This window comes from Mya arenaria, chromosome 8 (genome assembly GCF_026914265.1).
Source record: "Mya arenaria isolate MELC-2E11 chromosome 8, ASM2691426v1".
In the NCBI taxonomy this organism is placed as follows: domain Eukaryota; kingdom Metazoa; phylum Mollusca; class Bivalvia; order Myida; family Myidae; genus Mya; species Mya arenaria.
The window spans coordinates 51,374,450-51,446,538 of record NC_069129.1 but is presented as its reverse complement, the minus strand read 5'-3'; the positions used below and the strand labels follow the sequence as shown (position 1 = coordinate 51,446,538).

General features: G+C 34.8%; 1 protein-coding gene and 1 long non-coding RNA gene across 2 annotated transcripts; both read right to left on the bottom strand.

Annotated features, from left to right (window-relative positions):
• Positions 1–35,585: 35,585 nt before the first annotated feature.
• On the bottom strand, positions 35,586–44,936 carry LOC128242801 (T-cell-specific guanine nucleotide triphosphate-binding protein 2-like). The gene is made up of 4 exons (XM_052960133.1): positions 44,255–44,936; positions 40,072–40,661; positions 39,586–39,638; positions 35,586–37,589 (listed from the first exon to the last, which is right to left on the bottom strand). Exons 2-4 carry the CDS (start codon positions 40,400–40,402, stop codon positions 36,417–36,419), a joined length of 1,557 nt encoding a protein of 518 aa, XP_052816093.1. The 5' UTR covers positions 40,403–40,661; positions 44,255–44,936; the 3' UTR covers positions 35,586–36,416.
• Positions 44,937–48,312: 3,376 nt separating this feature from the next.
• LOC128242802 (uncharacterized) lies at positions 48,313–51,589 on the bottom strand. The gene is made up of 3 exons (XR_008262717.1): positions 51,031–51,589; positions 49,354–49,434; positions 48,313–48,967 (listed from the first exon to the last, which is right to left on the bottom strand). It is a non-coding gene; the product is annotated as an uncharacterized LOC128242802 (long non-coding RNA).
• Positions 51,590–72,089: the final 20,500 nt, after the last annotated feature.

Sequence of the window (72,089 nt, the reverse complement as noted above, 5' to 3'; positions counted from 1 at the left end):
GAAACACGGACATATTTAATGAAAATTAAATCAAATGGTTTACAAGCATACAATATAAATTGACTGTTAATTCAGTGCTGCACATTCACTGGACATCCTAGAATATCGAACCTCAGGCTGATATGATTATTCCACTCGACTGGGTTGATTCTGACACAGAGAGCGATCACCTGACTTGGCAACATCGATGTAACAACCGTATCCTCGTCCGTGTTTTCATCAAATATCTATGAATACAATTGAATAATGTATTACAATGTGTTATATATATAGTGTGCACATTTGAAACAGAATTACAAAATATTGTTGACAAGCATGCCCCTGTTAAAGAGAAAACTCTAGTTGTCAGGAAACAAAAAGCATGGTTCAATGATAACATCATGAAGCTTAAGCGTACCTTACGTAAAGCTGAACGTATTTGGAGGAAGTACAGACAACAGGACCAATTTGAATATTTTAAACAAATCAGAAGTTTGTACAGTTATGCAATCTGCAAACAGAAGAAAACAGTCATGGTTGACAAAATTGAAAACGCAAAAGGAAATACCAAACACCTGTATCGTATAGTGTCCGAACTTACTGGCACCAAATCTGAAAATCCAATGCCCTCTGCCGTGAACGACACAACGTTAGCTGAACAATTCGCAGATTTTTTTATGGACAAAATTGCCACTATCAGAAATGCACTCAATGACTACCAGTGTTTTGAGCCTATTCCTAAGGACACCTTGTGTTTCAACAGTTTCCAGGAGCTTTCGCAAACGGACGTTAAGCGAATTATAAGTGAACTGAATACCAAGTCTTGTAGCATTGACATCTTACCAACTCATATATTGAAGTCATTTCTAAACGAACTTTTACCATGTATTACGCGAATTGTCAATTTATCACTAGCAGAAGGTGTATTTCCATCCAATTGGAAACAGGCTATCGTTCGACCACTACTGAAGAAAGCGGGACTCGAGCTTCATCTATCTAATTATAGACCTGTTAGTAACCTGTCGTTCCTCTCAAAAGTGATTGAAAAGGCAGCCTTACTAAGACTAAATGAGCACGTCGAAGCCAACAGTCTCCTTCCGGTGAACCAGTCTGCATATAGACGCTATCACTCGTGTGAAACGGCAATAGTCAGATTGGTCAACGACTTCCTGGACGGCATGGAGAAACAGGAAGTGACGGCATTGATTGCACTCGACCTCAGCGCCGCCTTCGAAACTGTAGACCACGGCATCCTGCTTGATGTCCTCCACAAACAGTATGGCATTGCTGACTCGGCCTTGGCGTGGGTCGATTCGTATCTGCGTCCCAGAAGTTGCCGTGTGAGTGTCAACGCCGCCATGTCATCCTCGAGGTCACTGGAATGCAGTGTTCCTCAGGGAAGTTGCCTCGGCCCTTGGCTGTACCTCACTTATGCTGGCACACTGTTTAACGTCATTCCACCGTCAATTTCCGTGTACGGGTTTGCCGATGACCATATTGCCGGCAAGCGTTTCCGGCCTGCCTCGGAGCTTGAGGAGCACAGTTCCATACAAGAGCTTGAAGAGTGTGCGACCACAATAAATGAGTGGATGAACGCGAATAAACTTAAGATGAACACATCGAAGACAGAGTTTATTTTATTCGGACATAGTTCTCAACTAAATAAATGTTGCACAACTGAAATCAACATTGTAGGTGACAATATCCCGTCCGTGAAAGTTGTGCGATATTTGGGCGCTTACCTTGACCAGTTTCTAAATTTTAAAGAACATATTCGAATTAAGTGTAAAAGTGCTATGTTTAACTATCTGAGGATTAAAAGTATCTGTAAATATCTGACCGTAGACGCTACCAAAATTCTTGTTTTGTCGATTGTCATCTCCCATCTCGATTATTGTAATGCCGATTGTGATTTATATAAATTGCAGCGTATACAAAATATGTGTGCGAAACTTGTTCTTCAGCGTGGAAAATATGACAGTGCTAAAGACGCGTTATTCGAGCTCAATTGGCTGCCAGTTAAAGCACGAATTCAATTTAAGATACTGTGTTTAATGTTTAATTGTTCAACCGGAAATGCCCCATCATATCTCACGGAACTATTGACCGTAAAAATGCATCGACGTGCCGGTTTGAGATCCTCTGCTACGTCAGAACTTATTTACGATGTCCCATTTAATAGGCGAAAATCATTCTCTGACCGGGGTTTCGCTACAGCAGGCCCAGTTCTTTGGAATAAACTGCCTGTACACGTCAAGAACTCGTCTTCCATAGAACAGTTCAAAAAGAATCTTAAAACTCACTTCTTTAGAGATTTTTATGCATTTTTCTAGTCATTGTTCATACTGTGGTTTTAATAGAAGATAGACTGATTGGACTTATCCGTGTTTCTGTTATTTGTGTTCTATGATATTTATATGAATTATTAGAATCCTGATTTATTTTTTATTGTAATATATTGTAATTTAAAGTGTTTAAAGTCTTAAGTTGAGTGTACTTTTATCATCTTAATCAAGCTCATGTATAATTTATTTTTATTTTTATTAATATAATTCAGCTGATTCGAGCCTCTGTTATTCGTGGCATCGATGTATAAATTTATTTTAGTCACAACGATCCATTTTTTTAAAGCAGGTTATTTAAATTTTTAGAAGTAGTATGTATCGTGAATTGTTAATATTTTAATAATTCTCTTATTGTTTTATAGTTTTGCTACCTACGTTTGACATGTTTTATATAGTATATGTCTCAGTGTTTGATTTTGTTCTATAATTTGTGATTCTTATATTTGGTATTGTGTGTACAACGCCATTGAATATTTATATAGAAATAGGCGTTTAATGAAATAAATCAGTTTCAGTTTCAGTTTATATATGTATGAACTATTGAGCTATACAACAGATATGTATGTATAAAATATTGTGCTAAACAGAAGATATGTGCACATATGTATGCAATATTGAGCTTTGAGCTATACAGCAGAAATGTGCATGTGTGTGTGTGTGTGTGTGTGTGTGTGTGTGTGTGTGCGTATGCATGTACGCATGTATGTATGTATGACATATTGAGCTATAGAGCAGATATGCGCATGTGTGTAAGTTAAGTAAGATATTTTTTTGCACAAATCTTAAATATCAACATTTATACTTTATTTATCAAATATTATTCAGATTGTCTAGCTTATTTCTCTTGATAGACACATCGATATCTCAAATCAGGTATTTTCTGTTTGAATGTAAATGCATTCTTATAAGCTGCTAGTCACATAACCACAGACGACGAATCAAAAGCTATCACAAAAGGTTTACATTCTTTAGCCGAAAACACACTGCAATTAAGTGTGTGTTTTTTAATTACACTTACCTTATCATACCCATTCGTGTCCATGATCGTACGAAAGTTGACACAGTCATAGCTGAAGAGTACTTTGTACGCGGTCACATATTGATTTAAAGGAGGTTTTCCTTGCAAGGCCACCCCTAAAACGTGGTTCAGACAATTGAACTGCACCTGGTAAAATATTGAGATAAGATATATTAAACATTATGTAAATGAATTAAGTTTTACTAAACATGATGCAATATATAATTATTCATTATTACTTGCCCAAGCAGGAACTAACATATATCATACACCTTATTGATATCGGACCTTTCAACCCTCGGATACTCGATTTCTAATGTCATCGTCACTATTCCACGACTGACAAATTCCGTAATTCTCCAATCATTACCCGTGAATTATTTCGTTCACATTTTATCGATTTAGGGCGTATCAAATCCTATCATTTCAATAGTCATCTTAAAGCTGCACTCTCACAGATTGAACATTTTGACAACTTTTTTATTTTTTGTCTTGGAACGAGCCAATTTTTGCGAAAAGCCATGGGAACCAGTTATATAAGACTGCTGACAAAAAATTAGATCGCAGATATTTATATTCAAGTTCAAAAAATGATGTTTTATGCATTTCTCTTAAACCGTGAGTAACGGATTAAGCCATAAAACATTAATTTTCGAACGGAAATATGAAAATCTATGATCTGATTTTTGTCAGCAATCTTATATCATTGGTTTGCAAATATTTACGTAAATATATGCTCTTTCCAAGACAAAAAATAAAAAAAAGTTGTAAAAAAGGCATATCTGTGAAAGTGCAGCTTTAATAAGTGGAATGATATAGCCCGGTTTTAAACACTACTTGTCAAAATGGCGAATTATATTATTGAGCTCTTGTAAATTGCAATATTTATAAATATCAACAGTCATTTAAGGCAGAAAATCAATATTTACTGAGCTGTCAGGTTTACACAAATAATCGTATTTGATTTGGACTACGAAATATAAAGGCCTTGTGCTGAGAAAACATCGTCTTTAGATCAAAAATTTATAAAATTGCCCTGTGTTTTTGTCGAAAATGGCGTACCAGGAAGAAACCCAATTGTCTGGCGAGCTTACTGATACATTACTGGATGAGTTGAATAAAGTTGGGTACAATATCACGACAAGTGATCAATTTAAATGTTAAACACCTACGTAAACCTTAAACAGCCGTCAGTATGTCCTAGCTTTGTGCACGCTGATGTTTAAATTGGATGTGAAAGCAATCTAAAGTTTACAACAGTGAAAATTAGTTAAACAGTGTTATATAATTTGGTTACATCGGTGATATAAATTATTTTTGAGTTGGAACCGATGTAATACCCTATAAAAGAAAAAAAAGACATATGTCTTTCGTTGTAAATAACACTTTTTTAAACATATAAATCAAAAACATATAATGATTGTAACTAATGTGTTAGGAATATTTCTTTGCAACCGGTATAACCATAACTCGGAAAGGGTTGCTCAATTCGATGCTTTCATACTATAGGCCGAGTTTAGGCGCAAATTGTGGTGAGTTTGTAAACGACTTAAAACACTTATCGAGCGTGTGTAGGACTATTGAGATATTGTTGCGACCATTGCTCCGAGCTTCAATTTCACAACTCATTTTATTTCCAACGTTATGAACGTTATTTGAATATTTCCTTTAAAACCGGGGATATGTTTGATGTGAGATCAGTGCACGCTTATATAAGCGTTAAAGGAGACCGTGATAATATATTTGCGTAAGACGTATTAATCGAGCTTTGGAAGCAGTCACCATGGCACTTGTTAAATAAAAAATATATCTCTTATACGGATTTGCGCATTTAAAGCACATCTGAACAATATTATGTCGGAAAATCGGCCATATATATTAAACATATCAATTTCGCCACAAATTAAGGGCATTATTGATATTTTAATGTTGCTGATCTCAGATATAAAACAAGAGGGAGAAAACAGACTATATATCGTAAACATCATATAGTCCTGAATCACGGCCTGTAAACGCCAGCTCCACCACTTTACGGTGGTGCAAAGAAAAAGAGCTGTCGACACTTCCGTGGTGGAGCTGTGCCCTATGTATACATGGACAAACGTGAGTATGATTTATATTTTATTTGATAATTTCATTTAACGGTTATATTTCGAAAATCGAAGAATGCGGTACCGTGTAAGAACACTTCTACTGTAGGCTGGTTACTATTTCGTTTCAATATTGTGCAAACTGTGGTGCTAGGAGCTTTTCTCCCGAATCAGACTTGTGCATATTTTGAGATCTGATTGCATAGCAAGTACATTTCAGTGCTTACACACCCCGTACATTCTCATTCTCACGCATGCAAACATAACTGTTATGTATAGTACCTACGCCGAAAAACAACAAAACTGATAAGCACTTCTTAAAAAGGAAAAATGCACATATTTTTAAAAGTGGTGGCGCTGTTGCCCGAGTGGTGGCGCTGTCGAGTAGTGGTGGCGCTATCGAGTATGTTTTGCGCATGAAGTAATATAAAAAGCTTTTGGAATCGAACATTGAGTCTTATATAATACCTTATTCATAATATTGTAATAAAAAATAAATAAAATATAACGTCATAAAAACATACACAGGCTCATACCTTAGCCAATGGGTAGGTCTAACATTAAATGGTTTAGAAGGATGCTGATAACCTTAAATCTACTATGCCATAAACCATGAGTGGTTTTCATTATGCTAATATAGTCAATATAATCGTCATACATTGGACTTCATTCACTTTATAGGTCCGATATTTTCACGCAATCCGATTGGCTGCATCGTTCTTCGACCCAGTTTCACACTAATATTGAATACCATCTCATAAATCAGGCATAGCCATAAACCATATTTATATAATATATGCAATCATAGTCTCATAGACCCGATTGAAGTATAGATTTGAAGAAATTTTGAGCGAGATAATGTATTTGCTAGTGTAGATTTATTTATTGATCCGTATTTCTGACGATAAATGACCGACGTTGGGCAGTTATTGTTTCCATATTGCATAAGTCATCGTAGGTTTTTGGAACCGCACCATAAATTACTGACCTTGACCAAGTGCACAATTTGAAAGATTTTGACAATGAACTATGGATTATCCATCAGTAATTAAACTGCTGACTGGTTGTTTATAAAAAAAAATGTTCGTTTCATAGTGATTTCGCAAAATATTTCACCGACTGAGCACCAACATATATATCAACTTTTGGTACTCACGATATGGACTGTATTGCATGTTTACACTGAAACGAACTATTTTTCTTTTTAATATATGCATCAAAGTGTTATTAAAAGACATTTAATTGACTTAAAAATCAACATGCGCCAAACTCTATGCGCACGAAACGTAAATGACGTCGTTGATATTGTGTCCGAGACCTGTGCACACAGATGTTTGATTTTGATAGTACAACGAGCTAAGATTGCATTATAGTTCAAAATATTAAGTGTAATTTTACTGATAAATCTAAATAATTCACCGGGAAGTATATTTTAAGCACATATAAGTTTATTGTCTATCTCAATGAAATTCGATCATTTACGAAAAAAATAACTATTATAACGTATGCACATGTATACCTGTATGTACTGATTTTTGTCAAGGGTCTTTGCACACCATGCGCCCTCATGCGTATCAGTCGCTATGGTATTGAGTCTGGCACCTCTTGTATCACAAATCAAACTGTAAGAAGTCGAGGCGGTTATCTGGGCGTCTGACACAGGCTCTGCTCCGTTCACAAGGTACTCTGAAGTCTGACAGGCATCTGTTCAAACAAAATACATGACGTAAACACAGGAAAACTTAAAATAATTATTGCAGAATCAATTTCTACTCAATTGGCCAACAAATTTATTTAATCTATAAGGAATATCACTTACAAAAGTGAAAGTTTATTGCCGAAAATAATCGGAAACTTAACATTTTTTTAAAAGCGATTATCTCCCCTATTGTTTGGTCGTAGCTGAGAAATAATAACCAATGACGGACATGTCATTCGTACTTTTGGACTGGGGACTAACCGACAAAGACTCACCTTCTGGTCATGACCATCCTGTATATCAAGAATGCATTTCCTAGGTCCAAGGGTGCAATAGCTACTGTGCCTAAAATAGTGTGACGTATGGACTTATGACGAATTAGCATACCAACTATAAAGTGCTCATTAGTAATGAAGCGAAATCCTTTTTTATTTCAAGGTCGCGAACATGACCTTTGACCTTCTGCCTCAAAATACATATCGGTCGTTTATCAGTCATGACCAATATCTAAAATGAAGTTCCTGGGTGTATGCGTTCTTAAGTGATAACGCGGAAACCGTTTTTCATCTTAAGGTCATCTTGACTTTAAACCATCTGATTTGAAAATTAAAAGAAGTCATATTTTAGTAATATCGATATGTCATGCCAAGGTAACCGCGATCATGACCTTTGATCTACTAATCACAAAAATCAATAGGATTCATCCCCTAGAAAGGACCAACTCGCGAACCAAGTATTAGGTTTTAGGTTCCAAAGAAGCACATTCGCTCATTGAGCATCATTGGCACTTGTATTACTTAAGTCCTGCTAGCACCTTAACTTTACTAGTACCTACCCCTTACTAGCACCTACAACCCACTAGCATGTTTGCTCCGCCATCACAAAGCACGTATTCCCCGTATCTACTTCGCTAAACTACTTTTACTTAGCAAGCGCATTACAATTGGCACCTTCGCCCAAATATCAACGCAACACTAGCATCTCAGCACTTTGAGCACCTACGCACTAGTTCCTGCATCCTACTTAAGATCAAGTACTACTATCACCTAAGCCCTAATAGTGCCCAATTGCTTCGATCTACCAGCTCAGCCCCATCAGCACCTATAGACAACATGCGCCTATGCTTCACTAGCACCTCCGCCCCACTAGCTACGTCGTTCTTTTTTCCGCCCCACTAGCACCTGCGTCCTATTTACACCTACGCCCCACCAGCACGGTTCAACTAACACATTTTTTGCGTTAGCACCTACGCCAGTCTAGCACTTATGCCCTAACTCAACCTCCGGGTATTTCAATAGCTTTGATGTAGTCCGCTGTCTGTTGTTCAAAGAATGAAGACATGGTTTTGCGGTAGCTTTGGTGCGTGTCTGTTGTTTTAAGGGATTTAAAGATATTGCGATATTGTTGATGTAATTGTTTTCGTCGTTTGTATTATAAACCAATGGTCAACAATCCAGTATCCAATAAAACTTGGTATTCATGTTGCCATGGGTCCATGTATGCTCTTGCATAGGCAAGGGCGATTTATGCCCTATGGTTTGACTTCAAAACGTTGATGAAAGTTGGCTCTGTTGCACAATTTAATGTTTATATTCAACCTCTTATTTTATTTTTTAAACATCCATTTCATATGTTATGTCTATGTCTTGGGCCATCTATTCGGGTTACAAGTAAAACACGAAGATTTATGTATCAATCGCTTTTATATCTGTACTGTAAACGATGTATAAGTGTGTGTGTGTGTGTGTGTTTGTGTGTGCGTGCGTGCGTGCGTGCGTGCGTGTGCGCGTGCGTGTGTTCGATGCATGTGCGTGTACGCGCGTTTATGTTGTTTTTTTTTACGAAAAGATATCAATCTACGTCACAACCTTCAACATGTATTTACTTACCATCAACTGGTATAAGCATGACCTTTGTGATTCCATTAGTAGTGTACGTCACAACCTACAACATGTATTTACTTACCATCAACTGGTATAAGCACGACCTTTGTGATTCCATTAGTAGTAATGAGGTCATCCTCGCTGTCCAAACTATAAGAACATGTTTTGGACACTGTCATATCCACAAATCATGCTTGTGCACTTTCTTCTAGCCAAGACGCACATGGTTTGGCATTGTATAAGCGAAACACCCAAACTACTTGAAGTCACTGTTGTAACTTCTTTCCCTGCATACACTTTTGCTCGGAATTTCTCATTTGCCTCAACTTTTGTTGCTATTAGAAGGCATAGAAATGACACAGTTAGTTTAAAAGACATGTCGATACGTTACTTTTAAGCACGTCAGAGTGATATAGATTATTTCTGGAAATCTCGATTAAAATTCCTAATTCATCATGTTTTAATTACAGTTTGAAAATGAAATTTACATTACGTGGATGTTAAAGTTCTCATTTGCCGGTCTACAGAAAATAGTACGGCGTACCTCGGCCGATGCACTCTTTAAATAATGAACAGAAATATTAAAACAAATCCTCAATTGTCATTGGCCCACAGAAATCATCAGACACAAAGAGGTATATAAGTATTGCACAGTGTCGACTATTAACTCCGCCCTAAATCCACGATTGCCTTCTAAACAATGTTTCTGCAAAAAACCAATAATTTCAAACTGCCGGAATGCGCTGAAACTACAGTGATCGTGTCATTAACATGATTGACGGCAATAAGCATTCAAAACTGCGAATGCCATCTCGTCGCGGTGCATGTTCTAGTTTTGGCAGTATTACCAAGTCTCGTCAAGGTACATGTTTTAGTTAGGGCAGTATAACCAGGTCTCGTCGCGGTGCATGTGCTTGTTTGGGCGGTATAACATGGTCACGTCACGGTGCAAGTTCTAGTATGGACCGTATAATCAGGTCTCGTAACATCAAAAGCTGTATAGCCATAATGTTACTGAAATAAATTAAATGTGTTCATTTTTTCATTTTTTTATTAAATTCATTCCATTATGTATAATTACTGACCACGAAGACAGAGCACTCAATAATTAACGAAATTATTGGAATGCTTCACAGTTTGGTATGGTTGAAGTCGTTCTTGCAACTGCACCCACACGCTTTTACATACACTGTTTGAAACTGGTCAAGTGCGATACCTATTTACCTGCCAGTGCAGTTTCGAGAGCTTCCAATAACTAACTGAATACATTCAATTCATGACTAAAAGAAAATTTTGCGTTTTATTTGCATTACTTAGAGGTATATTGCGGTTGTAATCTGCTTTTTTGATTGCCAGAGCTCCTCTAAGTGAAGAATCTGATGCATTATGTGAATCTGCCCGGAAATCCCATTCAAATTGCAAACAAAATTGTGTGCGTTCGTTCTCTTTTTCTATATAAATTATTTAAGGAAGTTTCAATCAAAAGTAATTTATTAAATATTTAATAGGCTCATTAAAAAGTTCGTTTCAATCCGTAAATTTAAAACGCCATTTATCAAACATAAAGACAAAGCAGATATAAAATGAAATATGAGAAGTTTGTCATGCATTGAGTACCGCTGAGCACCATATTTCAGGAATATTTGGACAATTAAATACATTATGCATGGACCGACATGCCAGCTGATTTGTATTTTTAAATTTCAGAATATGACAAATGTTCATTCAATTATACCATTGTAGTCAGAATAAAGAGGGCGAGACATTCTCATTCTAAAAAAATAGACAAGGGTTTCGCATTCAATGTCAAGGTGACCTCAGCATTCGACCTGATAACTTCAAAAAATATTAATAAGAGTCATCTCCTGGTCAGACAGGCATTGTCGAATTTGTTTTGGACTTGGTTGATTTTGATCGTTCAGACCTCGCTTTGAACTTTGCTGATCTTTTATCATTCAGACATCGTTTTGAACTTAACACAACCTCATTAAATAAACCGCACCACGACACAAACACAAGCCTTTGAATTCAAAGCGCGTTTTATCACACTGTTCTTGAGTGGTTAAAAATATAAGGCGAGCGAGTAGTTTCTTTCTCTCTAGTTAGTACAATTCCAAACAGGTTCAATATCAATATTTTATTTCTTTTTTGCCTATGCGACTATTCCTCCAGCAGAGGTATTAAAAGAATGTCTTCTTACGGTTGTCAGCGGACCGTGCACGAGAATTTCAAGTAATCCCATTAGCCTATACATTGTTGAAACCCCATGTTAGAAAAGCTATGAAAATAATCTTATCTTTATCCTTCGGAAACGTATTTCTATTTATCTTTTTCTAAATATGTATTATTTATTTATTAATGCATTTATTTGCTCACTAATATATGCAATACACTTATCGTCGTATAAGTCAGATACAGTTACTAAATATTTCTTTAAACGTATCCTCTTTAAGGCGTAAGAAACCGCTTCGCTAGGACTTTTTTCTCGGCTTTTCGTTGGACAAAATTGGTGTCCGTCCTAGCGAAACGGCTTCTTACGTTTGTCAGAGGACACTTTTGAAGAATCACCCGTACTGTATCTAATACATAATCTATAATCTATAAACGAGTTGTCATTTAGTTATAGTTCGAACATTTGCTTTCTGTGTTTGTCAAAGCGATGTGAGAAACGCACGACGTATATAAATGGAACACAGCTTAGTCGACACATAGTACTCGTACATTTGTGGAAAATAATAATATCAGTAAGAACAGATACAATATTATTTGAAGATAATCAATAAAATATTTTCAAGTTTGCAGTTATACTAATTGTAATTATATAAAGCCAATGATTTATTTCTGGATTTGCTTCTATGATTTTCAATAAACAAAAAATCAACGATGATCCCGTTTGCTAAATTTCCCATTAATACCATTGCTTGATATTATTGTTTTGAAACGTTACCATTGTCCCGTTGCACACTAAATAATAAATGTGTGAAAATACATTGACACCGAAACCTTTTGTTTTGTAGAACTGAACAATAAATTTAGAAATGGCACAATCAATAGTACAATGCTTCCGTAATTCAGTAAGTTTTCAATCTCTAAAAGTCTCTTTTTGCGAGTGAATACTAATTGATATAAGAATGTTTAATTCACTGTATAAACTCTGCATCAGATGTGGCAAGCAAATCGTCACTGAATGCAATAACTCAATAACGGATAATCTTTTCTATATGCAGTTATTAAATGTTTGCACTAGAGTAACGAATAGTTAATCTAATATTTCGAGCACGGATGTTTATACTTTTAATGCAACGAATGTGTTGTTCAAAACTTGCCCATTAACAAGTAGTTGTTCTTGTTCATTACTTGTTTACTAAACAATTAATGTAAGTAGTAATTGTTCGTAGGTATGATGTTGGGTGTCAAAAGGTAAATATTCTTACCAGGAGGAGCCACACAAAAATATATATCATATGGAACCGGTGTTATGTGGCTCTCAACCAAGAAAAAATGCGAATATTTTAATGGAGGTATATTCGAGTGTCAGACTCCTTAGTGGAGGTATATTAGAGAATCATATTGCTTAATGGAGGTACATTTAAGGGTCGGATTCCTAGACGGAGGTAAATTGGAGGGTAAGATTCCGAAATTGAGGTATTTTGGAGGTTAAAATTCCTTAATGGAAGTATTCTTTTTTGTAAAATATCTTGATGGAGGTATATTTCAGGGTCAGATTCGTAATTTAAGGTATATAAGTGGATCAGGTTCTTTAACAGGGGTATATACGTTTATCAGATTCCTTAATGGAGGAATATTAGAGGGCCGGATTTCAAACTGGAGGCATATATTTGAGGGTCAGATTCCTTAATGGGGGTATATTCGAGGGTAAGATATTTGATGGGCGTATATTCGGCGGTCAGATTCTTTAATGGATGTGTATTTGTGGAAAAAATCCTGAACGGATGCATAATTGTTTGTCAGTAACCTAAATGAAGGTATATTGTTATTCATATTTCTCCATGGACATATATATTTGTGGGTCGGATTCCTTAATGAAAGTATCTGACAACTAGCTTATGTGTAGGTCAGATTCTTTGAAAGAGGTATCCGATAACTAGCTTATGAATAGGTCAGATTCTTTGATAAAGGTTTCCAACAACTAGCATATGTGTAGTTCAGATTCTTTGATAGAGGTTTCCGACAAATATCATATGTGTAGGTCAGATTCTTTGATAGAGGTTTCCGACAACTAGCTTATCTGTAGGTCAGATTCTTTGATAGAGGTTTCCGACAACTAGCTTATGGGTAGGTCTGATTCTTTGATAGAGGTTTCCGACAGCTAGCATATGTGTAGGTCAGATTCTTTGATAGAGGTTTCCGACAGCTAGCATATGTGTAGGTCAGATTCTTTGATAGAGGTTTCCGACAGCTAGCATATGTGTAGGTCAGATTCTTTGATAGAGGTTTCCGACAACTAGCATGTGTGTAGGTCAGATTCTTTAATAGAGGTTTCCGAAAACTAGCATATGTGTAGGTCAGATGCTTTGATAGAGGTTTCCGACAACTAGCATATGTGTAGGTCAGATGCTTTGATAGAGGTTTCCGACAACTAGCATTTGTGTAGGTCAGATTTTTGATAGAGGTTATCGACAAATTGCATATGTGTAAGTCAGATTCTTTGATAGAGATATCCGATAACTAGCATATGTTGGGTTCAGATGTAATGGAAATATATTTGGGTGACGAATTCTGAAATGGATATATATTTGAGTGTCGAATTCTGAAATGGTGGTATAATCATTTTTTGGGTCGTATTATAACTTTGTGGGTCAAATTCCTAAAGGTGGTAGATTTTTTATTTATATTATTAAATGGAAATATATCTGAGTGTCAAATTCTTAAATAAGGAATACGTGAGTGTCAAATTTTGAAATGGATATAGATTTGAGTGTGGAATTCTTAATGTAGATACATACTTGTGGGTCGAATTTTTAAATGGAGGTACATTTAAGGTTCGAATTCTTAAATGGAGGTATATATTTCAAATTCGATTTCTAAAATGCAAATTATTTGAGTGTCGAATTCATCAATAGAGGTATATTTGTGGGTCCAATACTAAAAGGAGGTATATTTCAGTCTCGAATTCCTAAATGGAAATATATTTAAGTGTCGAATTTTTAAATGGAGGTATTTTTGTTGGTGATTTCTTAAATTGAAATTTATTTCAGTGTCAAATTATAAAGAGAAGGAATATTTGAGTGTCGAACAATTCAATGGATGTATATATGTGGGTCGGATAACTTAAGAGACAAATATTTTTTGGTGTTATTCCTAAATAGGTATATACTTGAGGGTCAGATTCCTTAATGAATGTATATTTGTTGGTCAGATTCCGTAATGGAGGCTTATTTAATGGTTAAATTCCTTAATGAAGGTATATTTTCGGGTTAGATTCCTAAATGGATGTTTATTTGTAGGTCTAATTCCGTAATGGAGGTATATTTGTGGTTAAGATTCCTTGATAGAGGTATAATTGTGAATCACGATCCTTAATGGACGTTTTTTTGTGAGTAATATCCCATAATGGAGGAAAATTTGTGGATCTGATTCTGGAATGAAGGTATATTTAGGGTTCTGGTTCCGTAATGGAGATATTATTGTGGGTTAGATTCCTTGATTGAGGTATATTTGTGAATCACGTTCCTTAATGGACGTTTATTTGTGAGTAATATCACATAATGGAGGAATGTTTGTGGATCTGATTCTGGAATAAATGTATATTTGTGGTTCTGGTTCCGTAATGGAGGCTTATTTGATGGTTAAATTCCTTAATGAAGGTACATTTTCTGGTTAGATACCTAAATGGATGTTTATTTGTAGGTATAATTCCGTAATGGAGGTATATTTGTGGTTCAAGGTCCGTAATGGAGATATCATTGTGATTAAGATTCCTTGATAGAGGTATAATTGTGAATCACGATCTTTAATTGACGTTTTTTTTTGTTAGAAATATCCCATTATGGAGGAATATTTGTGGATCTGATTCTGGAATGAAGGTATATTTATGGTTCTGGTTCCGTAATGGAGATATTATTGTGAGTTAGATTCCTTGATTAAGGTATATTTGTGAATCACGTTCCTTAATAGACGTTTATTTGTGAGTAATATCCCATAATGGAGGAATGTTTGTGGATCTGATTCTGGAATGAAGGTATATTTGTGGTTCTGGTTCCGTAATGGAGATATTATTGTGGGTTAGATTCCTTGATTGAGGTATATTTGTGAATCGCGTTCCTTAATGGACGTTCATTTGTGAGTCATATCCCATAATGGAGGAATGTTTGTGGATCTGATTCTGGAATAAAGGTATATTTGTGGTGCTGGTTCCGTAATGGAGATATTATTGTGGGTTAGATTCCTTGATTGAGGTATGTTTGTGAATCACGTTCCTTAATGGACGTGTATTAGTTTTACTTGTGATTCATATACTTTAATGGAGGAATATTTGTGGGTCAGATTCTGGAATGGAGGAATATCTGTTGGTTAGATCCTTTTATGAATGTATATTTGCTGGGTAAGATACCTTAAAGGAGGTATATTTGTTGGAGGGATTTCTAAATGGAGGTAAATTTGTTGGTCATATCTCACAATTGAGGAATATTTCTTGGTCTTTTCCGTGATAGGGGTACATTTTATGGTCACATTACTTATACAATGGAATATTTGTGATTCAGATTCCGTAGTGGAGATATACTTTGGGTCAAATTCCTCAATGGAGGTATTTCTGTGGGTAAAAATCCGTAATCAAGCTTATTTCTTGGAACGATTCCTTAATAAGGGTGTCAGTGAAATAGCTTATTTGTTATAGATAATTTACTGAGGATATAAAAAAAATGCTTTTTGTGACTCAGACTCCTTAATTTTGAGGTATCTGAATACCATTTTTTTTGTAAATCGGAATCATTAAATAATGAAACGAGATTTGCAACCTTGATGACTTATATTTGACAGGAGGAAGATTCGTCCTCTTCCACAGCTGGTTTGTCATATCCCACGTGGTGACTTAAATGTACCGGGAGGTGGAAGTGTCACCTACCACACCTGGTATGTAATATCCAGCTTGGTCACCAATATGCTCCTCAACTGACCGGACATCTTCATACCATTTACACACTCATAGAAATATTCCGACCGGCATACTTCTCCGGTTGCTCGGTGTTTTCCGCCAACATCACATAATATAATATATGCTCCGACTGGAATACTTGTCCGGGCGCTTCCTTTCCGGCTACTGTCAAATTTTACTTATGCTCCGATCGGAATACTTGTCTGGCTGCTTGGTTGTTACCCAACATCACGCAATATAATATATGCTCCGTTCGGACTACATGTCCGGGTATTCTGCTGTCCGGCTAACTTTATACTTTATCAAATGCTTGTCCAGCTACTCGGCTATTCAGCCAAATTCACACTATGCCTATGCTACGGCTAGTTCGGCTGCACGGTTGTCCGCAAATCATCAAGCAACATAATATATGCTTCACTTCAAACTTGTCCGGGCGTTTTGGCTAACTTCATACTTTAGTAATACATGTCCGGCTGTTCGGCTGTCTCACCAACTTCACACTTCATTTGAATTGACCTTTAGTATCCAATTCTGCTGACTATGGCACTAAAAGTACAAAAATACTACTATGCACATCAAAAACATATACCATCAGTGGTATATCTATAGGCATTCTCCAGTTCGCCGCGGAGTACAAACCGATTTTGGTTATCCCCTAAAAGGCAAGTGCTTCAATTCCGGAATGATTAAATGCTAAGTGGGCGTCTGTCTGAAAAAGTTAAAGTTTATGGTAATTTTACTGAATGTTGGCGGTCTGAAAGCTTGAACCGAAGTCTTTTAGATAAAAAGTGACTGATGTCCATCATGTTAATAGTGATCGAGGTTAGTCATTTAGCAAGTGACTGAGGTCTTTCAGGTAGAAAGTGACCGAGTTCATTGGACGCAAACTATTCGCAACACATTATTTTATAACATGAAAAAGGGACCTATTACAGATAACAAATACACACCTTTTTCCAAGGTACATTTCGTTGAAAACAATGTTTTTAACAGGATTCTGCTATCATTTAACCGAAATTTCATTGAACTAAACACTCACATTTGTTAATTTCACTTCATAACTTTGCTTGAAATATTGTTTCATCCTAAATAATGCATATGCTGTGCTCAAAAACAAATTGGATCCTTTCATTGTAGGACTTTAGAATCCATTTTGAAAGAACACAACCAATAAAACAATTCATCGGTTATAATGTATATTTTCAAACTATAGAAGTCTCCTTTAGCGACAAAATAACATCATAAATAATGTATGCCGTCAGACACAATAGACTTTGTCGGCAAATACAGATATATATTTCATGAATATTATATTGTTCTGTGATATTGAATTTAGACGGAACAACTAAACGGAAAATTATAACTTGATTTCCGTCGTTATCTCTCGAGCACATCGCCATTAATATGGTTATTATGCAAATTGAAAGCGCATTTTCATGCAGATTTAATGGATAAAATGCAGTCGGTCTTGGATACAAGTAATTCAGTAACAATACAAATGATCCCAATCTTTCAGTAAACAGTTGCAAACAATTACAACTGCCAATGATTGAATTTCAATTATTGAGACATACTACATGTATTTGCTTTATCAGTCGAATATTTCTTGTCCATGTGTTTACGGTTGCATTCTTTCATTAATTTGATATCTCGGCTGCAGTTCAATGGCTAAGGTATCATACTATTTAACAATTTACTATTAGATTTTAACGATTCATTTTAAACGAATTTGACCATTCAACATATGAACGATGAACTTGCCTTTAAAACATATTAATTATATACTTATATAATATACTTGCAAAGTCTCATGATGACGTGGCGGAACATTTGTTAAACCAAGTAAGTCAAAGGTGGATTTCCGATGTATAGGACGAATGTATGTGCTAATTTAAATATTGTAGCATTCGAGTGAACGAAATAACATGCGGAACTCCTCGTTCAGTCTCCAACAAAAACAACCTCGGATGTATACGGACGGTTTACAATGTCAGAAATCTGCAATTTCGCTGCAAGTAAATCGCGTAGTAATTTCAATTGAGCAGTAAAATTTAATGTCTTTATTCTTAGGAAACATTTTTAGTTATGCAATTACACACTTCAAGGAAATCAATTTTAGCTAAGTTATACAAACTACACATTAAAACACTTAAAAACTTAAATACTTTTGCTTTTAACTATGCGAACTACTTCTAATGATGTACCGGCATAGATCCGAGGAGGACGAAATCAAAGGCAGAAAAGAATTAGCTCGTCCCTTATTAGGGCCGCGATACAAGGTTGTGGATTGTTGAACAATTGTTTTAAATCTATTCTAAAATACATATACAATATATACAATATTGTGCACTGTAACCCTTAAGTCTAGTCATAAGTCAGTAACAGTTGTTATTGTGTACTGTTATGATTAAGTCTAGTCACATGTCAGTAAAAGTTGTTGATTTAAACTGTACTCCTTAAGTCTAGTCACAGGTCAGTAACAGTTGTTTTTGTGCACTGTTGTTGTCCTTAAGTCTAGTCAAAAGTCAGTAACAGTGGTAAATGTAAACTGTACTCCTTGAGTCTAGTCACTGGCCAGTAACAGTTGTAAATGTAAACTGTACTCATTAAGTCTAGCCACAAGTCAGTAACAGTTGTAAATGTAAACTGTATTCTTTAAATCTGGTCACAGGCCAGTATCAGTTGTAAATGTATAATGTAATCGTTAGATGTCACGGTTCAGTAACAGATATAAATGTATAACGTAATCGTTAGGTGTTACAGTTCAGTAACAGTTGTAAATGTAAACCGTTACCCTAAGTGATGGTCATAGGTCAGTTACAGATTTAAATTTATACTGTTTTGTGTCTGTTTGAAAAAGACGTAGTGCGTAGTGTACCGTCATGTCTGTCTAAACTGTATTTAACAGTATTTATCCCGTGCACAAAGGACGTGTATTGAACAAAATAATTCAAACTATACTTTGAGTACAATTTGTAGTTTCAAATTAACAGATACAAGCCGCGATTTGCAATCTTATAAAATTCAGTTGTCTGTAAGAAGAAGTAAAATACTGTGATAATAAGCATGGTCAATTAAAATCTATAGCGTTACGGTTACGGCACCCGCATGTTTACCATGTGCATCATGTCCGCCGTCAACAAACGCATTCCGTAAGTGAATTCCTTTGGAAGCACAAACTTTATCAGCAATTTTGATTTTATCAAATCAGGGGCCATACTACAGAAGCACTTATTTCCTTAATTATTATTTTTCTTTTTGTTAAAATAGTAACGATACTTTGAAGTAAAAAAGTTTCATAAAAAATCAAATGATATTTAGATATTTAGTGTGTTTGTTAATATTTGAAAGAAAAAAAAACTTACGATGAAGATATTAAAATCACTATTAAGTTGCATCTGTAATACGGATTTTCAGACGAGTTTTACCAGAAAATAAACGGATGAACAGGAAAGAGAGCGCATTGATTGTAACGGGTATTGTGACGGGTATTTGTTCGGATTGTATTTGTTAAATCTAATCACATGTTGTATATTCAACTTTGAGGCTCATAAAACGGGAGACGAGTTAACAGAGTTAGTCTGATACCGTCCAAGAACCTGGAACTGAACTGAAAAGCTTTCGTACGCTCCGACCAGGATATATCAGTTAAGCTTGGGTTAAAATCGTGCAACATAGTTGGTAGTTTTTTGGAATGTTCCTACCATTCCTCATGCCCGTCTTTGTAAGGTATTGTTTGTTTAATAGCCCTTTTATTTTTTCAATTTTATTTTCTTACATCTCTACATAACTTTATAAGTGTTTGTGGTATTAACTTATAACTTCATATACGTATTGATTGTGATGTAGAAAAGTCAAATAATATTATTTGTTGCTCTTATTGTTTTACTTCTCTCTGTAACTCAATATGCTTTTGAGGTATGTTTCTTGTTTGTGATTTTATGTTCTATGTGTTTGGCGTTTACCGAGTGACATTAAACCGGGTTTATGTTTAAACTTTTTCCCTTTTCCTTATTTTTACAATATTTTGATTTACTTCTCTTCTTATCTATATATGTTTTTGAGGTATTGATTAATACAGTAACGGTTAACCTAACAGTCAACTCAATAACAATCTGTTCTATGCGTTTGAAACTAAAAAGAAAAGGTCATGCCTTATTTCAAATACGTTAATAAAGTCTTTACATATATTTAATACCATTAACTTAATTGATAATTTATCTCTGACATAGGGCATTAAAGCAGCACACGTCAATTCCATTAATACCTCTCATTACATGAAGAAGGTGTGGTGGGGATCTATATCACATCCAGTGATAGCTCTTGCTTTGCAGCTTTTTAGTGTTTGTAATAATGACTTAACAACGAGTATATTTACTAAAAAACAATGTACTGAAATCACCTATTTTATACAAGATGAAGATCTGTTCATTATAATGTAAACGTCAATGGATTTAGCTAACAAGAATAATTGAAATACATTGGAGAGGGAAACAACCAAGTAAAAATGGCAAAATATGACATGAAAATGTATTGATTTTGCTCCTTCGTATAAAATGTTTTACTTCAGTTCCGTATCGCAATGTATCGGTGAATCGATAATATCGTATATTTCTGAGTGAAACAATGTCTCACTTATTTATGGCAGTTCTATTATTTATATATACTAGACTGGGAGTAGGCGGATTTTGCCTTGTACGAAGAGCTGACTCGTAATCCTCATTTCCAGAGAAATATCCTCGTCGTTGTAGGAGCGAATTGGGTCGAGCGTCCATACCTCAAGGAAGGACTTATTAAATAAGACGATCGACAATTTGCTGCAATCGTTTTTAGTATAAACCAAACTGTTTTCAGCCATTCACGAACTCCGAGTTCATGCCGTACATCATGAGCCGAGGCCATCATGATCATACAAGGGAAGGAGAAAAGAGGTCTTAAAATAAGGGGTACGATATTGTCTTTAAGCTCGTCTAGGCATATAATTTTAATCACTATATTATTTCAAAATCAACAGTGACGATCGCTTGAATTGGCGCATGGCTATCCGCTCCTCTGTATTATAAAATCAAGCCTAAGAATCTTCAATTCCCAGCCAAAGTTTTTACATTACCTTGATTTAACAAATCGAAAACGACGTTATAGGGATTGTTTAAAAAATGCATTCCTTTAAGATATCAAAACGGACAATATTACACAATCAGAAACAGGGGAAAACTTAGGGCCTGGGTACCATGCAGTTATCTTTATATAATATATGTGCATAAAAGGCTATTCAATTTATTTAGATCGCTAGATTTAAAAAAAACAAACATGCTAAAATGTCTTAATATTTCAATCAACCAAATGTTTGACATTAACCTTGATTTAACGAAACAAAACCAAAGTAATTGTGATGATCTTAAAAAGTACTTTCTTTAAAGTACCAACAAGCTCTTTATATAATATTTTATAAGGGAATTAAGCTTATTTGAAAAATAAGGGCATGGCTTTCATGGAGTTATTTCTCTTTATAAATATAAATGGCAAGTCAAAAAATTTCCGAATTGTCTTGATTTGAAACAATAACGCTTAATACATCAGTCACAGTCGTCGTATAATTATTGCATGGATCAAATAAGCCATACCGTAGAGCAGTTGCAAGGTCGCACGGTCGCCGCCGTATTGTCCTCCCTACGGCCGCCTTGCGGGCGCCCTGTGGCTACCTTGCGTAGGCCTTGGTATTTGTCAAAATTCAACGGCCGCTGCAAGGACGCCCGAAAGCGACTGTTCTGCAGCACTTCAATTGCCGTACGGCAGCCGCATGTTTTCTGTCCCCAAAAATTACGCCTTGCATTTGTGGCTGTTACAGTATGTGAACATAGGAATGCTAGGGCGGCCGTTTTGTTGCTTAAGGCCGTAGATATTTCAGACCACCATGACAAATGTGACCGAGGTATAAATATCATTATATTTCAAACAGCCAAAGTTTTTACACAAACTTGAATTTTCAAAAAAAAAGATAAAGATTGTTGTGATCATTTAAAGAAAAAACTTCAGTTAGAGGCATCAATAATTTTAAAGGGATTAAACAAAACCAAACAAAAAATATTGTGATGAATAAAAGAAATACTCGTTTTAAAAGTATCATTAATATCTGAATATTACATAATCCTTTTAAAAGGGACTTAAGATTAGTTCTGAAATTAAGGCATTGTAATCATGGAGTTATTTCTCTTTACATTATAACCGGCAAGTGAAAAGTTTACCCAATCGTCTGGATTTATAATGATAACCCTTAAGTATCATTATATTTCAATAAGGTCAACTCTTGACATAAGCTTGATTTAACAAGGCGAAATATTGGTTATTGTGATTATCTTAAAAATAACTTCCTTTAGACTAAGATCGACTTTCGAAAAGGAAATTAAAACACAATCCTGATATAAGGGTCTTATTGTTTCTTGAGAAATTAAAGCCCTTTAAGGAGTTATTTCTCTCTGCATATATAACTGAGAAGTCAAATGTGTATCTATGACCTGCATTTAAAGGAAAACGGCATCGGGGATGAAATTGCATGAGCGAGGACATGACGGTGTAGGAACATTTACATGCTGTCAAAAACAGATTTACACTACGAAGAGCATGACGCGACAAATGAAAGTGTACTCTATAATAACATTGTTAAATTTGTTTTATATAATTATAGTATTTGTCTATAATTAAGCAATTATCTACCAGTCACAAGCTTAGGTGTTTTCGTTTAAGGTTAACAAAAGATTGCAAATACAAGTATTTTTAATTTAAATACAAATAAATATACTTTTTAATGGAATATATGTATTTATACAAGTGTACCACACATGGATCCGATAAGCAGTTTCCGTGCCCGAAATGCATGCAGGAGTTCACCACACAGACGGACCTTATCAGGTATTAGCGAGGAGAAGGCACGACACGTTACACGTGTGACATCTGTGGAATTTCAATGAAGGAGAAAATAGACCTGATAGGGACGGCCGCACTGGCGAGAAATCATATCAGTGCGCTGAATGCGGGAACTGTTATCGGCAGAAAAGTAGATTATGCCAGCACAAGGCATTAAACACGCCAAATACATCACATTTTAGAGTATAAGTATCGTTCATGGCCGAGAGTGTTAACAAAGCCTGGAAAAATCGAGTCAAAGTTAAAATAATTGTATATCACGAAAAAAAGATTTATACCAAATGCTTATGCGCATAGAAATTGTGCAACATTGACCTCCAAGTGTAACCTTGATAATAGAGATGAGAGCTCTTGTTGATAAATTCAATGGCACTTATAGATTTATTGATGATATTCTAAGTTTAGATAATCCTGTGTTTACAGATAACATTCAATCGATATACCCTTCACAATTGCAACTTAATAAATCTAATGCATCCGTTTTAAAAGCATCCTATTTAGATCTGCAACTCGAAGTAAAGGAAGATATATTGAAAAATCATTCTTTATGATAAACGTGATGATTTTAATTTTAAAATAAATTTCCATTACCCTTCTTTAGATGGTGATGTTCCTAGTTCACCATCATATGGTGTTTTTATTGCACAGATGATATGATTTGCTAGAATATGTACAGTAAAACAATCAGCTTTCGCAGTAAACTTATGACGCAAAAACTTCAGGGTTTCAGATATTATAAATTAAGGAAGACTTTCTCAAAATTTGTTAATGGTCATTATAATCTCATATCAAAGTACAATAGTAATCTTAAATCGCTGACTGCTAGGAGTATTGCTCATCCCGATTTATATGGTGATGTTTTAAAGAAAATTCGTAAAATTAAAATGTTTCCAGCAGGAAGTTGGGCAGATAGACTTAATGAATTAATTGGAATTTATTTAAACCGTGGATATAAAGGCAATATTTTGAAAATCACTTGCCTTCTAGTTTTTAAAGATAAATAGCTGAAACAAAATATAGGGTTGAATATAGCATCCTTTCATAACTAACCTATCAGTCCTTTGATTTTTTATGAAGATTTTGCTAATTTATGATACATGTATATTTAAAACCTTATTTGGCGAACACGTTTTTGGTTGACTCGGAGTGTTTTGGCATGTCACTTCATTTTCTTCAAATATTTTACATTTTCAAATCATTTGGAAAGAAAGATTAGCGAGTACATGTCGCTTTTATTTTTATTAATGTCTTCCTTATTTGTTCCCAGTTTTAGTACAATAATGCTTTTTACTATAAAACTATATGATCACACAATTTTAAATCTTATTTTATAAGGCAGACTGTGTGGGATGTTTATAGTTTCAAACAATGACTGCATCGTATCTTTGAAAGGTTTTGCATTAGGTGCTCTGAATTGTATCCCTCCGTTTGCAGAAAGATTTGGGATCTCTAAGCATAGACGTACTTGAGGTTTACCTATTAGATTATTATCATTTGTTTTATTGATAAGTTTCCTCAAGTTAATGCATACTTTGATAAGATTTACCTTTTGCGTTTTATCTTTATCAAGGATTGTTGGGATAAGAGTGAGGGTTGTGCACATACACTGGTTAAATGATTTGGTGTGTTCTTGAGTTTCTTCAAGTTAATGCATACTTTGATGAGATTTAACATTCATGTTTTTACTTTATTCGGGATTGTTGCGATAAGGGTTGGGTTGCGCACACATACTAGTTTAAACCCCCATGGAAGTTACGGTTTACTAACCGTTCAAAGGCGGTACCTAATAATCTTTGATAAACATCCCTTGTTTTTTATATTATATATTTACAGTGTTGTTTGTGAAGTTTTGTGTTGTCGTTTCATGGTTCGTGTTTGTGATTGATTGTTTTGTGATACATGTAATAAGCGTTGACCCTGTGCCATTCAACGGGTATTTTGATTAAACGTTCGACTACTGGACCTGTTTTAGTTTATCATATATACATATTGTGTTGATGTATTAAAAACAATAGCTCACTTGTGCTGATGAGAATTTTATAACAAAATAGTGTTGAGGTATATGTGTATACACGAGTTGACTAGTGTTGAGGTGAATAGTTTTAAAATAGTCGACTGGTGTTAAAGTGTTTTGTTATACAAAAGCGAACTGGTGCTGAGGTGTATAGTAATGCAATCATGAACTGGTGTTGAGGTGTATAGTTATACAATAGTGGACTGGTGTTGAGGTGTTTTGTTATACAATAGTGGACTTCTGCTGAGGTGTGTTTTAATACAACCGTCATGTAGAGTTGAGGTGCATGTTTAAATGACAGTGAATTAGTGTTGATGTGTATGGTTCTTCATTAGTGGACTTGTGTTCAGGTGTACGGTTAAATAATAGTTTTATGGTGTACAATAGTGGACTGATGTGAAGGTGTATTCCTATACAATAGTGGAAAGTGTTTAGGTGTATACGCTTGTATCAAATGTCAAGAACTTCAAGGTATTTGATGATCTAAAGTTGTTTAGAAGCATACTTATGGAGATTGAATCAACTAATAGCCCAAGCCGTTGTGACAAAAACAGCATATTGAGGCATCCGTGGCCTATTTATACATTTGTTTTCAAATTAGGATATTTCACGGTGCCCTTTAACTTTTTGCATCATGGTTTTATTTGCTGAATAAATGAATGGTATACATGTTAGACTTATAAAAGAACCTAAGATCTTGAGCTAAACTAATGTTGATATAGTTCTTCTAACATAAGTCTCATAAAGAATTAAATGTTATTTTTGTATTTATAAAGACTGTATGCAATATGCAAATAGGCGTATATGTAATTATTCACAGAAACGGGTCGCATTCATTACCTCTTGTTTTTTTAATTGAAAATGCATATGAGAATTGCAGTCTACAGAAAATTATATATGACCAACAACACGCTTAAATGCTAAATTACATGGTATATGACATTATTGCTTAGGTGAACTCTTACAATAAAAAAATCGTTACCACCGCCAATGAAACAATAGCTTAAGAAAAAGGATCTATAACGCATTCTAAACAATGGACATTGGGATTTATCAAATGGCAGGATCACGATACCAATGACCAAATTAGTTAAATGTGTACATTTGCAATATTGTCAGGAACTGAAGTTTGAAAAATAGAAAAGTGGTTTATTCAATTCAATGGCTTTTTTGTTTCTTGCAAACTGAAAAATAACCAAGGTTCTGGTCTTAAACAAGTTTGTATTTTGTATATTACATGTGCATTCAATACGTGTTTGCAAATACTATCCTTAAAACTGTTTGCATGTAATTGTATAAGTTTGTAAAGATAATCATATTTGCCTTTTGTGGCCTCCATTACGTACCAGGTAGGCTTATGTATGTATGTGTTGTACTGCTGTCAGGATAGCATTTTACGTAGTTTTTGTAGCATTATTAGTAGTTTTATTATTCTAAATATGTGTACTATTGTTTAACCAATTATAATGTTGCTTTGTATTACGTTACAGGCATTTTTATTGCGAAGCGACTGCTGCCCTGTGTGATTTATATGTATTAACAGTAGTATCTGTTTCAGATTTACTCTATTGTGTTTGCCACATCCTTTGTTTTCTTTTTATATACAGTACTTAAGCCTTTGTTATATATTATGAGACTTTACTCTACTCGTTATATTATTTGAATACACTATTATTGAGGCTAAATATTGATACCTTGCCATATTTTACTATCTTGAGACAAATTATTTACTCTCATTACCCGGAAGGTATGTTTCCTGAATGTAGGGCACATTCCAACCAGGAGGGGGAGTATGTAGCGATGTGCATATTTCCGTTTTTTATCCGTTTGTGTGTTTGGTATGGTTCTATATCGTATAATGTCTCGTATTGTTCGTGTATTTGTTGTCTCGTCGTGTTTAGTGTCGTGCTACGTGGTAATTGTTCTCTTTGCGTTACTGTTTGTCAATGTCCGTCGATGTCCGAGTGCGTCCGAGCGTAAATACTGGTTATGCGAGTTAATCTATATTTATGAGGGTGATTGATTGGTTCATAATACCCTTCTCCCCTTTTCCCGCTTTATTGCACACGCCCTTATTAACAAATACTCTTACGTTGAGTGGTTTCGTAGTACACCCACCCACTACATATGTATCATGTATACTTTTAATTCCGAAACACAATGAATTCATATGGTTCCATGTGTATGGAGATTGAAATTGCCGTCTAGGCTTTAAGCACCAGAGACAAAAAGTCGGCGATTCAGATGTGTTGCATGCACGTAGATTCCATCATGTGTCAAGTAAATGAATTTTGAATCATTTTTTTAAGTAAATCTCACTTTAATTTTGAATAAAGTTTCAAGTTAATGTCACTTTAACCTTGAATCATGTTTTAAGTGAAGTTGCTTGACGACCTTCTGACAAGAAAGCAAAAACAGCATGATGTGAGGATCTTCTACGGACCATAACCATTCTTCCTACCTGTTAACTTTCACAATTTTCTCTGAACGTATCTTTATCGACCAAACTATCAGACACCGACGACATGGACGAGGACGCTGGACAAAGCAGTTCCTATCTTTCTGTCGTGATTTGAAGGCGAAACAACAACATACATACCATATACAATAACTTACTGATAACTTACGGTAACAAATGTTTCTTTCTTCTTTTTTCTGAGATCTTGAACGTTGCATTCTAAGCACTTTCAGGCATTTGTCTTGATAAACTGACATCTGACTTGTTTGTAGGATAAAACAAATATACTGAAATAACATATATAAATCAGTTAAATGAGTTTGTACGTTTTCGTCTGCCTCTATTTCGCCTCATGCGAAATTAAAAACACACTGAAAACCAAAAAAATGGCGTAAAAGTTTTGCTGGAATTTATTATTTGTGTGAGTTTTTTTGCGACGTTTAAGATAACCGTCAACCAGCCGAAGTATCACATAACTTCAGAAGTGTCCTTTTCAAATGTTTTACAGATCAACTTGATATAGCAAAATCACGGAAGATAAATTATACCATGGTGTGCAGTTTGAACTACTCGTAATTTATGATTATATTTGTAAACAGTTCTTAAATGATAAACCTCCATTGAGCTATTCATCATATCCAATGACGTTCATATTTTGCTTACCAAATGCATTTTATTTTGTGACAGACAAAACAACTTAAATAAACACATTTCAATAGAAGCACTGTTGAATAATGAATAGGTACGATCAATACTTAATTCAAACCGTTTTGAAATAGAACAAAGATCTTGTCAATTTATTCTATAAAATAGATACTTGATATACACAAACAGTTTTAATAATGAACATGTTTTAAAATCAAATATATTGTTTAGTTTAGCTCAACAATAAACTAATTACTAATCATCGATCCTTTGGTCCGTTCGACAAGATACAACTGACTGACAGTATAATTTTTTTATTAACATAAGTTGTGAGAAAAGTTCAAGATATAGGAACATGTTAAATAATTCGGTCGGTTTCTAACAACATGCCTTTTTAATTTAACTGTATGAACTTTTAGAAGAACGTATTGCCTGTGTTGAAAGAGAAACAAGACATTTAAAAAAAAACAATAATTCTTCAACAGTCTAGTCAAGAAATACAAATACAACTGTTACGTTTATAGGACGTGAGATGAAATATTTCAAGCTTACTTGACATGTCACAAAATACATCAACAACATCAACAATAAATGGCAATGCTTTACAATAAAATGGCCTATGGTATACTACAGTAGCTTTAAAGAGCAAACAGGTTGAAAATGCAAGCGATAAAATCGATCAACAGACGATTAATGACGCTGTAATGCTTACATATACGAACGGAGGACTGACGGACAAACATACAGTATTATAACAAACAGAAATATAATAATTTATATGACACGATGAAACTGCCATATGCATGAATGTAAACTGATTATAAGCAAAAGGCTTGGTGCGGAGGTGCATGGCTATACAATTGTCGACTTGTTTTGAGTTGTGTTGTTATGCAATAGTCGACTTGTGTTAAGGTGTATGGTTATGCAAATGTCGACTGGTTTAACATAAAAAAACAGGTCATATATATATATATATATATATATATATATATATGCTGTCATTTATTTGTGAAATTAACCAACACCGATGAATAAGTAACACAGATCTAGTCATTTTAAACCAAATACAACTTGTCATTCAGCAGAATATTGAATACAACGAGCAATGATCAATCTAATGGTTTATCTTTTAACCTTAGCATAGATGATATTTCACAAGAACATGACATGATGTATACTATATCAGAACGTCACTGAATGTTTTAGTTAAAGGACTGAAAGGTCTTTAAAGATTTAAGTTATTGTAAGAGATCAACGATCGTCTCCATAAAACCGCTCGGGTGATATCGAAAGGAATTATGTCAAATTCAGCATTTAAAAATGTTTAAACACTTTACTGACAAATTGCTAGCCAGCGAGAAAAGCACAATGATCGTTGACCTTTCGGATACGTTCAAATGCGATTCACTAGGACTCTCCTAAATATTTATGAGATCCAACATAATTATTGGAGAAACCAACGCTTTATATAAACTGAATGACTACAATAAAAATACCAAAACAAAACCATATTTAATACCGACCAGCCTGTCAATGTATTCATGTTTTTTTTTCTTTTTGCGTTGTTTAACGCATGTGTTGTCGTTTTGCTCAGTGATTTCCGGTTGACAAACGTTATGGAAACTAACATTTTCCGAACACGACTGCGGGGACTTTTTGAAAAGTTATTATATCACAATGTTGAAATTTGTTAAGTAGGAATTCTAGTAGAGGTTAAAATGGTCTTGTTTGATGACATTTTGACACGGATTAAGGTATGGATCATGACCAATGTTCCTTCCAGTTAATTTCAACACACGACTCAGAGAGTATTTATTGGAAAACAAATAAAGCGTCACTGACGACAAAGCGGATAAGGTCGTCAAAAAACACCCTACCGTTTTGCATGCATCTAACTAGCGGCCACGGTAAAAACCCAATAAGGTCATTGATTGTCCTTATTTGTAAGTCATTCAGAGCACCTTTATGCATATTGTATTGACATAATCACTTGCTATATTTTCAAAAATGATAAATATGTATATCTCCTTGAAACAGTATGAATGGTTATACGATTGTCAAGAGGTGGTATGGTGTATGGTAGTACGTATGCCGACTTTTGTTGGGTTATATGGTTTTACGATCGACTTGCATTGAGATGCATGGTTATACGGTCGTCTACTGGCGTTAAGATGTATGGTCATAGAACAGTCGATTGAGGTAGAATCTTACGGTTATACGATTGTCGACTGGTTTTGAGTTATATAGGTATACCTTTATCGACTGGTGTTGAGGTGAATGGTTATTCAATTGTCGACTGGTGTTGAGTTATATAGGTATACCTTTATCGACTGGTGTTGAGGAGTATGGTTATACGAATTTCGACTGGTGTCAAGTCGTACGGTTATACGATTGTCGACTGGTGTTGAGATGTATGGCTATACGTTTGACGACTGGTGTTGAGTTGTTTAGTTATACGATTGTCGCCTGATGTAAGGTTGAATGGTTATACGATTGTCGATTGGTGTTAGTAGTATTGTTATACGATTGTCGACTGTTGTTGAGGTTTATGATTACACGATGGTCTACTGGTGTTGAGTTGTGTTGTTATACGAATGTCGACTGATTTTAGGATGTATTGTTATACGATTTCCGACTTATGTTTGGTTATATGGTTCAACGACTGCTGACTGTCCTTGACATATATGGTTTTACGAACTTCGACTGGTGAATGGTTATACAATGGTCGCAAGGTGTTAAGATGTATGGTAATACAATTGTCGACTAGTGTTGAGCTGTTTGGTTATACGATTGTCGACAGGTGTTGAGGTGTATGTTTAAACGAGTATGGACAAGCGTTGAGGTGTATCGTTATACGATTGTCGACTGGTTTTGAGTTGTATTGTTATACGATTGATACCTCGTGATAAGTTATATGCTTAAGCGGTTTATGACTAGTGCAAAGTAGTTTGGTTATGCAAATGCCGACTGCTGTCGGGTTGTATGGTTATACGATTGTAGAATGCTATTTAGTTGTGTTATTATACAAAAAGTAGTACATGAGATGTTTGATTATACGATTGTCGACTGGTGTTGGCGTGTATGGTTGTGCGATTGGCAACTGGTGTTGACGTGTATGTTCAAAAGAGTGTGTTCAGGTGGTTATACGATTGTCGACTGGTGTTGACGTGTATGGTTATACAATTGTCGGTTAGTGTTGAGGTGTATGGTTATAAGATTGTCGACTGGTGGTGAGGTGTATCGTTATACAATAGCCGAATGGTGTTGAGATGAATGGTTATACGAGTGTCGACTGATGTTGAAGTGTATGGTTATACGATTGTCGACTGGTGGTGAGGTGTATCGTTATACAATAGCCGAATGGTGTTGAGATGAATGGTTATACGATTGTCGACTGGTGGTGAGGTGTATCGTTATACAATAGCCGAATGGTGTTGAGATGAATGGTTATACGATTGTCGACTGGTGTTGAGGTGTATGGTTATACGATTGTAGATTGGTGCTGAGATTCATGGTTATAAGATTGTCGACTGGTGGTGAGGTGTATCGTTATACAATAGCCGAATGGTGTTGAGATGAATGGTTATACGAGTGTCGACTGGTGTTGAGGTGTATGGTTATACGATTGTCGACTATTGTTGAGGTGAATGGTTACACAATAGCTGACTAGTGTCGAGGTGTTTGGTTAAACGATTGTCGACAGGTGTTGAGCTGTATGGTTATTCTATTGTCGACTGTTGTTGAGTTGTATGGTTAAACGACTGTCGACTGGTGTTGAGCTGTACGGTTATACAATTGTGGACTGGTGTTGAGTTGTATGGTTGTACAATTGTCGACTGGTGTTGAGTTGTATAGTTTTACGGTTGACAACTGGTGTTCAGATATATGGTGATACGATTGTCGACTGGTGTTGAGCTGTATGGTTAAACGATTGTCGACTGGTGTTTAACTGTATGGTTTTACGATTTCTCCTGGTGTTAAGGTGTGTGGTTATACGACTGTCGACTTTTGTTGGGTTGTAAGGTTATACAAGTGTTAACTTTATTCAGGATTGTTGTGAAAGGAGTGAAGTTGTGTACCCAAACTGGTTAAAATACCCAGGAAATTCACATTTTACTGACTATTCCAAGACGATACTTAACAATCCTTTATAAAAAAAACATTGTTTTCTAAAGTATACATGAACTCTGTTGTTTTTGGAGTTTTATAATGTTGTTCCATATTTTTTTGTATTTGTGTTATATGTCTTTAGCGTTTACCCTGTGTCACTGAACGTTTGGCTACTGAGCTTATTTTTGTATTTTTTTTCATATAAATATTGAGCTGTATTTCTATAAAATTGTCGACTGGTGTTAATGTGTATAGTTATACGATCGGCGACTGCTCTTGAGATGTATGGTAATATAAATGTCGACTTGTAAGCTAATACGATTGTTGACTGGTAAGGTTATACGACTTCGCCTGTGGTTGGGTTGTATGGTTATACAATTATCGACTAGTGTTAGGGAGCAGTGTTATATGATTGTCGACTGATGTTGACATTTATGGTTATACAATTGTCAACTGGGCTTGAGCTGTATGGTTATACTATCGTCAACTGGGGTTGAGCTGTATGGTTGTACTATTGTCAACTGGGATTGAGCTGTATGGTTATACTATTGTCAACTGGGGTTGAGCTGTATGGTTATATTATTGTCAACTGGGGTTGAGCTGTATGTATATACGGCCGTCGACTGGTGTTAAGCTGTGTGGATATACGATTGTCGTCTGGTGTTAAGCTGTATTGGTATACGATTGTCGGTTGGTGTTAAGCTGTATGGTCGACTGGTTTTGAGCTGTATTGATATACATGTATAACTTGTTTACGTTTCATGTGTCTATGCCGCCGAATATCATTTATTTTGCTCCAAATATGTTTACCTTGAATTTTATAGTGAAATTAATATTGGTTTAACCAAACATCCTTCAATGGTGGATGGAAGGTAGAGTTGTTTCTTCAGTCAGTAAAAATATGCTTGCATTTATCCGTATCTTCAAAATCTTGGAATTAGTATTGAGTTATTAAGCACGGTCCATATCATTTATTTTATTAGAACGCCCATGCGTATTTATTGAAAAAAGTCACCGCATAAAGAGCCAATACACAAAGTGATGATTAAAGATATATCTTTGCAAGCAAATCTTATTGGGTTCAAACGTAAGTTTTTAGGTAAAGTTCATAACTAAAAATAATATCGTATTGTATTTTCTAAATGATAACAGTCTGAATATAAATGACGAACAATTATTTCTTTTGTTTATCTGCAATGATTTTTAAACGTCTCTATTAATGTTTAATCATGTGTTGATCGCTGTTATGTTGACAAAAGCTGCGACCAACGGGATACTTATCTAATTAGAATATTGGCATGTAGAACTATCGGGCGTTTGAGGGATTTCCATTGACAAAATAGCAGTAGAACAATACTATTATGATTCTTTTATTTTATATTTTGATAGCATACGCAAAAATAACTTCAGCGTATGTCCCGGTCTTTTTCTATGTCGGAACAGTAAAAGATGTATCTGTAACAGCACTGTATCTGCATATTGAACTTCAGTTGACTTTATTTGTTTGTTTACTGTACAATCACTTCATGAAAATGTAGTGTTTCATGTTGATGTATGAAAATTTTCTTAAGAATATTATATTAAATAGTGTTCGAGATCACGTCTTTGCAAACTGGATCAACGGAAAAAATCACTTTTTAGATTTTTCCTTATTCAGGATTGTTGGGATATGAGTGAGATTTGTGCATTTAAACTTGTTTAGCCCGCCTATAAAGATACACTTTACATTTTACTGACCGTTCCAAGGCGATACCTAACATCCTTGATCCTTGATAAACTTACCTATTTTTTACATAATATATATGCACTGTATTGTTTGTGGAGTTTGTGTTGTTGATCCATGTTTATTGTTTCTGATTTTTTGTTTTTGTGTTCTATGTATTTGGCGTTTACCATGTCCATTAAACGGTGTCTTTGTTTAAAGTTTGGCTACTGAGCTTGTTTCTGTAGTTTTTCACATTAATACTTAATTAGAAAAGCTTAAACACCTCCAAAAAATAAAGCTAATAACAACCGAAATCGTAAACCATTAGAAAAAAAAACACACACCAAAATTCCATTTGTGGAATTATTCTTTTTTCAAAGTGAGTAGTTCCGAAGGTGCTCATGTGCCTTGGCTATAGTAACATATATTTTATTGACATTTTAATCTGAACACTCTTTTAACGTTAGCATTATTGTTTATTTAGGTCTTAAATGTTTCGCAAGAACATACACTTTGGATCAAGGACTTATGTTCAATTAATAACACTTAAAAACATAATTTGCGATTTTTTTATTATTGATGATTGCAATATTCCTATTTAAATAATTTCGTAGAATGAAAATTTCTATATGTTTTGTACAAATTCAAAACAGATAATATCTAAGAATACAAACATAAATATGATTTTGAAGAAATTTCGTTTTGATTTCATCGAAAACCAGTCACCAATTAAGCTGTAAATCGTTGTATCTGTAATTTATGGTTGCAACCTAATAGCTTTTGGTACGCCGGATTCCGGGTCATTTTGAGCGGCATACTATATGCCAAGGTCAGGTAGGCCAGATATCGGAGCATACAGAGGTTTACTGGATTTTAACGTTATGTTATCCGGCTTCCTGCCCATCTTTAGCGGTAAACTGGATGCCGAGGTTTAGTTTGCCGGGTATTATGTTTATCAAATTGGATTCGAATTACATTATCAAAAAGGGTTATATAAATGAGAGCATTAATCTCATTTTAATATTCAAATAAATCATTTATATAAACAAGTATTGCGAGAATATTCTGATCTCTTAATTTTGTGTCTTTGGACATTATTATCGCAGATTCTGTTGCAAAATTAAGCATTTGTCCGGAATCTAGTGACTGATTTAAATAAAGAGGTCGTTTTAATATGAAATATCTTAGATTTCATTTTTTTTAAATTCAAATAGAGGTAGGAGCTCCATTTTATTATACGTCAAATCAGAGTTCCAAATGTCCGAAAGTTTGCAATGTGACCATCGGTGTTCAATTTGGAAAGATATGAATGCAAAACAAGACATGCGAACTACCATTGGTCTTCAGGTTGCACAGTATGCATTTCTTTTTTTGAAACCGTTATATTTATGCGTTAATTTTTGTACAATATCTATGATTTTGGATGGTCTTACCTCAGCAGTTTCGGTTTAAACAAAATATATGACACGTTTTCATTTATCAAGATAAATTTTATGCCAATAAAATATGGCTGGGACTATGTAAATCATCTTTTATACTTGATTAAGCCAAAATGGCTTTCGGGTAGAGAAAGTATTACAAAACAAAAACGGAACATAATATTTACATAATATGTACAGTTCATCTTTATTAAATTACATACACACATGACATATCAGTTATATTTGCTACAGCGAAATATACTTATCAAACTAATACACTTACAACACAAATTTAATCACTAAAAAAAGTGAACTTTATTTGTTTATAGCATTACAACTTTATTAGCATGTATATGTTCTCCTTCACATATTCAACTTTTGTTCATTTTTCACCCTAAAATACTGGCTATAGTTTAACATGTTAATCAAGCTATAACACTTATTCGTTTTAGAGTTTACCCTGACAGAGCACTGCAGTAAGATGATAAATTGCATAATTTTTCACACAACGGCTTAACTCCGCAATATATAATAAACTTATATGTTATACCTTCATTGAAAGTTCGATTCAGTAATCAAACAAGATATAAGCTATTTCTGATAGCTTAATCGCAAAGCTACTTTCTTATGTCTTGTTTTCCCATACAATTTTACTGGGCTAAACTCATCCAAGATTCGCTACAATATATGAAAACAAAGAGCTAATTTGACGATTTAAAGTGTTATTTAATATCAGTTGTTGAAATATATTGGCATTTTTATTTTAAGAAATCTCTTCTTTTAAACATTTTTCAAATAGGATTGTCTCAAACACAATTTAAAAGTGATCACAATTACGTTAACACACTATTAACACACCAAATATTTAGACAAGTCGTGGTTAGTCACAACTTCTATATGCAGAGAATAACGATCACGCCAACAAACCATCACACAGTGTTTAAAAGTTAAAAAAAATGTTATTCTCTCAAATATGAATCGGATTTGAATTACCAAATTATTTAGAATTTAAACCGGGGTTTCACGTTCTATCCAATTTACTACATATGCATTTAAGCTTCGTGCTTCTTTCTCAACCTCTGAGAGGATTTTTCTCAATGAATAAACGCAGAGCGGATAATTTGTGCCTGCCGCGATGAGGCTTCCAATTAATGGGATTGCTAGCTTCAAAACAGATTGAATTCCTTCTGTCGCTGCATTTGCCCCTAAGAAGGATATTAAAGCCGCTTTTGTACGAAGTATAATATGCATCTTCATGTCTAACTTTACTTGTAGATCTTTGACAGGGCATTTTAATCTTTCTGCAATCTTGTTTAAGCTGTCTTCATCTGTGCCTAATTGCTTTCTGTAGAAATCAGCTTCTTCGTACAACAAACTCACCTGTATGAGAATGCCAGCACCTGGTATCGGTATTGTGGCTCCAAAAGATGCTGCCAATGATTGTGTATATATTCGTGCCTTAAGTTCTTCTACCTTCGCTGTTATAATGTCATTAGACAGGGGGGCAACAGAAAATGTCATTGCACAGCGTTTCAAATCAGGTGTTTCACGCAAAAGTGTTGAAACTAAAAGTTTAAAATCAAAGCGGCTGTCATCTTGTCCACTTATGAGATATACGTTTGTTTCACGAATGTCTTCAGAAAGGAATTCTTTAACGAGGTTAGCTTTTATCATATCGTAAACTTCTTTTTCAGAGCATTCAGGATAATCATTTCGTGCATTTGCAATCGCTTCATCTGTTTTTGACCTTATGATGTAAGCCTTCTTTTCAATTTTCAAAATGCACTTCATTAACCATAAATCGTTTTCATAAACCCTGTCGCTTAGCATTAAGAGAAAGAAGTCATAACTTTGGAAGTTTATTTTCTGCAGATAGTCTTCTCTTGGAAATGTACGTGTTCCTACTCCCGGAACGTCCCACAGTCTCATATTGTTATTTTTAGGGTGGAAATAAGGTTTGCATCTGGTTGTTGTTTCGACAGACCCTGTCTTTGCAACTTTTTGACCTAAAAATGTGTTAATGAAAGTAGACTTTCCAACACCAGCTCGCCCAATGACTGCAATATTCAATTTAGTTGTCTTCCAATTGTTTACTAAAATATTTAGTTTTTCCTCTATACCTTTATGTCCATTTTTCCTTTTTATATCCAAGAACTCGGTAGCCATTGAGCTGTTTTCTAACTGAAATAAAAATTAAAGAAAAACTTTAATTTGACATCATTGATTAATTATATTATTTCAAATTCTTGAATGAAATATTGATGATACAAAGATATTTTGTCTGAATAATGTATATTTTGCTTGTCTGATCCTTAACTTGGCTAGATGGGCTGATCGATAGAGTATAAAATGTATTTTAAGTGTTTGATGCAATTTAAGGTGTTGCACCCTGTAACGAGTTTAACTTTCCAGAAAGTTTCTACCTTGTATTCACTGATCATGTCAATGCGGTTTCCCAAATATAATACTGTTTATTGTCGTGTATCGACTTGTTTTAGCCTGCGGGTTGTTTAATTTTCCGTATTGTATGCTATTGATTAAAACATTGGCTTCTGGGGATGTCATTGTACTTTCGATTGATATTGGAAAAATCCTTGAAACATGGCGCTGTGTAAATATATATATATATACATAGTTCAGTTTATACAAATACGTCTTCATTAATATTTGCTCACCACTGTAGAGAAGACGTGTATGACAGATTTACATGAAAACGAAGTGGACACTGTTACGTGGAAAACATCATATGAACTTCTCATCTTACGTTGAACAGTAAATTGTATGACAATATGCTGAACATTCATTTTTGCTGCAATCTACACCTTATCTAAATAAAATCAATAGTAACTAAAGATATATTTCATAGACGGCACGCGGTGGCTCCAAATTAAATAGTTACTCTTAAATGTTGTTTCATTTAACACGTATTGTGGTTTGGCTTGCTAGGAATGTTCCAGCATGTGACGTCTCTTGCTTTTAATATTTTACTTAGGTAATCATTTGGAATAAAGGTTTAGCGCATACATGTCGTAGAATTATTTTTAATGATGTTTTTTGTTGTTCCCAGGTTTAGTACAATGATGCTTTTTATTATGAAACTTTATGATCACATAAACTTAAATTTGTATTTACTAAGGCGGATATAGTTTGATGGTCATATTTGCAAACAATTACTGCATCGTATCTTTGAGAAGTTTGTTCATAAGATGCTCTGAATTGTATTCCTTCGTCTGCAGATAGAGTTGGGATCATTAATCATTGAAGTACTTGGAGTCAACTATTTGTTTATTATTTTTGTTTTATTATTAAGTTTCCTCAAGTTAATGCATACTTGATCAGATTTAACTTTTAGGATTTTACTTTATTCTGAAATGTTGGTATAAGAGTAAGGTCGTGCACGCGAACTGCTTTAACCCCCCCCCCCATAAATTTACATTTTACTGACGGTTCCAAGGCGGTACTGTACCATCCTTGATTAACGCACCTAGTATTTTTATAGTATTTATGCACTGTGTTGTTTGTGAAATTTTGTGCTGTTGTTCCATGTTTCTTGTTTGTGATGTTTGTTTTGTATTTGAGTAATATTCATAACCAAACGTTAATTGGTTTATCAATCGCTTTACTGTTACTTTTATGTCAAATCAACTGACTCATCGTTTTATAAGATAATAGTGGAATGTGGATTATGTTGCGTTATCGTCTCTAAGGCCAGTCATATACAACAGTAACAATGTATGTAATTATGGTTGTCGATGGAATTACGTTTTGAGTCAAAATATCAACAGTCCATTTGAATAAACAAAGTTATACTTTAATTACACTAATGATAAGAACACTAACGAAACTCTTGATAAATACATACTAGGAATAATGTTAGTTCCTAGTATTTTAATGATTAAATTGATATTTAAAAATAGTATATTTCAAAGTAAATGTCCGAATAATTATTTGATATTGCCGAGAATGTGTTAACATTGTAAATATAAACGATTTCCTGTCTATCAAGTTTTCTCATTTTATCTTCAGACTGTGATCAGAATATTCACGATAACATATATCACTATACATTTGTAATTAACATTTTAGTTATTTTGAAAATGTTAACGTTATTTTGGTCATCCCTCACAGCTGTTGTAAAAAATGCATACGCTTAGGAAGATATACTTAAACAACATACCTTTTCTAACTCATATTTCACAGCGCAGACAAGGCTGCTGTCAACGGCCAAACCTGTTGGTTAAGATAACATAAATAATTTTGAGGATTAATGATTGATCTGTGACGTTGGCCTAGTATTTGGCGCTAAGGACTCTAGATCACAGCTTAAATGGTTCTTTCCAAAGCCTGAAGTCTGTCTTTGCTAGTATTGCTTACTTCCAAGGAACGGTAAATGGTTCTTTTGGTTTCCTATCCACAAAAAAGCTAGTCATATTATCGTGCTAATTGTAACACTATTAACTATAATGTAGATGTTTGCTTTGTGAATACAACCGTTTTTGTTCTTTTACACAATTCAGACCTGGAGTCAAATGACCATTTAGTTTACAATTAATCTTACCGCTAGGGAGCTAGGGATGAGCACCTGGATGCTAACCTGGACACGGAAAGATCAGTTAAGTTGCAAATCGTACACTTACTTATACAAGCAATGGCCGCACATTACCTTGCGCTTTTACCGTCTGTTCCACCGTGCATATATCTGTCTGCTGATCTCTGTCAATAGTCTCTAGTTCTGTTTGTTGATGTTTGTCAATAGTTATCACTTCGTCGTTGTCGGTGGCTACCTCTGTTTGTTGATATCTGTTTATTGTGGCTACGTTTGTTTGGTGATCCATGTTAACTGCGTATTCTTCCGTCTGCTGTTCCTTGTCATTTTTTACTAAAGTAGTATGTTGGTTCCTATCTTGCATTAGTCGGTTCATTTTTGAATTGAAATACCAAAACCAAGCGATGATTATCAAAATCCCTACGATCATAGTCCAATGTATATCCATTTTAAACTGAACAATATTAGTACTACCTTTATATCGAATGCTTAGCTGGATGAATAAACAGGCAATATACCGTATAGGCGATTATAAAACGCTTTGAGGGAACACACAGAAACGAAATATATTGTAAAGCCATTTCATATATTCATTCAACTATATTTCTAAGGGAATTTGGCGTTTACAGTCTTAGAACCATCAGCGGGAGAGGAACTCAATGGAGGTAATTCCGGTTAGTATTCAAATATTTACCAACCGACGTCCCCTACAAATATACAAAAAACCTTAGGTAATGGAGTAAATAAGCGTTGTTTTAAGAATAAAATCCATATTAATCTTACAGCACATAATTAATCTTGACAAAGAAGTTATGGCGATACAATTTCATTCTACAACTAGAAAAGCAGCAATGCGACGAAGGCATGTTTTATAGTATGGGCATTCAGTAGATCTAGCCAATGAATTTCCTGTCTTAATGAGAAGAAAGTAGCAACCTTTATATTCAGCTAACAGAGAAGTAACTGAAAACAATTTATGGCGATACAATTTCATTGTACAACTAAAAAAAAAGCAATGCGACGAAGGTATGGTTTATAGTATGGGCAGTCAGTAAATCTAGCCAATGAATATCCTGTTTTAATGAGAAAAAGTAGCAACCTTTATTTTCAACAAACAGCGACGTAACTGAAAATGAATCTAGTGCTGTAATTTTTAATTAAGTTTTCTTCAATTCTAAAAATGTTGTTTGGCGGAAACCATGTAAATGTTGTAAGTTGCAGAGGTATTGACCTCTTTCCTCCATTTGAAGTAAATGTGACCATGACCCTGACCGCATACCTCTTAAAAGCAATCTCAAGGTATCCCTTCGAGAAATCAATCAAACACAAACATGTATCTCTATTCATCAAATCCATGAAATCTTACTTTACTTATTAGTTGGAAACCATTTTTCATTATTTTGTAACAGTGAACTTAAACTTGACCACACCCTCATCAAAAGCAATCCCATAAGCTATCTACACTCCAGCTTTACAACAATCCATGAATTCTAAGATATCGGACGAAAACCATTTTTTTACTGTTAATAGCAGTGACTCTGACCGTGACCCTAAACCCCTCTAAGGGAATCCCAAGTTTGCTCCTAACATAAGCTCCATAAACACTAACTTTCATCACGATCCATTAATCATTGTTGAACGGAAGCCATTTTTCTATTTTTGATAACCTTGATTTCATCCTAAAATCTGGTTAAAATACAAAGTCTGGTGTAACTGGTGTGTTTCTAGTAAATAAAAAATAATGAATAACTATCGGTGATACAAAACACTTTCCTTGTAAAAGTGGAAAGGGAAAAGGGAAAAATACTAGATATTGTATACCAATATTATTCAATGTACATAGTGCACACTTTAACACTTTTCTCACAGTTGACTTAAAACTGCAGCCAGACATGAGCTGATTTAAGGCATGCCAAACCATGACTTTCGGGAATCGTTTGATAATTTCATATTGCATGGTGATTTTTGATTGATTCAATGCCAGAGTTAACGCAATAACCCACCGTTTTTCGGATCTTCAAGAAACGGACAGGCCAAACAAAATTATGAAACAAATAGTTCTTATATGTATATGAAAACTACAGAAACAAGCTCAGTATCCAAAAGTTTAAACATAAACCCCATTTAATGACTCTGGGTAAACGCCAAAAGCCATAGAAAATAAAAATCACCCGGTAGAAAAGCACAAAACTCCACAAACATCACATATAGTATACATACTAAGCCAGGTTTATTTTCAGCAGATGTTCTAAATGCCAAGAAGTAAATATTAAATACTCTGAATGTAGATAATTTCGACGAAACTAATCAGAAATTTGGCAGGTTTCAGAAATATGGAAAACTGCATTCATATTTGTGTATTTTTCATTTTTTGAAAGGGCATTAGCCTTGCGTAATAGCGAAAATGCATAAAATTTGTCGTTTTAATTCATCCATATAATCCACAAAATATATTTTAACGAAATGTTCTAGTTTTACTGTACGTTCAACCCTTGATACAATATGTAATTTATTCAAGGCATCTTAGTGATCTTGACTTTGGTACGTTGGTTGCCAATGGGCCTGAATATTCCCAAACAATGGCCACACTACGGAGCAAAGGAAATATATAAATAAAAGCACGAAAGGAGCAACAAGTACATGGCGGTAGACGCTATAAGCGATGAGGAAATCGGCGTTATGCAACCTAGGAATATTTGCACCCCAACAAGCATGGCGATCACTATCTAGTTTAATACCACCAACGACATTGAAAAAAAGGTTTAAAACACATATCAAATTTGCAAAAAGAATTCAAAAATTATTATCATAGCTTTCTATTATTTCTTTTTTGCACGAATTCCAAAGAATCACCATTTAAATTAAGATGCATTTCCTGAATTGGAATCAGGAGTCTCTTCAATTTGGTGGACTTGAAAAAAAAATGACATGATATATTTGGTGAAAAACTAATATTGTATTCAAACCTTGGAAATATAATTTCTAAAAGTGTACTGGTATCGGTCATGCATTCCGTAGAAATATATTTTACGATGTCAATTCTAGATATACCTTAGAATTATTGTGTGACCTTAGGACGCTCTGTCGAACGCTTACTTAGTTTAAGTAGCCAACGTTTTTTGGTGAAAGGTCTAAAAAGATGCTATGGTCATAAATTTGAGTTGTAAAGTGCCTGTGCAGACTTGCTGTTTTAAAAATTGACTTATAATGATAGTAAAAAACAACAAATATTTACATATTTTCAAGCACCTTTCAATAAGTCCATGCAATACCTGAAGGCTTTCAAGTAATTTACATCATTGTGTCCAATAACTAGAGGAAACTGGTGTGGGGAGTAAGCCAATTAGTAACAGAAGGTTCTGTAGATTGTTTGAAACCCAACGACCGACAGATATAAACGGTGACTGTGACATACAAACAGTTACCTATCACCGAACTATTAGCTTTCATGAAATATTCCGTATTTGTTTTTTTTATATATTTTTTTGTGTACGACATTTGTTAGTTTCATGTAAAGACAAATTTGTACTCATTTTTTTCTACATCTACATTTGCCCGGTCAAGTTGCAATTACACTGGTTGAAACCCCCAGTATATTTATATTTTACCGACCGTTCCAAGGCGATACCTAAAACTCCTTGATAAGCACACCTATTTATACAATAAACGTACTGTGTTGTTTGTTGAAATGTGTGTTGTTCCGCGAGTCTCGTTTGTGATTGGTTGTTTTGTGTTCTATGTCCTTTGCGTTTACCAAGTGCAATTAAACGGGCTTCTGTTTATATGCTCGACTACTAAGCTTATTTCTGTTGTTTTTCATTTTCATTTTCAATGCTACACGATGATTACAGTGTTATAACTCATTTTAAACAGGCTAAAAATAATAAATATATACAAACATTAAAACAATATTGTCATGCTAGACATCTTATCAATAATTTTGTTCACTTTGTTTGGCTTTGTCTGTCAATTATGATAGGTACAAATACGAAAGCCTTGGAATACCTGTTGTTTATGAATTATCTCGTGTGTTTTTTTGTATTTTATGAGGATCAAGGGCATCAATGGCAACCATGCGGAACAATTGCTCTTGTCCGCTCCGATTGGTGCAATAACCTCAACTTCGACACCCTAATGCGAAAGGTTGCAGAACGCCCAGGTCAACCATAATTGATGAACGGATTGAGAATTACAAACAGAACTGCAAGGAAGATACTATGTCTAAAGCTTTGACAGTGAATTTGCTCTAAACAAATACAGGGTCCTGTAAAATGACAAAAGGGAATCAATTCTAACTTACTGGCCCTTGATTGAACTCAACGGAGCGATATTCCTCGCGATAATAATCACTTTTATACACAAAAACATTGTCAAAAAGCACTGTCATGGTCACAACGTCAGCCTTTCTTGAAAAATCAAATTGAACCAGTTGATTTTTGTTTTTTGTTTTATTTTGTTTGTTATGTTTGTTTGTCTCACATTATACTCGAATTAAGAAAATGAAATACTTCAAAGTCAAACTTCATGATGTCCATGCAATCCAAACTTTTTAAAACAGCATTGTTAACAGTCATACATAGCTTATTCAGTTTTTAAGTACTTGTTTTGATGTAGTTTTGCAAGTCCGATCAACGGTATCGCATACTTAAAGTAAACATTGTCATCACAAAACACTTATTATGAGTAATCCGTTCTAAATGTGTCTTCCGATTCTACCTTTCACAATAATAACTTCATAAACCTAAGACGACAGATTTACCTTATCTTGATCGATGTTTGGGAAATAAAGGGTATTTCCCCGATACCTTAGGCCGTTTCATTCTACTTATGTGTTTGTAGTTTTTAATTGCTTTGTTTTTGTGCAGTTGACAAATCCTGTGACAATTGCAATTTATATCTCTTTAGTCGACTATCATGCAGACCTCTACGATTGCTATTAATTATGTTTAATTTGTAAATGGATTATTACTACTTCTGTGAGTTTGATGTTAACTTCAGGATATTTTCTCGTCTCTGTCCTTGTTATAAGGAATGCATGATTTCTTTTTATTATTTGACATCACGTTTCAGTATTTTATTTTCTTAATATTGCAACCAGTCGATAATTGTATAACCATTCACCTCAATACCGATTTATCCTTATATCACTTCTTTAATATGAAAATTAGTCATTTAATGACGTACGCTGTTTTTTATGTTCATTATGATCAATAGTATTAGTATTGACTGTTTCTGTTTGTCTCTGTTTGCATTTATAATGTTTGTTATTATATTGCCTGTTTGTTCGTCCGTCTTTCGTTCGTATATGTCAGCAGTACAGTTTCATTAATGGTCATTTGATCGAGTTTCATCGCTTGCATTTTCAACCTGTGTTCTCTATGTTTAAACTTCTTTTTCTGTTCTCGAACAGAATCAACGTATTTTGTTTTCAATTGCTGATAGTAAATTAAGTTAACTTAACCATTGTTAATAAGTACTAAGTAATACTATCTTGTCAGTGAAATTCGTCTGTAAATTATTACCCTTAAAAGACTTTATAAAGTTGAATAGAACAAAATTATTGTTCCATATTTAACTTGATTACCAGTTCTTTGATAATTCAATAAATATCAGTTGTGTTGTTTCATTGTTTTGATTGCAAGCTGGAAAAATGTCCGTCACGAACTGCATATCTGTACTTTGGCTAAAGTTTGAAGAAAGGCTTTTAAAGAAATCACAGGTAACGCATTATTAAACACAGTTTACAAAGTGAAATGAATAGGGATTATGATAAAAAGCAAAACGAAGCATTTTTTATGTCTACGTCTCGGATGTTTCTCAATGTCAGTGTTTACGCTTATAATGCAATTCATTGGTATCAAGACCAACGCATGGTAGACCAGGTATGGGGGACCGAGGGCATGAATATGTCAATATTGAGCGTGAGACTATAACATTATATATAATTACAAAACCTGTGCGTCATTGAAAATGCATTTGTATAACAAGTACCTCTTATAGAGATAAAATTGACAAGATGATTATTCCTTTTACAAGATATGTAAATAAGTATTCATCGTACCTATTCAGTCTAAAACACCTCTGACCTTCTATTGAAATATGAGCGATATGATATTTGCATGCAAACTTAAAGAATACCACCTACCTCGCGATAATTGACGGGGTTTTCGAATTCTACAAAAGAAATGATATCGTAAGTATAATTTGAACGTCATATGGAGATAGATAAAGGATATTTGTCATTCAACTGCTGTTTACAAAATTGATTAAATCAATATTGGCACGTCAAAAGATGATGTAATATGCAGTCCGTGAAAACATGTTATGATCAAGGGAGTATCTTACAATGTATGCCAGCATTAACATAAGAGTTATATGATTTGTTTATAATATTAGTAACTCAATTACGCCAAAACTGTTTTGAAATTGATTTGAATTTTTTATGGATTTCACTTACAAATTAATCGTATTTTGTAAGTGTTTATGTGACATGAACCAGAATGACACGCTTCTAGATGTTCAATGCAGCAGGCTAGCAATTTGCAAGCGTGTACTCCTGAGTCCATACACGTTTAACACAAGAAAAAGGCGATAAATCCTTTTATTTAATTATACAATACAAAGGTGACAATAACCGAGACAATGGATTTAAAACCAAACATTATACTGAGTACGTTCATAATTAGCAATCAAAAAATGTTTACCAGTTGCAGTAAGGCCACAACAAATTAATTATTTGTTCTTCTGATGTACCGCACCTAAAATTCGAAAAACGAAAAAAAAAACTTTTTATGCGCCGGCACATACTATTAGGTCGCGTAAATTATTTATTTTTTTACTTCTGGATTTCCTCTTTTTTCTGAATTTCCTTTACTAAGAATTTAAACCTGCAACATCGACCTCGCCTTTTTTGAAGGTATTTCCATGCTTTACATTCTTCGCAAGCAAACTTTTCTCGTGTCAGGACAAAATCAGGTCCGGGTAACCGCAAAACAGCCGATATTTGTTGACAGTCTTTTTTGTCGGGAATATTTTGAAGCACGCACCGTTGTTATTTATTTTCGGTTTCCTTAATTTTCAGGTTACTTTCAGTTTTCCTAATGTAAAATACACGTTTAAAGTGAAAATCAGTGTCATAGTTAATGGATTATAGTCTTCAGTAAACAACAACAGTTTCACAGCGTCAAAGGCATGAACTATTTATGTGTGTTTTAAGTCATTCATTGTTTTGTACTCAAATTTTAGTGTTAAATAATAACTAAATCGGATTTTGAGTGCAAAACTCAAAATACACGGACACACGACTTACAACAATTGAACATGATTTCGTGAGTTATTTTTTTAAATTCTAAAACGCATTTCTCAGTTTTCATACTCATAATTGTTATAAACAGATAAAAATAGTAGGACTTGTAAATGTTTTAAAAACAGTCTGTATTTATGCGCCAGACAATTTTTACCACGCCCCCCCCCCCCAGGTCCGGGGGGATAACCGGGAAAATGGGCCGAGTTTTTACCTTCAAGGTGGCCACGCAGTGCCGGGTGAATGCGGTGGGGTTGGCTGGACTGCTTGTCAAAGTCCCCGCTATTCCCCGGGCCTTGGGGGCCGTGGTTACAATTGACAAGTGCATTAAACATACATGTACAGTATAAGAATAACATCAGTAAAATCAGAAAATAAAACCTTTTATAAGTGAAATGACAGTTATAATTTTCTGAATACTTTGTTCTTATCCACTTGTTTTTGTTGATCGATTTGTATTAAAGTGGACTATGTTTAAAGTGGTCTGTTTCTTACTGGCACTGATGCCATGGAGGCCGTCATGTTATTCAAAGCACGGACCTATAAATCATAGGTTCGTGGTAAAGTCGAGGTCTTGAAAGGGAAACATCTTTATTCCACCACCTGCTCTAATATAATGACCGGTGCCACATTTGCAGATTTGTTTGATAGTGCTTAAATTATGTTGTCCCGCAATTTAATCCCCGTGTCTTCTTTTAGAAATGTTCTCGGGGTTATTTACATCTTCGATCTTCTGCAATGTCAAAGTCACTACAATTTTATCATGTGCTTCAAGAGGTTCAAATTAAGACCTGATCTAATATTTGGAAATGCTCAAATGATGAATTACTCCTCCTAGTCTAAAATGTTTTTGTGATAGTAAGTTACGGAATGACTACAAAAGATTTAACCACAAGATGTCAAAGACCAATTCTTTCACATATGTGTTTGGAATGTGAGGTTAAATCTTTGTTAAAGAAGAAAGGTGTCCCACTCGAACTGCAAACTATCGGCCAGTCTCAAATTTATAATTTAACTGCAAGATTCTTAAAAAGCGGTGCAATAAACAATAACAATGTACATATAGAAGCAAACTATTTTCATCTTATCAAAGTGCATATAGAATATATCATGGTGTTAAAACAGCAATGGTCAAAATGTATTGTGAATTATGGAAACATTGATAAAAGTTACAATTGTGGTCATGATTGACTTGAGTGCTGCATGCGATAACATCGACATTCCGACACTGATTCGAGTTTTTCAAAACGACTTTGGTATTCAAGGCACTCCCTCGAAATGGATGGAATCTTATCTCGCGAAGAGAACAATGAAACTCATGGTTGAACAATCAGAAACTGAAACTGAACCACTGAGGTTCGAAGTACGACAGGGTTCTTGTACTGGACCGGTGGTCTTTACCCTGTATATATCAGCTCTTAATAGAGAGGTTCAGTAATATCCAGTCGATCTGTATCAATACGCTGACGACAATAACATTGCACTAAATATTCAAGCGGAAAATTCTCAAAAGGAGGCAATTGTTTTTCAACAGCTTACCAATTGTCTCACAATTCAGCACATCGATGACATCTTACAAACTGAACATGAATTAGGCTAAAACCGAATAATTATGTATGGAACCAAACGTCAAATACAAAAAATAAACATAACAAGTGTAAGAGATCTAGGTGTTTGAATGACCAATACGCTGAATTTTGACAATCGCATCTGAAAAAAAGACAAATAGCACATGAGCAGTTACAAAATTGAAGATTATGCGTTAAAGCACAAAAAAATCAACGGAACCATAAATGCATGAATTGGTTCACTCTTATATTGATTTCTGCAACGGTCTCTTCACGGAAATTCCAAATTACCAAATCAACAAATTACTACGAGTCAAAAAACATGCCGCTAGACTGGTCTCAAAAGATTCCTATTTAATAACAAGTACTGAACCTCTTAAAAAAATACACTGGCTCCCAGTTAAAGTTAGAACCATTTATAAGGTTCTAGTGCTGGTTTCCCGAGCGTGTTTTTGTACAGCCCATTGTATTTGAGGGAAATGTGTGTACCTCTTTAGGCTAGATACAGACTTAGATAGAATAATTTACCATTCCAATGCGTCGAACCAAATAGCTGACCGATCAATCGTCGTCATTGGTCTCACATGGTGGAATAATCTACCTAGTTATCTGAAAAACATTGAATCTGACGCCACTTTTAGATCTAAATTGAAACACCTATCTGCTGAGTCAGTATGGCCAATGAACTGTTTGCTGTAATTGTGAAGCGCAATATAATACTTTTGTACGTATGGCCGTTTACATGGGGAAATTACATCAAAGTAATACTTTCTGTTTGTTTCTGTCTGTAATAATACTGAATGTTTGTCCGTCAGTCCGCCGCTCGAATATGTAATTTGAACAACGTCATTAATCGTCAGTTGATCGGTATTCATCGCTTGCATTACCAGCCTGTTTGCTCTTATATAGCTATCGTAATGTGCTAGAGGCATATGTTATTGTAAATCAATAACAGTTATTGTTGTTGATATTGTTAATGTATTTTTTGTGACATGTCAAGATAATGATCTTAAAATACAGATCACGTCCTGTAAACCTTACAGGTTTATTTTTACCAGACTGTTGAAGAAACATATGGTCTTATTAAAAATGCCTCTTTTCAACTTTCAAGACAGGCAATACGTCCTTACAAAACTTTAGACAGTAACATTAATAAGGCATGTGTTAAAAAGCCGACCTAATTTTATTTATTCCGTTATCTTAACCTCTTCTCACTACCAATGTTTATAATTATACTGCCAGTCATATATCGAACCGATTGAAGACAAAAGGACCGATGTTTTTAGTAATTAGCTTGATCAGCAGAACTTTACAATATATTTGATTTCAAAACCTGTCCCTCATTAAACATGCATCTGTATATTAACAACAATAGTTTTAGAGATTAAAGTAATAAGATGCTTGTTCATTTTCCAAACTATTTAAATAAAGTATTGATCGTACCTGATGGTTCGATAATTCAACAGCGCTTCTATTGAAATATGTCATTTCAGCCGTTCTGCCTTAGGTCACTTTTCAGTACAGTTTAAAGTTTCGAAAGCATAGCTTACTTCCTACATTGTGATCTATGTCTAAGTCACAAAATGAATGAGATCGTAAGCAAAATATGAACGTCATCGGATATAATGAAGTATTTAACTGCCGGGGTGGGTTGGATGTTTGGTAGACTACCAATGTTTTAAAACGTATTTCCGTGATTTTCATGGTGAAACAGTATCAGACTTTTAATGTTTGCACTCATTTTATTTTCCGTATTGCGAGACGTTCATGTTACATCAGTTCTTACATTGATAGAAAGAGAGACAAAATTTAATGAGCACATATATGAATTACTAGAAAAGTATGCAAGTGTATCTGAAAGATTAATGTGTATAACAAATACGCGGTACACTCTTAATGGGTATCAAACTGCCTTTTGTTATAAATGTCTTACAGCTCGTGTTATAGTTACACTTTTATAAACGCACACATACGTCCAACAAAAACTGCAAAATATTCCCTAAACCCGGCAAAAAAGGTGTTTAAACAAAATCAATATACCGCACAGTGCCCATGTAAGTGCACAAGCAATCGTCCAGCTTATACATTCCGTAACTTTGTTCTTAAGGCTTCTTGAAAAATAGGTTAAAAATGGGGAGAAGCTTACACGAGCGGCCGCCGGGTAGGCGTATAAATATTGCAAGAAAAGTGATATAACATACTTACCAGGTCAAAATATCATCCCAAAACACCAAAATCCTTTCGAAAACCGCCATTTTGTTCCGCTTCCAACATTTCCCTCTATGAAGTTTCGGCAAACACAAAATATTTTGAAGCAACTGATCCATTAATTAATACAACCAACGATTGCACTGACAGGGTATATATAGTCCACCAGCTATGAAAACCATATGATGCTCTGACGGGGGATATGAAACCATTTGTTCCTCCGACATTGGTTATATAATCCAAACACCAAGACTACTCTTGGTTGCTCTGACAGGGGATATAAAGTCGACCAGCTCCATCATTGCTGAGAAACGACCTTAGCAATGGAGCTTGACAATTCTGTAAAATTACGCTTAGATTCGACAATGTCATCGTGACCGTAGCCACTGACCTATACTAAAGGACCGACCTTCTTAAATCTTTCAAGACTCAAGCTTATAAATTTGATCAAATCGATTTAAATCAAAAACTGGTAAAGACCAAACTGACTACGAAGATCGAGGCTCTTGTGCTCAAACTATCTTTATTTATTGATCAAAAACATTTTGGTCGCAATGCACTCAACTTTGACTAACAAACCTCAAAGAATAGTTGTGATAATCCGAATTGAAATATCTCACGTTGGTTGTATTGAAATCCTGTTTATCTATGTTTGTCACGGTAGATGAACAAAACGTCACACATGCAAATGCAAGTAGTATGGATCGTCAATCCAGGTAAGTTTCTTATTGATGGTTTTGTTATACGCAAGAGTTCGTTAAAGTGTCATAGCGCAAAAACGAATGCATTGTTTTGTCTTTCGATCGGTGTAATGGTCGTCATTCATGTTTGCATAGTTTCCAAGAACGCTTCGATACAAATAGTGGCCAGAAATGCAAACGCACGTAACGTAGTGTTAAAATATCATAGCTTTAGACAAAATGCATTTTTTCAAATGTTTTCCTTTAATTGTTCAAAAATGGCTTTTATTTGAAAATGCCAACGTGCGTTTGTCAAATTTGTAATACTTCAGAAAATGCATCGCACAAAATACTCATAAAACAAATTAAAACCGTGTGTTTTATTATGCAATTATATTCGTATGTGTCATCATCTCTTATTGGGTTATATTGACATCTAGAAGATATTTTTGTTTTGGTAAACACGTGTCGTGTTAACCGATGTGTATAACATTCATCTTTTTGAAATCCAATTCATTACAAATTACGAGTAGTTAATAATTATAAATAAATGCTTCACAAGGATGTTAAATTTGTTTCAAGGACAAATGTTAGGTTAAGTTATAACTTTTATTAACTAAGCATCTGTATTTCCAAACAATGATAACAAATCTGCCTCTGATTAAGCTAATGTGCATTATAATGGAATCGATACTATATTGAAAAAGTTGAATGAAACAATTAATTATCAATTTCAAATCACTATGACTTGGCCTAAGAATAAGCCAATTCAGGCAAATTTGGTACTGGCTCTCTTAATCTCAGTAGCAACTATTTACAAGAAGTAAAAATGACCTGTTACGTGAGAATGCCTAATTGGCAATTCACTGCTTTCAAAGTTTTAGAATCAGTATATTCAGTGGACGTTATCAAAGCGCACTCTTCTTAAGTTTTTTATATTATTTCCGCTCGATAGTGTCACGCATTCGTTTTGGACAGGATTTAAGCAAAGTTCGCAGACTGTAATAAATCTAAGAATGAGAAGGACGGATTAAGAAATGTTTAACTGTTCCCGAAGATGAATAGTTCATATAGGGATTACTTATTCTCGTTAGCGTAAGAAATCACTTTAATACATCGACTAAGCACGAGTTATCTACGAGTTGTTGTTGTATTTCATAAAGTAAGTTTAAGAAAATAGTCGGTTAAGTTGAATATATAAGATTCGAGTCTAATATCTACTATATTTACGTTTGATATTATATATTGTTTTGGTACGTGCCGATATACATATGTTTGTCGGTTATTTAAGAGTTGGGCTTATCAAAGGAAAATAATTTACCTGCCAACACCAATTTAAATTATGACTGTATGTTAGAATGTTTATGCCAAATTATTTTTATGTGTATTATACATGTTTCGTACTTACAGACTTAGAATCGTTCTGTCCCAAGATATCAGTGCTATAACTGACAGTTGTTTTAATCTTATGAAAATGCTTTTATTTCAAGCTGCACAAAATAGATAATAGTGGCTTTTTTATATAAAAAAACATGAGACAATTATAATAAGGTTAACATCTAAATTTTACTTAAAGCCCTTTCTCTACTTTTAACATATAATTAAACCGCTATTAATGTAAGGATATCGATTTTCTTCCCATGCATACATAAAATTTTGAAAAGATAAACGAAATATGTAACCAGGTGTTAAATTATAGGTAGTGCGACTTACATAATTGTTATATTCACGGTCTTTGCACGATGTATTACATCCTTTGTCCATTTCTTTTCTTCTTTATGTCATACCACATTTGCTTCTCGTAAGAGAAAGATTGTAATTCTAGACTCAATACTCAATTTGACTTTATTATACAAACATCATAGCTGTCCTGGTAAGCTTCTTTATCTTTTCTTGTCTTAATTTCTATTTTTCATGTCGTTCGTAATTGTGTATTTATGCATTTTGTATTTGTGAATTATTCTCTTTATAATGTCTCTAAAATACTCTTTTGTTTCTAATAGATTTTTCCCTTCATATACGAATAAAATCAATATCGAACCCATCAAGGCGTTTATTAAATAAATAGCCCAAAGGTTACATTTGGCTCCCCGACGGGGAACAATCTGGAAAAGGCCAGGCAGCTTCAGCGACCAAAAACCCCGAGGCCGGAGCTAAAGGGTGCTTTTGCTGGTAACGACCGTCAGAGACGTCCAGGCAGGACCGCCGATTATTCGAGCCTTACAGCCGAAAATTACGTCGTCCATTTAATTCCATATTTTGAAAGTCAAGTGATGTTTGCTTACTTTAGTTGATCTTTGCAATCAACTGATCGATCAGTGTAAAGTCGGTGTTTTGTGCGGGTAACTCCACGTTTAAAACGAGCGAGTTTGTGTGTGTGTCAGTGAATGTCTTTGTGTGTTATAGTGTACACGTGTTTTACGTTCCAACGTGTTAACTATCTACTAAACTGCGAAAATTTCCCGGCTTATCGAGAGACATATCTTACTCCCTAAATCAACCGTCTCACGATAGAAGGATCTTCACTTTTAAAAACTGTGATAACCGTTGAACTACAAGTTTATGAAGTGATTATGTGCTTTAAATGTGTTAAATTTGTATATCAAAAGGATTATTAAGGATGTTTATGTAAGTACAAAATTTTTCATATTGCCCACTTTTTCTCAGATTGTGCGTACACTTTCCATTGGTAAATTTTTGTTTGATAACGATAGATAATTTCTGTGTAAAATTTATCCTGTATGTAACTGTTGTCTCATACGGACCAACTTCAATGGTACGATTGTTGGTTGACTGCACCGTGCGAGGATGACACGTCAAGGAGTCAAAAACAATTTCCCAAACATGTGGAATATCAAAAGAAGCAGAGTTATTTACAAAAGACTTGCATCTCCTAATGATAACTCCAGCCCTATTCTTGTTGACCCGACGACTCCTTCTACAAGATCACCTTGCGAATCACTCATCTTTTGCTTCTCCTGATCCTAGTCAAGGTTCATATACTAGTTTGGTTGCCCCTGAACAACCGCAGCCCAGGCCGAAGCGAGCCAGGAAACCACCTGACAGATATGGAGAATGGGTCGCTCCCCAGTTGGGGTTATTTGTCTAGTTCCCCTTTAACAGTTGTGAATGCATTGGTCTTAAATCCATTCAAAGAGTTGTGTTTTATCTCCTTAAATTTTTATGTTTGTTTACATATTGTTCATTGTGAATCATAGTCAACCTTTATAGGTACTATTGACATTTTGTGGTATTCGCTTGTATCATTTGTTCAGATTGGTATCTCATTATTTTCCATTTTCTGAATTTTGTTCAGTCATAATTCAATATGAAGAACCTTGCTTCTTTAGCTGTGTTTCCTTTCTCTTTTTGGCCTGAATATATTTTTTTCTATACACTTCACTGTAATTGCATGGACACACATTTATATATTAACGTATTGCTTATTCCTGCCATGATCTGATTTCTGAAAGGTATGTGAGACTTATTTGTGAAAGTGAGATTGCTTGAGAGTTTTGCAGTGTGTCTGTTGATATCGTCTGAAATAAGTTGTTTTAAGCTTTAACTTTTAACAAATAATTCTTTGTTTTTTTTAAGGAATGTGGCTTCCGTTAGTGGAGGTATTTGTGCATTTTGACAAAATTAAAGTTAGGTGTGGTCAGTTTGTTGTCATGGTTATATTTTTACCTTATAGGCCAAATGTCCGAGCTCGTAATTCTACTTTAAATTGAAACAAAATAATTTCAAATCTTCGTTTAAAGTTGAAAAGTTAAAAAGCTTTAAATGCGTCCAACATTCGAGGTGGACACCGTCCTATATACAGGGGCGGATTCATATTTAACTATGCAGTAGGAATGCGGACATCAATTATTTACACCCGTTTCCCGGGTATTCGGAAGACTACCCATTTATGCATGTTTGTTTGAAACAAATTGCATACGCACGAAAAGATACTACCAACACTAAGGAAAATCAAAATTGCTCTGGAAGAGATTATATGTTATACTTACCTCCGGAAGGAGCTCAAACATATGGGCTTCAACTACAGACGATGCTCAGTGAACTGAAAAGAAATGATGGAATGAAAAGGCTTAGTTCTACACAGACTTCAATTACTATGTTGGATAAGGTATTTTCGTGACGGCGTCACACTCCATCGTGTATACTGACGAGACGTATTACGTTCACAGCAGTTATATCGTATTTAAGTCTTGGCAGAATACAGAAATTGAACTAAAATTTCATTATCGAAAGATATAAACATGCAGCATCATGACATAAAAAAGAAAATGTCTATGTTTTATATCAACGGTTACGCTTACTAATCAAAATGCTTTCTTTAGGCGAGCGAATGATTGTACTTTATGCTGGGAGCACACCTGTGTTCATCCCGCGTGCGGCCTGTTGGTTTTAAAAGCGAAATCTGCCTCTGGAGATAACAACTTAGACATGAATCACGCAAACCTCATTGAATAGATTCAAGAAATGCTGATCCCCAACCTATCTGCATATTCCGTAGTCAGGCTTGACAATGCTGCTTACCACAATGTCCAGGTCTGCACGTGGCTGAGGAGGAACAACATCCATAACGACAAACCATAAAACAACAAACAGTATTTGTGTTGACGACGTTGTAGCTTGCTAAAGACACAAGGCTATTCGACTTCCGCCATACCACGTAGAACTAAACCTATACATTTTGGGAAACCTAAAAAGTATTATGTTTTTGAGCGTGACGACTGTGTTTCAAGCACAAAGATATACTTAATGTTACAAACTTGTTGACTATATCGTTCTTTTTGCTATATTCAAGGTTTCATTGTGGGGATTAGCTTGACGTTCAACCTTGCAAGGATTAAATAACGTTTTGAATAAGGTCTTCCTGCAATAACAGTTTTATATTGGTCCAAAATATAAAAACCATCAGTGTGCTCTGTTAAGCGCCAGTTCTTGTCACTCGGTCACACGATCCTGTAATTATCAGCCGGACGTCTGATTCAGAGACAGCCGATGGTTCCGAAAAACACAGCCAGCGAGGGCGACAACTGATTTGTAATTCGAAATTAATATTATTACATAATTGATTTTAAAGTATTATTTTAATATATATGATAAACATTGTTCTATATATAGATGAAAACAAAAAACGAAAAAAATAGCATTTAAAAAATAATGATAAAAAATGTTTTGAATAAAATATACTTGTTCTGAACTTAATTGAAATTATAAATAACAAAAAAGTACCCTCGGATTCGAACTCTCAACCTTTCGCATTACAGCTGTACATTTTACCTACTGCACTATATGTTTTACATAAGTATTTAAAGGTCACGGGTCAGGGTCACAGGTCAAAATCGGAATATAGTCTTGTTTGGTGAACATGGCAAAAATGTACCAAGGCTTTAAGTTGACACCGGAAAGCCTTCAAGAGAGCCAAGAACGCCAACCACTACACTAACTGAATCTTGTCAGTTATATATGTAAAGATAAATAACTCCATGTTGCCAATGCACCAATGTCTTAAACAATATTGCGTCCCTTTGAATAGGATTGTGTAATAATTTCATTTATATATTTGTGGTACTTTTAAAGGAAGTAGGTTTTAAGATAACCACAATAACCTAGTTTTTGCTTTGTTAAATCTAATGTATGTAAAAAAGGATAATTGAAATATAATTTACTTAAAGTGACCAGACACCAGATGGTCCTAAAATCGGCCAATATAGTTTTCTTCACAACAAGCCTAGAAATGTCAATACATGCTAGAGTGTGGCTGCTCTACACCAGGTTAGATGATCATAAGAATATACATTACAATCATATTGTCTCATACGTTGTCTCAGCTGAGAATCCACGTTTAATAAAGCGGAATAGGTTCTCGAGATCATGCAAGACACGCGATTGTTCCACACACTTACCTGCCAATGAACGTTATAGCCAACGTGCTGTCATTTTCTAATTTGGTAATTTCTTTCAAGAATTTTCTATCGGTCTCTGTGTTTTAAACTAGTTTTTTGGGGGAAGACATGTTGCGTGTATTTTTAGAATATGAAGTCACATAATAAGTGTCGATCAATAAACCGACGTTATTTTTAAACTTTAAATAGCTACAATATGTAGATAATCCTACTAAATAAAACCGCGAAAGATACATGTGTCGTTAGCGATGTGATACACCAGTTAGTACGATTCAATCAGTTTTACACAACGATATCAGTTTTTGACAATTTTCCATTGTTTTCTTGCAAATGTATCAGCTGATGTTTAGTCCCTTGAAGTGTATTTTTATAATCCAGACGATTGGGATTAAATATTTACTCCATAACTGACTCAATAATAACCAGATATTTAAGCGTGATTAGTGTATAATATATACGACAAGACGGCCAGTTTTCTCCAGTTCAGGCACAGTTCCCTGTTGATTTAAAAAAAAAATATAGTGACTAAATTTGAAAAATAGTCAATGGTAACATGAGGTCAATCATAGCATACCCCTCTTCTGACCACTTTAATGCGAACCTTTATACATCACCATGAGAACCTAAGCCATTGGTGCGGCTATAAAAATACGTACGGCATAAATACCTTCCATGACTGAAAACAGTACAATTGGTTCATACCAGTTTATTTTGGCTTCATTTTTTAGATAAAGGAATACCGATGTCAGTCGCTCAATTAAATTTCCTTGACAGAAACCAGTACGGTGTCCTTACCGGGAGGCAAAAGAAACTATCATCAGGTGGTGATTTCAAGTCAATAACTGTACTAGTAAATAATTCATTGCTTGTCATTCTTGCAATTGTGTAATTGACGATGATTTATATAAAAAATGGACATGGTAACTCTAAAATAGAGACTTTTCAAACTGTTGACTTAACTATGTTATTTTACCTGTCTAGAATTATCTTTAAGCTCGGCGACTAACATTTTAATGAGTTTGATTATAATTGAATACATTTTCCATATTCAAAAACGCAATTACATTGTCTGACAGAGATGCTAGGGACTAGGTTTTTTTTTAGGTTCAATGCTACTGTTAGCTAAACAAGTCCAAATGTGTCATTTTCAGAGACTATTGACTGTTTGTTCGGTATATACGCGGGTTTCACCATTCCGGAAACGGGCACTCCAAAGTTCTAAAATGCAGACCTTCATGAGGGTGAATCCATTGATGATTAGGCAGGTGATCTAGTATGTCTGGCTTATAAACACCAATTGGCTGTTTTTCCAACATACATGCCTAATCAGGTAGTCTCCCGCATACCCGGAACACGGATGGGATCAATAGACGTCCGCATTCCTACTGCACGGTTAAGTACGATTCCGCCCCTGTATCTACAATGGTGGCCACCTTTAGTGGTATAGAGGACTATCAGTCCCGAACAAGAAGTCCAGTCGATAATAGGCAAGGGCCAAGGGACACGGTTATTCTGTATCGCTTGTGAGAATCGTTGGCCAAATAGGAAATTTGCTTTTTTCTGGTAGTAGGTTTGAGGGTAGGGGGCATCATTCGCGGATCCAATACAGGAGTCTTTCGCCTGAGGGGTAGGATGAGTTGGTTTTCTATTGTGATTTCTCCTACCTTAAACGGGATTGTCCTAAGAAGAAGAGTAAAACAGTCACTTTTTTCCGAGTCCGCGGGTCCAGAACAAAGTTCTGATATTTTAAAGTTACGTACGGTCACACAAGCTAATTGTGTGGAGGAGCCACTCCAGATACTTAATCAACCCGGTGTTTCCGGGATATTTCTTAATAATAATTAGTCAAAAACTACTAATATTCTGACGTCAGTCAATCATGCTTAGATTATAAATTGCTCATTTATCTTGTTTATGTACTTATATTTCTTTAGACCTTTCGAGATTTATTCCTGATTTGTTTTTAAATATGTTATTCACTTCCTTAACATTGATTTAAAGCATTTGTTTAGGACCATCGACAATTTTGTTTTTTTATTATTATTATGTCTATTATTGATCATGTCTGGATAGTAATTCACTGGCGTATCTCTTGTTGTCAATTACTACCGAATTCAACACAATGAGAATGTCATGACTGTTCATGTCATATACTTTAAGGTAATCAACCTAGTAATATTAAGTTAAAATAACAAATGTTTCGTAGCAAAGGCATCCATTACACCATTTACAACTGGTATGAAAGGATGAAATGAAGACGAACCGTCAAGGATTGGATTGCAGTCAATTAATTTCAAATAAATTGTTTGCTTTATCAGTCGATTGTTCCTTGCTGAGGTGTAAGTCGCAACTATTGTTTTGTACATTTCATTTACTATGAACATTGCCAAACGTGGTGTTTTATATTCAGTAAAATTCACTTCAGATATTGTTCACAATTGTTATTTTTGTTGTATTGGGGTCATTCAAAACGACTAAACATTTCTTGAAGTTATAGTACGGGCGTATCTATCAAAGAAATGTTTTGTCCGCTCAGGATAATTGTTGGTTTACAAATACTCTTTTAAGTCTACAGCCGCGAATAACGTCATTATTATAATGCCAACATACGAAATAAACACTTCACTATTATCTCATTAGCCTATAATTTGGCATACCAAAAAACCCGTGTCTTTTTCATTTTTGTCGTTTTCATTTACTTATCCTAAATACGTGCTGGAGTGAGAATGTGTACATTATTACGCTTACTTTTACTATCAATTAACAGTTCCAAACATATTAGTTCATATGCTGTTTCAGACTTGACGTGCATTTTCAGACGTCAAATGTTCACTATCACGATCATCAAAAACAACAAATGCAACAACAAAACTTTTATTAAGCAAACAAGCATGACTACACATCTGTTCTAACATATATGCATATAATTTATTTAACCATTTCGTAAATGTTTTGAGAGAGGGGTAATTACTTGATGCTTGAAGCAAATGATGATATAATTCCGATCAGAAAGTCTTCTTTCTGCAAGTTTTCATAAAAAAATAATATCACGTTTAATTAAAATTATAATTGTCGTTGTTATTGCTTTTCTTTCAAAATTTGCATTGCTACTTTAAGCTTCATTCGTATGTTGAACTTTTATCATGATTGTATATGTATTTTTTAGTTTCTACCTCTCGACCTTCTGATCAGGTTTATGACGTCAAATGTTTGGAGTCACAAGCAAAACAACAATGGTCAATCATCAATAACACCAACGACTACAAAAAAATACAAAAAAATACAACAACAACAACAAAAAAGGGCTATCACAGAAGTACGTCACACTGGACATTCATGAACGTGTAAAATGATGTTTCAGGGCAAATTAATTTAAGACGAGTTCGACAGAGGTCAGATTACGAAAGATATATCCAAAAACTCATTACTCTATTATGAAACGTCAGAAGACTATGATGGAAAAGGATCGTCTACTCATCATGGTGGCTATGTGTACAAAGTATCAGATTGATATACCTCTCCAAATGTGGGAATAGTTTGCTGAAAAAAAAACACATTTGCCAGCAAACAGCCCGCCCGACTTTTTTACCAACCGATCGTATGGTGGCTCCACTGTACTCATTTTAAACGAATTTCGGTATAATTGCCTGTGGGGAAATATGACAAGTGAGGAAATATGACAAGACATACTTATAAATCCTTTTAGAGGTTTGAAAGCCAAATATTAAAAAGAGGATGTTTAATCAAATGAAAACAGGCAAAACAGCACAATGGGACAGAGGCTATACTAGGTAGGAAAACATTAAATTCCTATGCATAGTACAAAACATTACAATTCCAAAATGTTATTGTACACACTCAGCAAAAATCCCTAGGCAACAATTTTCAACTTAGATATCTCAAAAAACTGTTTAACTTCAATAAAATATAAATTCATATAAACGTGTTTAATAACAAATGTGATGAATTTCAACGTACATATAAAGCTATAAAAAGACCTTTATATCTGACAACATCGGTCATACAAGTGTTACAGCGTATTCACTGTATTTTGTCAATTTGGTCATATCACGCATATCAGGCAAACTAAAAACATTGCACTAAGGTAAATCAAATGAAAACAAATTTCGATATAATTGCCTGGAAGGAAAAAACGACACGACCTTATTATATATCATTTCAAAGGGTTTACAAAGCCAAACAGCAAGTAGAGAAACAAAAACATATGTGAATAATAACATGAAAACACGCAATACAGTTCAATGTGGCACACAGCCTATTTAAGGAATGAATTTCGGGATTGATGTCATTATCGGGACAGGAACGCAATTGAGCAGGTAAAAGTGTGTGGAGTATGAAGGACTCCATTGGTCCTTAAACCAGCCCTATTGCGTTCATATCCCCGATATTGACATCAATCCCGCAATTTATTACTTATATTTACACCAATATTTCATTTCACTCAAAAATTGTTTAAAAGCATTTTTCATTAAAAAATACAGTAATTTTGTCTCACTCGTACTGTAAATAGAACGGCCTGACCGTAACCGGAAACTGTTGTTGCAAATAACGTCAGAATAACGTGGAAAAATATCCATCCATCCAAATCACTTTTAATCGTAAAATTGAATCACTAATGACAACATTACATTGAAACTATCATACATTAAAACTTCTAACATGTTGATTTACGTTTATCAGGGTCTGCTGTCACTATACAAACAATAACAAGATAAATTATTTTCAATATGAATGTATACTGTTATGCGATGACTCACGATCCGAACATATCCGAATATGTTGCGTCCATCGGATATTGATAACTATATTAAAGCTAATAACTTTTCTGGTACTTTATGATATGCCGGAGAAGAACACCTTTATGAATACTGATAGTTCGATGTTTAGTTACTAAACTATCCTCTACCATACATATTCGTGTCATAAAAAACTTCAAATTGCAGTCAAAACATCAACTTAATTTAAATTAGAGAAAATATGTATCATTTATATTTGAATATGGATACCCATTGGAAAGTAATAACCGAAAATCAAATTCCCGCGTTATATATGTTGTTGAGTGTATAGTGATACTATGACGGTACGAATACGTGTACATATGTGTTACGTTTTGTGCGCTTCGTAGTAAGTTGAAAATGGCATGTTCAAAGAAATGCGGAATATCATTAATGCGGTATCAATAAACCTACAAGTTAAAAGGGAATTTTCTCGAACAACATTTTAACTTAACTGCAACCATAATGTGTACTTGCAGACAAGTACACGTACACCTTGTGTTTTGTGACCACTCTAGTGGTGTAGGTCTCGCCTCTCTAATCATGAACCCTCACAATGACTACAAGTACTGGTTTCTATCGATGAAATGGATTCGAGAAACACGGACATATTTAATGAAAATTAAATCAAATGGTTTACAAGCATACAATATAAATTGACTGTTAATTCAGTGCTGCACATTCACTGGACATCCTAGAATATCGAACCTCAGGCTGATATGATTATTCCACTCGACTGGGTTGATTCTGACACAGAGAGCGATCACCTGACTTGGCAACATCGATGTAACAACCGTATCCTCGTCCGTGTTTCCATCAAATATCTATGGATACAATTGAATAATGTATTACAATGTGTTATATTTGCGTTTGTTTATTTTTCATACAAAAGAAAGTGCAGCTTTAGGAAGCGGTTACAATATACGCCGGCGTTCAATCTAATGTTAATAACTACTTTCGAACACCACACTACGATGTGCGTTGGTTTGTATAATCTGTGGATGAGCGTTACATGTTAACATGTATGTAGAGCTCACAAATAGGCAGGGTCGAGTTAATCGACAGGTGTTCACAAATTGGCAGATTTACACAGTCTCCTACATTTAAAGAAACAGGCTTTAACACAGCTTTCCATGAATTGACATATTTTGTTACTGCAACTAAGGTCGATAAGAATTCTAAAGTTTAAAATACACGTTAAAGGAAAACAAGTTTATCAATGTGACTCGCTTCGCAACATAGATGTAACAAACGTATCGTGTTTCCATGTTTACGTGTTTTCCTCAACTATCTAAAGATTTTGTATGTTTGAAACTGCAAATAAAGACAAGCGTATACAATAACACCATTTTACTATGATTAACCATGATATGCGATGAGCTGTGAAATATTGAGCTCTTCAGCATATGTAAGTATGTATGAACGTATGAACCTATAAATGTATGCAAGTTGAGCTATACAGCAGATATGTGTATGTATGTATGTATGACATATTGAGCTACAGCAGATTTGTGCATATTAGTATAAAATATTGAGCTATACAGCAGATAAGTGCATATATGTATGAACTATTGAGCTATACAACAGATATGTATGTATAAAATATTGTGCTAAACAGAAGATATGTGCACATATGTATGCAATATTGAGCTTTGAGCTATACAGCAGAAATGTGCATGTGTGTGTGTGTGTGTGTGTGTGCGCGTGTGTGTGTGTGTGTGTGTGTGTGTGTGTGTGTGTGTGTGTGCGTGTACGCATGTATGTATGTATGACATATTGAGCTATAGAGTAGATATGCGCATGTGTGTAAGTTAAGTAAGATAATTTTTTGCACAAATCTTAAATATCAACATTTATACTTTATTTATCAAATATTATTCAGATTGTCTAGCTTATTTCTCTTGATAGACACATCGATATCTCAAATCAGGTATTTTCTGTTTGAATGTAAATGCATTCTTATAAGCTGCTAGTCACATAACCACAGACGACGAATCAAAAGCTATCACAAAAGGTTTACATTCTTTAGCCGAAAACACACTGCAATTAAGTGTGTGTTTTTTAATTACACTTACCTTATCATACCCATTCGTGTCCATGATCGTACGAAAGTTGACACAGTCATAGCTGAAGAGTACTTTGTACGCGGTCACATATTGATTTAAAGGAGGTTTTCCTTGCAAGGCCACCCCTAAAACGTGGTTCAGACAATTGAACTGCACCTGGTAAAATATTGAGATAAGATATATTAAACATTATGTAAATGAATTAAGTTTTACTAAACATGATGCAATATATAATTATTCATTATTACTTGCCCAAGCAGGAACTAACATATATCATACAGCTTATTGATATCGGACCTTTCAACCCTCGGATACTCGATTTCTAATGTCATCGTCACTATTCCACGACTGACAAATTCCGTAATTCTCCAATCATTACCCGTGAATTATTTCGTTCACATTTTATCGATTTAGGGCGTATCAAATCCTATCATTTCAATAGTCATCTTAAAGCTGCACTCTCACAGATTGAACATTTTGACAACTTTTTTTATTTTTTGTCTTCGAACGAGTCATTTTTTGCGAAAATGCATGGGAACCAGTTATATAAGACTGCTGACAAAAAATTAGATCGCAGATATTTATATTCAAGTTCAAAAAATGATGTTTTATGCATTTCTCTTAAACCGTGAGTAACGGTTTAAGCCATAAAACATTAATTTTCGAACGGAAATATGAAAATCTATGATCTGATTTTTGTCAGCAATCTTATATCATTGGTTTGCAAATATTTACGTAAATATATGCTCTTTCCAAGACAAAAAATAAAAAAAAGTTGTAAAAAAGGCATATCTGTGAAAGTGCAGCTTTAATAAGTGGAATGATATAGCCCGGTTTTAAACACTACTTGTCAAAATGGCGAATTATATTATTGAGCTCTTGTAAATTGCAATATTTATAAATATCAACAGTCATTTAAGGCAGAAAATCAATATTTACTGAGCTGTCAGGTTTACACAATAATCGTATTTGATTTGGACTACGAAATATAAAGGCCTTGTGCTGAGAAAACATCGTCTTTAGATCAAAAATTTATAAAATTGCCCTGTGTTTTTGTCGAAAATGGCGTACCAGGAAGAAACCCAATTGTCTGGCGAGCTTACTGATACATTACTGGATGAGTTGAATAAAGTTGGGTACAATATCACGACAAGTGATCAATTTAAATGTTAAACACCTACGTAAACCTTAAACAGCCGTCAGTATGTCCTAGCTTTGTGCACGCTGATGTTTAAATTGGATGTGAAAGCAATCTAAAGTTTACAACAGTGAAAATTAGTTAAACAGTGTTATATAATTTGGTTACATCGGTGATATAAATTATTTTTGAGTTGGAACCGATGTAATACCCTATAAAAGAAAAAAAGACATATGTCTTTTCGTTGTAAATAACACTTTTTTAAACATATAAATCAAAAACATATAATGATTGTAACTAATGTGTTAGGAATATTTCTTTGCAACCGGTATAACCATAACTCGGAAAGGGTTGCTCAATTCGATGCTTTCATACTATAGGCCGAGTTTAGGCGCAAATTGCGGTGAGTTTGTAAACGACTTAAAACACTTATCGAGCGTGTGTAGGACTATTGAGATATTGTTGCGACCATTGCTCCGAGCTTCAATTTCACAACTCATTTTATTTCCAACGTTATGAACGTTATTTGAATATTTCCTTTAAAACCGGGGATATGTTTGATGTGAGATCAGTGCACGCTTATATAAGCGTTAAAGGAGACCGTGATAATATATTTGCGTAAGACGTATTAATCGAGCTTTGGAAGCAGTCACCATGGCACTTGTTAAATAAAAAATATATCTCTTATACGGATTTGCGCATTTAAAGCACATCTGAACAATATTATGTCGGGAAATCGGCCATATATATAATAAACATATCAATTTCGCCACAAATTAAGGGCATTATTGATATTTTAATGTTGCTGATCTCAGATATAAAACAAGAGGGAGAAAACAGACTATATATCGTTAACATCATATAGTCCTGAATATGATAACTCGAACATTGAGTCTTATATAATAACTTATTCATAATATTGTAATAAAAAAATAAATAAAATATAACGTCATAAAAACATACACAGGCTCATACCTTAGCCAATGGGTAGGTCTAACATTAAATGGTTTAGAAGGATGCTGATAACCTTAAATCTACTATGCCATAAACCATGAGTGGTTTTCATTATGCTAATATAGTCAATATAATCGTCATACATTGGACTTCATTCACTTTATAGGTCCCGTATTTTCACGCAATCCGATTGGCGGCATCGTTCTTCAACCCAGTTTCACACTAATATTGAATACCATCTCATAAATCAGGCATAGCCATAAACCATATTTATATAATATATGCAATCATAGTCTCATAGACCCGATTGAAATATAGATTTGAAGAAATTTAGAGCGAGATAATGTATTTGATATTGTAGATTTTTTTATTGATCCGTATTTCTGACGATAAATGACCGACGTTGGGCAGTTATTGTTTCCATATTGCATAAGTCATCGTAGGTTTTGGGAAACGCACCATAAATTACTGACCTTGACCAAGTGCACAATTTGAAAGATTCTAACAATGAACCATGGATTATCCATTAGTAATTGAACTGCTGACTGGTTGTTAACAAAAATATATCTGTTCGTTTCATAGTGATTTCGCAAAATATTTCACCGACTGAGCACAAACATATATATTAACTTTTGGTACTCACGATATGGACTGTATTGCATGTTTACACTGAAACGAACTATTTTTCTTTTTATTTCTTGCATCAAAGTGTTATTAAAAGACATTTAATTGACTCAAAAATCAACATGCACCAAACTCGCACGAAACGTAAATGACGTCGTTGATATTGTGTCCGAGACCTGTGCACACAGATGTTTGATTTTGATAGTACAACGAGCTAAGATTGCATTATAGTTCAAAATATCAAGTATAATTTTACTGATAAATCTAACTAATTCACCGGGAAGTATATTTTAAGCACATATAAGTTTATTGTCTACCTCATTGAAATTCGATCATTTACGATTAATACTTATTCTGAAAAGAATAACTATTATAACGTATTCACATGTATACCTGTATGTACTGATTTTTGTCATGGATCTTTGCAGCCCATGCCCCTTGATGCGCATCAGTCGCTATGGTATTGAGTCTGGCACCTCTTGTATCACAAATCAAACTGTAAGAAGTCGATGCGGTTATCTGGGCGTCTGACACAGGCTCTGCTCCGTTCACAAGGTACTCTGAAGTCTGACAGGCATCTGTTCAAACAAAATACATGACGTAAACACAGGAAAACTTAAAATAATTATTGCAGAATCAATTTCTACTCAATTGGCCAAAAAAATTATTTAATCTATAAGGAATATCACTTACAAAAGTGAAAGTCTATTGCCGAAAATAATCGGAAACTTAACATTGATTTTTTTAAAAGCGATTATCTCCCCTATTGTTTGGTCGTAGCGGAGAAATAATAATCAATGACGGACATGTCATTCGTACTTTTGGACTGGGGACTAACCGACAAATACTCACCTTCTGGTCATGACCATCCTGTATATCAAGAATGAATTTCCTACGTCCAAGGGTGCAATAGTTCCTGTGCCTAAAATAGTGTGACGTACGGACTTATGACGAATTAGCATACCAACTATAAAGTGCTCATTAGTAATGAAGCGAAATCTTTTTTTTATTTCAAGGTCGCGAACATGACCTTTGACCCTCTGCCTCAAAATACATATCGGTCGTTTATCAGTCATGACCAATATCTAAAATGAAGTTCCTGGGTGCAAGCGTTCTTAAGTGATAGCGCGGAAACCGTTTTTCATCTCAATGTCAGCTTGATCTTGACCTTAAACCATCTGATTTGAAAATTAAAAGAAGTCATATTTTAGTAATATCGATATGTCATTCCAAGGTAACCTCGACCATGACCTTTGATCTACTAATTACAAAATCAATAGGATTCATCCTCTAGAAAGGACCAACTCGCGAACCAAGTATTAAGTTTTAGGTCCCAAAGAATCTTCGGTTATTGAGCGGAAACCGTTTTTACACATCAAAGGTCACTGCGACCTTGACATTTGACCTACAGATCTCAAAATCAATAGGAGCTATTTACTGGTAATGATCAACCTGCAGAATACGTTAGCACTCCCCATCAGCAACTATGCCCAAATAGCACCTTCGCTCGACCAGCACCTACGCCCCACTTACATATATATATATATATATATATATATATATATATATATATATATATATATATATATATATATATATATATATATATATATATATATATATATATATATATATATCCTACTAGTACATACATCCCGCAACAACCTATTCTCCACAAGCACATACGCTCCTTGAGCATCATTGGCACTTGTATTACGTAAGTCCCGCTAGCACCTTAACCCTACTAGAACCTACCCCTTACTAGCATCTACAACCCACTAGCATGTTTGCTCGGCCATCAAAAAGCACCTATTCCCCGTATTTCATCTACGTCGCTTAACTACTTTTAATAGGCAAGCGCATTACAATTGGCACTTTCGCCCAAATATCAACGCAACACTAGCATGTCAGCACTTCGAGCACCTACTTACTATTTCCTGCATCCTACTTAAGCTCACGTACTACTATCACCTAAGCCCTAATAGTGCCCAATTGCTTCGATCTACCAGCTCAGCCCCATCAGCACCTATAGACCACATGCACCTATGCTTCACTAACACCTCCGCCCCCACTAGCTATGTCGTTCTTTTTTACGCCCCACTAGCACCTGCGTCCTATTTACACCTACGCCAATCTAGCACTTATGCCCTAACGTAACCTTCGGGTATTTCGATAGCCTTGATGTAGTCCGCTGTCTGTTGTTCAAAGAATGAAGTCACGGTTTTGCAGTAGCTTTGGTGCGTGTCTGTTGTTTAAAGGGACTTAAAGATATTGCGATATTGTTGATGTTATTGTCTTCTTCGTTTGTATTATAAACCAATGCTCAACAATCCAGTATGCAATAAAACTTGATATTCATGTTGCCATGGGTCCATGTATGCTCTTGTATAGGCAAGGTCGATTAATGCCCTATGGTTTGACTTCAAAACGTTGATGAAAGTTGGCTCTGTTGCACAATTAAATATTTATATTCAATCTCTTATTTTATTTTTAAAACAACCATTTCATATGTTATGTCTATGTCTTGGGCCATCTTTGACCTCCACCTATTCGGGGTACAAGTAAAACACGAAGATTTATGTATCAATCGCTTTTATATCTGTACTGTAAACGATGTATTAGTGCGTGTGTGTGCGTGCGTGCGTGTGTGCGTGTGTGTGTGTGTGTGTTCGATGCATGTGCGTGTACGCGCGTGTATGTTTTTTTTTTTTTACGAAAAGACATCAATCTACGTCACAACGTACAGCATGTATTTACTTACCATCAACTGGTATAAGCACGACCTTTGTGATTCCATTAGTAGTAATGAGGTCATCCTCGCTGTCCAAACTATAAGAACATGTTTTGGACACTATGTCATATCCACAAATCATGCTTGTGCACTTTCTTCTAGCCAAGACGCACATGGTTTGACATTGTATAAGCGAAACACCCAAACTACTTGAAGTCGATGTTGTTACTTCTTTCCCTGAATAAACTTTTGCTCGGAATTTCTCATTTGCCTCAGCTTCTGTTGCTATTAGAAGGAATACAAATAACACCGTTAATTTAAAAGACATGTCGATACTTTTCTTTTAAGCCCGTCCGAGTGATATGGAATATTTTTGGAAATCTCGATTAAAAATCTTAATTCATCTTGTTTTAATTACAGTTTGCAAATGAAATTAACATTACGTGGATGTTAAAGTTCCCATTTGCCGGGCTACAGAAAATAGTACGGGCGTACCTCGGCCGATGCATTCTTTAAATAATGAACATAAATATTAAAACAAATCCTCAATCCTCAATAGTGTCGATTTTAACTCCGCCCTAAATCCACGATTGCCTTCTAAACGAATAATGTTTCTGCGAAAAACCAATAATTTTAAACTGCCGGAATGCGCTGAAACTACAGTGATCGTGCCACTAACATGATTGACAGCAATAAGCATTCAGAACTGCAAATGCCATCTCGTCGCGGTGCATGTTCTAGTTTGGGCAGTATAACCAAGTCTCGTCAAGGTGCATGTTTTAGTTTGGGCAGTATAACCAGGTCTCGTCGCGGTGCATGTGCTTGTTCGGGCGGTATAACATGGTCACGTCACGGTGCTAGTTCTAGTTTGAGCAGTATAACCAAGTCTCTTCAAGGTGCATGTTCTAGTTAGGGCGGTATAACCAGGTCTCGTCACGGTGCATGTCCAAGTTTGGGCGAGAAAACCAGATCCCTTCCCGATGCATGTTCTAGTATGGACCGTATAATCAGGTCTCGTAACATCAAAAGCTAAATAACCATTATGTTACTGAAATAAATTAAATGTGTACATTTTTTCATTTTTTTTATCAAATTCATTCCATTATGTATAATCACTGACCACGAAGACAAAGCACTCATTAATTAACGAAATTATTGGAATAATTCAAAGTATGGTATGGTTGGATTCGTTGTTGCAACTGCACCCTACCCCCCCCATGCTTTTACATACACTGTTTGAAACCGGTCAAGTGCGAAACCTCTTTACTAGCCAGTGCAGTTTCGAGAGCTTCCAAATAACTCACTCAATAGTTTTAATTCATGATTAAAAGAAATTTTTGCGTTTTATTTGCATTACTTAGCGGATATTTTGCGGTTGTAATCTGCTTTTTTTGATTGCCAGAGCTCTTCTAAATGAAGAATCTGATGCATCATTTGAATCTGTCCGAAAATCCCATTCAAATTGCAAACAAAAATGTGTGCGTTCGTTCTCTTTTTCTATATAAATCATTTAAGGAAGTTTCAATCAAAAGTAATTAATTAAATATTTGATAGGCTCATTAAAAAGTTCGTTTCAGTCCGTAAGTGTAAAACGCCATTTATCAAACATAAAGACAAAGCAGATATTAAATGAAAAAGAGAAGTTTGTCATGCATTGAGTACCGCTGAGCACCATATTTCAGGAATATTTGGACAATCAAATACATTATGCATGGACCGACATGCCAGCTGATTTGGTTTTTTTCAAATTTGAGAATATGACAAATGTTCATTCAATTATACCATTGTAGTCAGAATAAAGAGGGCGAGACATTCTCATTCTAATAAAATAGACAAGGGTTTTGCATTCAATGTCAAGGTGACCTCAGCATTCGACCTGATAACTTCAAAAAATATGAATAAGGGTCATCTCCTGGCCAGACAGGCGTTGTCGAATTTGTTTTGGACTTGTTTGATTTTGACCGTTCAGACCTCGTTTTGGACTATGCTGATCTTCCATCATTCAGAGATCGTTTTGAACTTAACACAACCTGATTAAATAAACCGCACCACGACACAAACACAAGCCTTTCAATTCAAAGCTCGTTTTATCACACTGTTCTTGAGTGGTTCAAAATATAAGGCGAGCGAGTAGTTTGTTTCCCTCTAG

What these genes read in the sequence shown, in the direction of transcription:
- LOC128242801 (XM_052960133.1), bottom strand. Translation starts at nt 40,402, where the DNA reads ATGGATATACATTGGACTATGATCGTAGGGATTTTGATAATCATCGCT. An exon ending in ACAGACGGTAAAAGCGCAAG is followed by an intron (nt 39,639 to 40,071) that starts GTAATGTGCGGC and finishes CTTAACCAACAG; the next exon opens with GTTTGGCCGTTGACAGCAGC. An exon ending in TGAAATATGAGTTAGAAAAG is followed by an intron (nt 37,590 to 39,585) that starts GTATGTTGTTTA and finishes TTTTTATTTCAG; the next exon opens with TTAGAAAACAGCTCAATGGC.